The sequence below is a fragment of the Mauremys mutica genome, chromosome 4 (genome assembly GCF_020497125.1).
Source record: "Mauremys mutica isolate MM-2020 ecotype Southern chromosome 4, ASM2049712v1, whole genome shotgun sequence".
NCBI lineage: Eukaryota > Metazoa > Chordata > Testudines > Geoemydidae > Mauremys > Mauremys mutica.
In genome coordinates, this window is record NC_059075.1 from 122,960,271 (window position 1) to 123,032,009 (window position 71,739).

The 71,739-nt window shown below is 47.9% G+C and overlaps 1 protein-coding gene and 1 pseudogene across 2 annotated transcripts; both read left to right on the forward strand.

Moving 5' to 3' along the window:
- Positions 1 to 23,745: 23,745 nt before the first annotated feature.
- On the forward strand, positions 23,746 to 24,660 carry LOC123367938 (annotated as a pseudogene).
- Positions 24,661 to 62,215: 37,555 nt separating this feature from the next.
- Positions 62,216 to 69,142, forward strand: LOC123370439 (bile salt-activated lipase-like). Of its 2 annotated transcripts, XM_045017015.1 has the most exons (3): positions 62,216 to 62,304; positions 66,985 to 67,844; positions 68,523 to 69,142. In XM_045017015.1, the coding sequence occupies exons 2-3, from the start codon at positions 66,986 to 66,988 to the stop codon at positions 68,678 to 68,680; spliced, it is 1,017 nt and encodes a 338-aa protein (XP_044872950.1). In that variant the 5' UTR covers positions 62,216 to 62,304; position 66,985; the 3' UTR covers positions 68,681 to 69,142. The 2 variants fall into 2 exon arrangements, 1 of the variants encoding a protein (XP_044872950.1); XR_006579410.1 differs by lacking the exons at positions 62,216 to 62,304; positions 68,523 to 69,142 and adding an exon at positions 66,612 to 66,742 and having other exon boundaries at positions 66,985 to 67,084.
- The last annotated feature ends 2,597 nt before the right edge of the window (positions 69,143 to 71,739 follow it).

Here is a 71,739-nt window from a genome sequence, read left to right on the forward strand (position 1 = left end):
TTGGACTAGATGACCTCCTGAGATTCTATGATCATTGAAAAAAAATTACTGAAGCTTTAAGTAGTTTTCTTTTCTTTTTGTACAAAGGTTATAAACTGTGAAAACTTAGGTGGTAAGATAGCCACTTACTGACCAAATATAAAAAGAATATTTTTCTATGAGCAGCTTATTTCATAATTCTGGAATTATGAATTAGGAATTTTTGTTCCTTCCACTTTCCTCTAAAGCAGCTGGTAGTGGCCATGGTCAGATACAGGTTACTGGAGTACATGGATTACTGGTCTTATCTGATATAGCAATTCTGGGGAGAGGATGAGAGGCGGAGATAAAAGAACCACATGTGATGGATGTGAGTTATGAAGCTTAATATATTAATGAAGCTGCTCAGATACTACAGGGATTAGGGCCATATAAGAAACTATATAGAACAAAATAGAAGCGATTAGTAGATTATAAAGCCCGAAAAGACCACTGTGATTCATGGAGTCATAGGAAAGGACCATCAGATCATCTAGTATGATCTACTGTAGAACACGGGCATCTAGTTGGACCTGTAAAAAACCAGACATAGGAGTTGCCTGAATAAATTCCTGTTTGAGCTAGAACAGGTGTTTTAGAAAAATTTCCAGGGATGGAGAATTCACAACCATTGACAAGTTGTTCGAATAGTTAATTAGAATAGAAAATAATTCCTATTTTTAAAATTAATACATATTTCTTGAGTACAATTAAGAGCTGCTTTCAGTGAAGTCCTGCAATGATGCAACGTGTAAATAGACGACACCACCATGTTATTATTATTCTCAACAATGTTTTAGGAGGTTCTCCAGAGGTCCTAGAAAGACCCTTGATTCTGGCCCAAGGAGGCTGTGGCTAAGAAATCTGTGGGAGATTCTGGGTTCTCAGCATTTTGATAATCGGGTCAGTTATTTTGGGGCCCTACGTTAGACAGGAATATTTTTAAAAACCATGACCTAGTCTCTAAATGATGTAATTGCATGAAAGCTACAGATGTCACTGAGATTTGAATTCAGATTTCTGTATAGCCCAGAATAATAACCATTGCAGCATCATTAAAAAAGTTCTGCTCTTGACTTACAAAACAATATAGATATTAAGCAAACATTCTAGGAACTCTGCTTCAGATGTGAGAAGAGAGAATATTATTGTTCCTTGACCATTACATCTGTTAGGTCCTTGGACATAACTGCAGGTATTTGTGTCTGAATTTCAGCTTTTGTCACCCCTCCTCGCCTCACCCATCTGTGTGCTTATTCTAAAGTGAAACAACAAACTGCTGGAAGTAGCCATAAGGGCATCAGATGACCGCATTGCAATAGAATACAAGCTAAAAAATGGATGGTTGGTGAATAGGGTTGAAGCCTATATCATCACAAGCATTAGTGCCCATTGCCACATTACACCATATCTCCTCCCTGAAAAAATTGATATCCTTGAGCAATGTATCTAAGTCTTACAGTAGACCTTTTCTTAAGAAGCTGCAATGTATTTAAAAAGAAAATAGAACTAACCAGACATTAAAGACTATTCCCATGGTAGTTATGCTTCAAAATTTACAGCACCATTAGTTTAAAAAACTTACTAAACCATAGGACTATCTAATTCCTGGGCTACTGACCACGACTGTAAGCCATTCATGTTGCTGTGTTTGTACTGATTGTCTTGAAGGCTGAATGGATAACTCACAAAGGAAGGGGGAACCCTGGTAGTCAACCTGAAAGCAGAGATTCCCTAGAGAAAGCTGCTTGACGGGACTCCACAAACCCTTCTCTGACCTTTGGTGCATGGGAGCTGCCATTCTTAGCCTCTTCAGTCCTCCTCCACTATCACTCTTCTTCCATCCATGACTTCCCAGCTCCTTTCTTCAAACTCCTTCTCCCATCTCCCCTTCCAAGACTCCTCACTCTTTGGTTCCCTGCATTCCCAGCTCACATTCCTTTTTCTTTTATTTTTCTGCAACCCAAATTACATCTCTATACTGTCGAAGAAAAACGTAGTTCTCGCTTTTTGTTTGGGTGCAGCAAAATTAAATACTTTATTATTTCTCCAGTAATTACCATGGAGGGAGAGAGTGCCATAGGACACAGGGTCCTGGACAGGTCTCTCAACTGGTAAACAATTACATCAAGCCTTTATACCTTCGTTACAGACAAGCTTAGACAATCATGGAGACAGTAAAAAGCAACAAATACATTTTGTTTATACATAAGCTTTTCTGCTATCTTACTAGAAAAAGCAAGACTGCACATTGCAAGGTCGTAATACTTTCACACAGTTCACTCTGTCTTACATTATCTTGCTTCTACAAATCTCACGTCATAAGGGTCACAGTATGGCCTGACTCTTGCTAACTAACATTCATTAAGATCTCTTCAAAACCTTGTTAATTATTTACTGGCTTCCACACTCCCCCCTTTTGTACTTCCAGTACAACAAACAATTTCAAATCTCAATTCGCATTAAACCATGGAGTTTAGATTCTACAGCAGATATGTCAACCTGAGGGGTTGGCAAGGGATGTAATGACAATGCATGATTAGCATGATCATAAAAGGTATTATTACTATAATTATGTTTTTTTCAAAAACAACAACAATAACATAATCCTAAACTAACTAACAACACGACAAACAATAACATTCCCATAGGAACAATATAATGGGGCTGTTGTACAAATTTGATCACAAAGCATAAAACATCATACCTAGTACATAAAGTAAACACTCTATAAGCTGTATGAAAGGCATTCTTTTCAGCTTAATATATATTCTAAAGCATGTGAATTTGCCCTTGCAATTCAGAGATTCTTTGAACCTTTGGTAACAATGAAAGCAAATTTCTGAAACCGATCAGGCACTACCCTAGTCCAATCAAGATATACCTGAAATCTAAGAGCTACTTACAACATTCTATCTGCATTCTATCTGCAGGCCAGTAAATGATATAATTGCCTGCAGCAGTGGTAAGATCAATATGTATATCCCATCAGGTGTTATTCCAGGGGTACCGTCTATAAATCAGGTAGGTATACCAGGTGGCCTAATTTCCCAGATGTCTCGGCAAATAATTCAGTTCCACATGCATCCTCCCGATGGACCCAGCAGGATTCGGTATTTGGGAGCCCACACCCACCCTAACCGGTCCATATGCTTGGAAGGAGCACTGTGAATGTCCACACTTCCATCCAGAAAGTGTCCAAGTATGTCTGCATGACCACAGATCAGATGGCACTCCTGATGTGACAGTAAGGGCAGTGGGCCAAGTCTGTTCCAGATCCCACTGCAATGCCTTCCCAGCCTCAGTGATATTCAATACCATCTTTGTCAGTAACTTCTGGGTCATAGAACTAAGGGCGGAAATGACATAGTAATCACCAACTCCAGCCCGCACTTAAGATAGCTGAGTTTTAAGAATAAGGCTAGTGGCCTTGAAGAATAGTCCAAATGGCTACGACACTATCAGCCCCAGCCCATAGGGATCTGCCCAATGTCCTCTTATTCCAGGTTCTCCGTTGTGCTAATCTAATGGCAGCCCCTTGTGAGCAATCTGGGTATGTAAAAGTGACGTGAAACTGGATAAGGGCAATATCATTTAAAATCCAATTAGGGAGGGCAATACATACTGAAGGATTTATCCAAAACACAGGGCGCAGCCTGTAGATCAAACCCCAAAATCCAATTAATACCACATCCCCAAGCATGGGTCCCATAACTTCTTCCTGCCAGTGTACAAGTCTTCGTACAATTCTTTGTTTCTTCACCAGGGTCAGTTCTCAATGTCTTGTTCTCAAATTCCTGGACTTTGGCAATGTCAGTGGAGTGAGTGTTTCTTCTTCTTTCCCAAAACAATTGTGGTTTAGCATCCTACAGGGGAGAGGTTGCCAGCACATATCACCCTGTAATGGCTGTGCTTTTTCTAGAAAAGTCTAAAGGCACAGTTGGTCTGTCAGTGGACAAGGGAGAGGTTAACTAGCACGTCACTCTGTCCTTTTTCCCTGCTGTCCAGAAACACAGTAGAGCTAGAAGCAGAAATAGGCTAATCATCAATAGGAAAATTCTTCTGATGTGGAGGGGTCTTTTTGCAGTGAGAATCCTGGGTCCAGGCAGTCAGTCTTTGGCACTTCACAGCGGTGTCGGTAGGCAGCAGGACTTGGAAAGGGCCGTTCCAGCGTGGAGCCAAGGCAGTCGTGCATCGATGGATCTGTATGTAGACCCAGGCTCCTGGTTCTAACGAGTGGCAAGGTTGCACAAGATCCTTCGGTAGTGCTTCCATCACCTGTGTATAAAAAAAGACCTAACACATTTCATTAGTGCCTAACAATACTTAAGCAGTATGTTATCCAGCAAATGAATGTCCATCTGAGCTGGGTTTAGTGGGGATGCAGTTGGTAGTCGCATTGGGTGTCTTGTCAAAATTCCATGAGGGCCGAGTCCAGTCTTTCGATTGGGAATGGCTCTCATACACATCAGTGCCCAAAGGAAGGGCATCTGGCCACTTTAAGTGTGTCTCAGCACAAATCTTGGCCAGTTTATTTTGTTAAGTCCCGTTCTGGCGTTCCACTGTCCCAACTGTGGGTGGTGAGGGCAGTGAGTTGCACATAACCCCTTTACAATCTGTCCAGTAAAATGAGTTCCAGGATCACTGTTGATAGTCACAGGGATGCCAAAACGTGGTACAAAATCTGTAAGCAAAGACATCTACTGTCCTGCAGGGAAAAGCTTCAACCCAAGTGGTAAATACATCAACTAAAACTAATACATATTCATAACCACAACACTTAGACATTTAAATAAAATCAATCTGAATATTTACAAAAGGTCCCCAAGGAGGAGAGGGGCCTGGCCGCTGCACACCAATCTCGTGTAACTGCAGCAACCATTCCCCCCCCCTTCCCTTGGTAGGCAGCCAAGCGGTGTCCTTGACTGGGGCCAGCGCATGTTAGCCATTCTCTGGTTGTTTTTTTTCATTTAACCTACAAAGGAAACTTTTACTCTTCAATTATACACCTTTTTCATACCATGAACACATAAACAGTACTGTTATACAGTACAGAAGTATTATCATTCAATGTATGCCACATATACCCTTTCACTAAAATAACCTTATTACAGAACTTTGGAAGGACAAGCCAGGACAAGCACACCCACTTTGAGAAGTCCACTTAATATAACTTCTAGTCCAATAGCTATCCACCATCCCCAGCCCCCTGGCTAAAAGTCTGAGGTAGCCAGAAGGATCCCTTGTACAATATGGGGAGTGGGTTAACTTTTCATGTCCTTGCTTCCAAAGACTGTCAGTATGATTTTAACAACAATTCTCAATTAAAAGATTTGGCCAATGTAGTTTCTTTCTCTTACTGAAGAAAATGTATTAGACTCTAGTATATCACATTTTTCTGATGTAACCAAACACTTTGTATTCCAAGTTGAACAAAACAAGTATCTGCATTCCAATCCAACACTTCCGCTTGAGTTCAAATCAGACCATCTCATGAAAATATGAAACACAACAATTCTGGCCACTAGACAAACACGACAAGACAGAACATAGAACACACAACATAATTTTTTACTGTGCCAGTAAATCAAGGTACGTTGAATGTTGTGCAGCTGGCATTAGTTTTCTTTGATTATCTGAAAGACAAAAACAGAGGTCCACCCCTTCCGGGCAGTTAAATACTTAAAATATACAAATACTCTTGTTGATTATAGGCAAAACAGAGGAATTACCCCATATTTTCTCGTATGTGTTTCTTAGACAGCCCTGGTTCAGCGGCCTCTACCTTATCAGTTAGTTAATTTGCATTAACACAGATGCTTTCCGGCTTGCTTTTTATTTTCAACTCCTGCTTTTAAACACTGAAAGAAAACATCACCACTTATAGTGCCTGTAGAGCCTAATAAAATTTTCATTACATAGCACTGTATACAGTCTTCAACTGATTTAACAAAATTGGTCACAGCCAAATTATTACAATCTAATAAATTTATTTGCCTGAATTTATTTACAAACATTTCAAAGACACCAAAAAACTGTTCTCTTAAAAATCACTTGCTTTTCCCTTCCAACAGCCACTTTACCAATTCAAATCACCATTCCAAATATACTTCTGAGTATTTGAAATTCTCATGCTTATATTCACTTACTCCTTTTTTCCACTACACCCTCAAAAGTTTCCAACCTGTTTTCCAATCACTCTGTCTGTTGCCTGCTCGCCTGGGCCCGATCCTTTTTTTTTCTCGCTGAGCCGTCCCTTCCATTTTGCACCAATTTGCTCCACTACCAGTTTAGCTAGGATGGTGAGCTTCTCAACTAGCCCCACCCTACTGGTCTTTTCCCCAAAACATTTCTACTCACAAGACTACCTGAGTCCTCCCTAGTAAGGCTTGCCACCTGGGCAAAAATACATGGCCATTCACTTAACACATAATCCAAACCCCTTTGGGGGTCTACCCAGAGACCCACCCATTTGTCTGCTGACACTTAAACAGAAAAGAAAATTACACAGAGAGCAAAGAAAATTACAGTCTAAGCCAGCTTTTTCCTACTTCTATTACATTATCCGTTACAGGGGGGGCGGGACAGTAAAATCTCAGGACAACCTCAGAGCTTCATCGCACACATGGCTTCCACCCTGAGGAATTACGAACGAGAAGTTCAGTTCCGCTCACACACCTAACGCCCAAATGAACAGAGCAGAAAAACAACAGTAACCGGTTAAACAAAACAGAGCCAAAGCTAAATAGTGCACCAAAACCAAATAGTGTTTCCTTATTCTATTAGAGCTCACCTTTAATCATGCAATCCTTATCATATAACACCAACAATACCAAACAAAGCAAACACAAAATAACAAGGGTAAAACAGATAGATGGTGTAAATTCTGCAGGGCCCCCCCATTATTAATTGCACACCAAACTGTGACAAATTCCTGTTACTAATTTATCCCTCATGTCAGGTGATCAGACTGACAGAGCATACAATCAAATTTTAAAGCTTCATTAAAAATAATAAAACAACAATGGAGAGTATTGGGAATGCTCCCACCTCACACAGGAAAAACATGAATGCCCCAAGCCTTAAACCACTTTAATACTCACACATGTCTCACTGGGAAGTTAAGCTTTGCAAATATAATTCCAATTCTGTAACTTGTACTGCGTTTGGTTTGCCTCAGTTTCAATTTTCCACAAGTAGCTGGGGCTGAAAGCAGTTTTCTTTGCACTTAGCATAGTCCGCACTGATACATGACCTTGAACACAAAACAACTTCTCCTATCTCTGGGTGAAGCCGAATTTCAAATTAACCCGTTCCTAGACAAATTGCTCACACCGTGTCAGAGGCTTTTCTTTGGTGATTAAAAGCTCCTCTTAGATATATGATCTCATCTAGATTGAAGGTGCCTTCTAATGGGCATTGTTTAAATGAATTTTCACGCGTGTACAGATTTCAATCATTTAAATACCTGCAGGTTTTAGGACCATAATGTACGTACATGTAATATGCTGGGCTACCCTTAGGGGGTAAGGTGGAATATTTAGACAGTCCCTTACCCATTTTCCACTCACACAGGAGAGACTCACAAGGAAAGGGGAGGGAAGATGGGTTCACACACTCCTAGACCCAGGCAGCTTCCTCGCCGGACAATGCCTGGCCGAGTCAGCCCACCGTGGGTCGGATCTCCTAAAGATCCACTAGTTACCGGGCTAGCCCGGTTACAGCCACTCACACTGGTGTACACACACACACACCAAGGCCTCCTTTTCTTCCTTTTTCTTTTTTTTTTAACCCTTTTTTAACCTTTTTAAATTTTTTTTTGTTTATTTTTTTTTTAACCACGATGCATCTTTACCTGGTCCGGACCATTACCATGAGGCGGTATGACAACCCCTCTTGAGGCGGTAAAAACCCCTCAGCACCGGTGCATTCTAATGCATTACCTTATGCATTACCTTATGCATTTACCTTGGCCAACTCAGCAGTTCCCAGTACTGCTATAAACTAACCTTATTGGGGCCTCTCCCCAATACCACTTTGCATCTGATCCTGCTGCACAGTCAATAAGTTCAGATGGCGTGAGCCCAACAGAGAGACAGACGTCCTCAGGGACAGTCCTCCTCCGATACCCCAATAGAGATTTCAAAAGGTCTCATACCTCTCATGTGGCGCCATGGGGTTCGAAGGGGAATGATCCGTAGTAGCCGTCTGTGGGTCCGTGGGCGTTGCCATCCCGGACGAGCCCCCAAATTGTCGAAGAAAAACTTAGTTCTCGCTTTTTGTTTGGGTGCAGCAAAATTAAATACTTTATTATTTCTCCAGTAATTACCATGGAGGGAGAGAGTGCCATAGGACACAGGGTCCTGGACAGGTCTCTCAACTGGTAAACAATTACATCAAGCCTTTATACCTTCATTACAGACAAGCTTAGACAATCATGGAGACAGTAAAAAGCAACAAATACATTTTGTTTATACATAAGCTTTTCTGCTATCTTACTAGAAAAAGCAAGACTGCACATTGCAAGGTCGTAATACTTTCACACAGTTCACTCTGTCTTACATTATCTTGCTTCTACAAATCTCACGTCATAAGGGTCACAGTATGGCCTGACTCTTGCTAACTAACATTCATTAAGATCTCTTCAAAACCTTGTTAATTATTTACTGGCTTCCACAATACCTACAGTTTCTCACCTCTACAGTCTCCTTCCTTCACCCTCCTCTATATTCTCTTTGCCCTGCTCCCCATGTTCACCTGTTTCCCCTCAGTGTCCTTCCCTGCTTCCCCCATAATCATAGGATCCTTACAATGACCCTCGCTATGTTCTGACAACATAGAGGGCCACTTACTCTCTTAGGCAGCCTGGCTTCAATCACATTAGAAGCAATGGGAGACGATAGCCATCTTTACTAAGGGCAGGCTCATCGGCCTTTGCAAAGGCTGTGTGAGAATGGCAGCTATTTTGGTTTGAGGGAGGGCTGTAGCTTCATTCCCATTGAGAAAAAAAGGGTGCTGGCAGCCATTTTGATCCAGTGGAGTTTGCCCGCATCATTCCTAGATTTTATGAATCTTGAAAAATCAGCCAGTGTGGAGGGACTGAGTTACAATATCTCCATCCCCATTCTCCAATGAGAAGATGATGGGTCAGGGGTGGTGACCTCTCCATATCTCCTGAACAACCAGGACAGCTAAAGCGCACTTCCATCTCATCATACCCAAGGGCCAAAAGTGTTTCCATGGCAAGTGAGACTCATCACTCCCTTCCCACTCATGATGCAAAGTTGTTTCCTTGATAAATGAGATAGGAAAACCAACCAACCAAAAACAGGGGTTTAGGTTGGTTATTAGTTTAGGGATGCCACAAAGGGCCACTCCGGGCCTCATGTCTATTCAATGGGAGGGGCAGCAGATTCCATCACCCTCCCCACCATCTTGGAGGTGTGGATTCTGTGCTCGTCTCTTCCATTTGGTGGGGCAACTCACCTATGGCACAGAGTTAGCACAGACAGACCCCCACCAAGGCTTGGGTCATCAAGCCCAGAAACAGGCTGGTGTATAGTACCACAGGCCCCTTCACCTTTGGACAGATCCCAGCCTTATTCCTCACAGTCCTGGGCAAGTTCTATAGGGATATAGTATGGGAGTTAATGCAGGGCTGCCCAATGGAAGTTTTGAAGCTAGGCAGATTACTGCTCCTGCCATAGTGATGCCTCAGTCCCCACTATTTATTCAGCCTTTGCTGATGCCCTAGGACAAAGTTGTGAGCAGGGAGCACCCCTCAACCCTGGTGGATACAGTGCCAGGAGGTAGGGCTAAATAGATGGCTGGAGCAGGGACAGCAAGGGGGTAGTCTGAGTCAGCAATGGGTCAGTTGGGGAGCGAAACTGATGTGCTACTGCTTTTCAGAGAGGGGAAAACCAACGCATTGCTTCCAAGGATGGTCACTAAGAGAAGTATGGCAGCAGAGCCAGCAGGCAAGGATGATCGCGGGCTCAATGCTGTTCTTTGCTCTCCTGAGGCACATCAATTAGTGGACCCAGGGGCAAAGAATGGAGAGGAGTTGGCAACTCTGTGCTATAGGGCATACACCCGGAAGCCACAAACAGCAGCTCGGCAGGGTAACTCAGGCCCCAGCTGACTTGAGAAAGGACCATAGCTGATGACCAATGTCTCCGAACAAGTACATGGATAATTTCCTGGTTTAGCTCCTCTGTCCTAAAAGGGGCTTCAAGGAGCTTCTGCAGCCTTCCCATTGGTTCCATTCATGACTGGGACATCGGGAGTTTACTGAAGGCAGCTGGGATCCCCACTTAGAGTAGGGAAGGGATTGGCAGGGTGCCAACCTGCCAAATTCTATACAAAGAGAAAAGAGTCCAAGTGATCAGTTTGTGATCAACTCAGAAGTGAAAATTATGCATCTGAACATTGTCACATATGTTACAAATATGGTCAAAGAAAATCAGTATTTTTTTTATAAATGATTCACTTAGCAAAAAAGGAGATAAATTCCCAGTGAATACTATGTCAATGGCATAGTTAGAGTAGCCATTTTAGACAATCAATGTGCTTGATCTGACAGTGTTGTTGTAATTGTGATTTTGTGAAACATCATCTTGTTTCCACAGGGGATAACTAACATCACCCTTCTCTTATGGTGGACCAATTTGTCTATGGTTGCATAAGCAGAAGAGAAGGTACCAAACCTTATTCTCTCCCCTCCCAAGATTAGGGTTGGAAGAGACCTCAGGAGGTCATCTAGTCCAATCCCCAGCTCAAAGCAGGACTAACCCCAACTAAATCATCCCAGCCAGGGCTTTGTCAGGCCTGGCCTTAAAAACCTCTAAGGATAGAGATTCCACCACCTCCCTAGGTAACCCATTCCAGTGCTTCACCATCCTCCTAGTGAAATAGTTTTTCCTAATACCTCCCCCACTGCAACTTGAGACCATAGCTTCTTGTTCTGTCATCTTCCACCACTGACAACAGCCTAGCTCCATTCTCTTTGGAACCCCCCTTCAGGTAGCTGAAGGCTGCTATCAAATCCCACCTCACTCTTCTCTTCTGCAGACTAAATAAGCCCAGTTCCCTCAGTCTCTCCTCGTGAGACATGTGCCCCAGCCCCCTACTCATTTTTGTTGCCCTCTGCTGGACTCTCTATAATTTGTCCACATCCTTTCTGCAGTGGGGGGCCCAAAACTGGATGCAATACTCCAGATGTGGCCTCACCAGTGTTAAATAGAGAGGAATAATCACTTCCCTCAATCTGCTGGTAATGTTTCTACGAATGCAGCCCAATACGCCGTTAGCCTTCCTGTCAACAAGAGCACACTGCTGACTCAAATCCAGCTTCTCATCCACTGTAATCCCCAGGTCCTTTTCTGCAGAACTGCTGCTTAGCCAGTCAGTCCCCAGCCTGTAGCAGTGCATGGGATTCTTCTGTCCTAAGTGCAGAACCTCATCAGATTTCTTTTGGCTCAATCCTCTAATTTGTCTAGGTCCCTCTGTATCCTATCCCTATCCTCCAGCATATCTACCACTCCTCCAAGTTTAGTGTCATCTGCAAACTTGCTGAGAGTGCAGTCCACGCCATCCTCCAGATCATTAATGAAGATATTGAACAAAACCGGCCCCAGGACCGACCCTTGGGGCACTCCACTTGAAACCAGCTGCCAACTAGACATAGAGCCGTTGATCACTACCCATTGGGCCCGACGATCTAGCCAGCTTTCTATCCACCTTATAGTCCAATCATCCAGCTCATACTTCTTTAACTTGCTGGCAAGAATACTGTGGGAGATCGTATCAAAAGCTTCGCTAAAGTCAAGGAATAACACATCCACTGCTTTCCCCTCATCCATAGACCCAGTTATCTCCTCATAGAAGGCAATTAGGTTAGTCAGGCATGACTGGTCCTATATTCATCAGTATCACTGGATTCATCATACTGTGTACATAACCGCTCCCATTTGTTGATTTTTGGGGAAGTGGAGCCAGCTGCTGAAGGGTTTTGTCTCTTCCACTCCATTACAGTCAGTTCATGCTTCTGGGTCTCAATCTGGGCTTGTATTTCTTGGTCTTTTAACTCCAGGGCTTGCTGGTGTGCAGGCCTTTTTTCATCAGCCTCCAGCTGCCTAAGTTCCACGGCTAACCTTTGGGTTTCCTTGGCTTTTTTGTGAGCAGCTTCCACCCTGGGTGCCTCTGTTTATTTTAGCCTCATTTGAAACTCATGGTCCTTTGTCTTCTCTACTGTTTCCAGTCTGGCCAGTTCTAGTTTTGTAGTTTTGTAGCTGCCTCGTTTTCCTGTTTTCTTGTGCTTATTTCCCTCACCCAAAATAAACAAACTGAAAATAACAAACCAGTAACCACTTTGTCTGTTCTCCAGCCACCACACCAAAAACTCACTTAAAATCAGTGCCAATGTCTCAAAGCAATCAGCTGTGCACAGATCCTGCTGACTATGCCACTGTGATGGGTTCGGTCACAGAGATTTTTTTGGGACTGTCACCTGATGTGCTGAGACTACCTCTGAGCATGTTTTCTCTGACAGTTTGGGCCTCCAGAACCCTGCCTTGTTGAGCCAGAAACACCAGTCTGCTCCAACATAGACCAGGGTCTGAACCATGCTCCCCAAAGCTGCAGACTTAACTAAAAACATCTTAAGAAGTGCTCCTGTCTCCAGCACCCAGACACCCAACTCCCAATGGGATCCAAACCCCAGATAAATCCATTTTACTTTTATGAATTTACCCTGTATAAGTTTTATACAATTTCCTGCCCTCTATAACACTGATAGAGAGATACGCACAGCTGTTTGCTCCCCCAGGTATTAATTACTTACTCTGGGTTAATTAATAAGCAAACGTGATTTTATTAAATATAAAAAGTAGGATTTAAGTGATTCCAAGTAATAACAGACAGAACAAAGTAAGTTATCAAGCAAAATAAAACAAAACACATAAGTCTAGGCCTAATACATTAAGAAACCAATTACAGATGAAATCTCACCCCCAGAGATGTTCCAATAAGCTTCTTTCACAGACTGAACTCCTTCCTAGTCTGGGTCCAGCAATCACTCACACCCCCGTAGTTACTGTCCTTTGTTCCAGTTTCTTTCAGGCATCTCTTGGGGGTGAAGAGGCCATCTCTTGAGCCAGCTGAAGACCAAATGGAGAGGCTTCCAGGGCCTTTTATAGCCTCTCTCTTGTGGGTGGAAACCTCTTTGTTCTTCTGTGTAAAGTCACAGTAACAAGATGGAGTTCCTAGCCACTTGGGCAAGTCACACATCCATGAATGATTCAGCTTTTTGCAGGCCGATGCCATTGTTTACACGTTAGTTTGAATGTTCACAGGAGAGCTCAGAGGTGGATTGGTGTCTCCCAAAGTCCATTGTCAGTTAAGTGTTTCTTGACTGGGCACTTACTGAGAATAGTCCCTTCTCAAGAAACTGACCAAATGCTTCACGGAGGCTACTTAAAATCAAACACATTGAGATACAAGTACATAGCTGTAGGGGTGCTGGCCGCAGCTTGACCCTCTCTGGGGTGGAGGGGAGCCACACTGGCTCACTGCACACTGCTGAGGTTTGGGGAATTAGTCCGGCTGTAGGAGTCTTTCCTGGCAGCCCTGGCAGTAACTGCAATAAACATTGTAAGCCCAGGCCCTGGGTCAGGGCAGGCAACAATGAGTCTGGTTCTCAGGCCCTCAGGCAGGGCTGAGCACTGGCAGTATAAACAGTAGTTAACAGCTCAGGCCCTGAGTCAGGGTGGGGCAATACGGAGTCAGGAGCTAAGGCCCTCAGGCAGTGCTGAGCAACAACAGTATAAACAGTAGCAAGCCCGGGCCCTAGGGCAGGGAAGGGCAATACGGAGTCAGGAGCTCAGGCCCTCAGGCAGGACTGAGCAACAACAGTACAAACAGTAGAGAGCCCAGGCCCTGGGTCAGGGCAGGGCAACAATGAATCAGGGGCTCAGGCCCTCAGGCAGGGCTGAGCAGTGACAGTAGGCCCGAGCCTCCTGGGAGAGGGGGAGACTGCCACCCACAAGTTGGGTGGTGGGGGGACGCAGGCCCTCCCACTCCACTGTGTCCCAGCCCAGGGCCCTAGCAGCGGCAGAAGACCCGCTGCTTAGTCAGTGGGGATCCTGGCCACAACACACTGACATGGGCTCTGGCAGTGCTGCAGCCAGACTAGGGTCGGCTACCTCCAGGCTACTTCCAGACTCCCCCTCAGGTAGTACCTGGGGCAGGGTGTTGTCCTCTGGAGGGTCCAGCACCATAGGCTCCTCAGGGTAGTGGGCTAGCGGCAGGCCTGGCAGCTCCTCCGGGTAGCGGGTGCAGGGCAGGTCTGGCCAGTCCTGGCAGCTGCCTTCGGCCGAGGGGTTCTCCCAGTCGTGGGATAGACTGGAGGTCTCTGGCTTCTCCGGTGGCTGGGGCCTTACTGAGCTCTGAGGGTGAGCCTTTATACTTCTGGGTCACCTCCTGACCCTCTGAGGGGTGGGCTCAGAGCTCTCTAGCTCCTCCCACTCCAGCCTCCGGATGGGCTCTCCCCTCTCCGGGGAGGAGGGGAGCCACACTGCCTCACTACAATAGCCAATAGTCATAACTTCAAATACAAAAATGATACGTGCATACAGACAGCATAATCATAACCAGCAAACTACAACCTTTTCATAGACACCCCACTTGACCTCCTCTGTACAAGACCTGGTGTAACCATAGGGCCCTGGTTGCAACGATGATCTATATGGTCATAGTCAGGGCTGGCTCTACAGTTTTCGCTGCCCCAAGCAGCGGCCGAATTGCCGCCGGACAGCGGGGGCAGTCCCTGTGCCCTTAGGGCAGCAGATGCGTTTCCGCGGTGGCGGCAATTCGGCGGCAGCTTCTATGTTTAGCTGAACCCGCTGTGAACAGCTGAACATAGAAACTGCTGCCGAATTGCCGCCACCACGGAAACACGCCTGCCGTCCTAAAGGCTCACAGACTCCCCCCGCTGTCCGCAGTGGCAATTCAGTACGCTGCTTTGGGGCGAAAACACAGGGACTGCCGCCCCTTGCAGAATGCCGCCCCAAGCACCAGCTTGGAATGCTGATGCCTGGAGCCGGCCCTGGTCATAGTTCATGTCAATAACATCACAACATATCTAAAAGTAAAGCTATATGGATGAGTGCTTCTTCAGCAACTATTTCCAGTGGAGAAGCCTTGAAATGCTTCTGGGAGCTCATTAATCAGGTGATGACGCACTACCACTACATATTTATTTTAAAAATGTCTGCTGTAACTTCACAGTCAAGAGAGAGACAATTTCTCCCAAAGATCTTTCTGGGTCTTAGAATTTGATGATCTTAGACCTGTAGCTTTGTGAACTGGGGGAGTGGTTGATGTGAAAAGATTCCTGAATGCTGCCTTGATCCAAACCACTTCTCTAGTTCACTAATTTAGTCCTCGCAGATCTTGAGAGACAGCAAAGGACATCCTAAGACAGGGCTTGTACAGACAAGTGTTAGGATGAAATTTACAAACCAGATCATCTATATAGCTGGGAGTATCTGATGCCTTTGTAAATCACATTCATGAAATGCTTATTATTCAGATCTGAACACCTTTGCCATGGGAGCAGGTTAGAAGCTGGGGAAATAATACTCATCACCATCCAGGTAAGTTTTGAGATCTGCAAATAACAATCCATTTGAGTTTTCCAGTAAGGTTGAGTATTTTATGCTGTTCTTTCCCTGCATAGCTTTATGTAGGTAAAAGAAAAAGGAAACACTTTATTAGGATTCACTCCAATCTAATTCCTCCCTCCATCAATCAGTCTCTAACTAATTCACCTAAAATAAGTTGAATGACGCTAAAATCTTCATTACAAACTTCTCTCTTGAAAAATCTTTATATTATTTTTTTTATTTTAATTTTAGTTTTGAAATGTATAAAATAGGTTTATTAGATGCTAGTCCGTAAGCAATGACCATCCCCATACCATATTTAATCCAATCCTGCTTATGACCACTCATAAATACTTTCTTTTGAAGACAGAAAATTTAATTCAGTCACCTCAAATCAATAACACATATAGGGTCAGATTCACTAGTAGGCTTCAGCTGCTTTCCACTGCTCTTGTGACAGAGTTAATTGGTCAATTGAACAGGATTTATGGCTGCTCTGCATATCTGGAGAAGCACAAACTAAAGTATATCCATGAGTCCTGCTGTTAAATTAGTGTTTCAATTCTTGTTTCAGTTGGGGTTTTGTGTAAAGTTGATCAAAATTCTCTACTGAAACTGTTTTTTTCCCAGTTAAACTGGCTTTTCAACTAAATGTAGATTTTGTGAAATAATTTTGTGATGAAAATAATCATAGATCAGTTTCGAAGCATTGGTTACTTAACGAGAACTTAGTTTCATGTTTGCATGTACAAATAAATACATTTTTGAGCATTTATGTGCCCAAATGCCAAGGTAAGAGATATGGTAGTTCTTGGTTGAAAAATGGGGTTCCTCAAGGTATTTAATAATGCAATACAAATAAAATAGAATGCATATCATGAAAGGGTTGGTTGCAAAGTGTAGATAAGGTTAAGTTTTTCACTTACACTTAAAGTGAAGAATAGAATGAATCATCTTCACATTTTCCACATTGATTATTTGAGAATATACTGTTCATGCCAATATGTAGTTCAAGCTGATTTCCTTGAGTTCCTTATTGCCCTTTTTTATTTTTGGATAAAGTCCATCACTTCATTCTTTGCATCCTGATATTCATCTTGTCACTGGTCAATAACGGTTTATTATTCATATCCTTGTTTTGTGTCATGGCAGGTGGATTAGCTATATTCCATTTGTGATGGGTTGGATCACAGAAAACCCCTTGGGAACTGCCAACTGATATGCTGGGACTACCTCTAAGCCATTTTCCCTGCCAGCTGGGGACTCCAGAACCTTGCCTGCTTGAGCCAGACATGCTACCCTGCTGCAAACCCAGACCCAGAATAATTGGAGATATACCAATCTCCTAGAACTGGAAGGGACCTTGAAAGGTCATTGAGTCCAGCCCCCTGCCTTCACTAGCAGGACCAATTTTTGCCCCAGATCCCTAAGTGGCCTCCTCAAGGATTGAACTCACAACCCTGGGTTTAGCAGGCCAATGCTCAAACCACTGAGCTATCCCTCCCCCAAGGTCTGAACAATGTCCCCCAGAAGCTGCAGGCATAACTGAAAACAGCTTAAGAAGTGTTCCCATCTCTAACACTCAGATGCCCAGCTCCCAATGGGGTCCAAACCCCAAATAAATCTGTTTTACCCTGTATAAAATGTATACAGGGTAAACTCATAAATTGTTCACTCTCTATAACACTGATAGAGAGATATGCACAGCTGTTTGCACCCCCAGGTAGTAATACATACTCTGGGTTAATTAATAAGTAAAAAGTGATTTTATAAAATACAAAAAGTAGGATTTAAGTGGTTCCAAGTAATAACAGACAGAACAAAATAAATTACCAAACAAAATAAAATAAAACACGCAAGTCTATGCCTAATACAGTAAGAAACTGAATACAGATGAAATCTCACCCTCAGAGATGTTCCAGTAAGCTTCTTTTACAGACTAGCCTCCTTCTAGTCTGGGTCCAGCAATAAGAACATAAGAATGGCCTTACTGGATCAGACCAAAGGTCCATCCTGCCCAGTATCCTGTCTACCAACAGTGACCAATGCCAGGTGTCCCAGAGGAACTGAACCTAACAGGTAATGATCAAGTGATCTCTCTTCTGCCATCCATCTCTGTGGCCTGGTCTACACGACGCGTTTATACCAAATTTAGCAGCGTTAAACCGATTTAACCCTGCACCCGTCCACACAACGAAGCCCTTTATATCGATATAAAGGGCTCTTAAAACCGATTTCTGTACTCCTCCCCGACGAGGGGAGTAGTGCTGAAATCGGTATTGCCATGTCGGATTAGGGTTAGTGTGGCCGCAATTCGACGGTATTGGCCTCCGGGCTATATCCCACAGTGCACCATTGTGACCGCTCTGGAAAGCCATCTGAACTCGGACGCACTGGCCAGGGAGACAGGAAAAGCCCCGCGAACTTTTGAATTTCATTTCCTGTTTGGCCAGCGTGGAGAGCTCACCAGCACAGGTAACAATGCAGTCTCCTGAGAACTGAAAAAGAGCTCCGGCATGGACTGCATGGGAGGTACTGGATCTGATCACTGTATGGGGAGAGGATTCCGTGCTAACAGAACTCCGTTCCAAAAGACGAAATGAAAAAACATTTGAAAAAATTTCCAAGGCCATGATGCAGAGAGGCCACATCAGGGACTCAGTACAGTGCCATGTGAAAGTTAAAGAGCTCAGACAAGCCTACCAGAAAACCAAAGCAGCAAACGGAAGGTCCGGGGCAGGGCCGAAAACATGCCGCTTCTACGCTGAGCTGCATGCAATTCTAGGGGGGGGTCCGTCACCACTACCCCACCCCTGTCCGTGGATTCCGAGGTGGGGGTGGTAATCTCAGCCATGCCTGAGGATTCTGTGGACGGGAAAGATGAGGAGGAGGAAAAGGAGGACGAACTTGCAGAGAGCACACAGCACTCCGTTCTCCCCAACAGCCAGGAGCTTTTTCTCACCCTGGCGGAATTACCCTCCCAGCCCTCCCAAGCCACTATCCCAGACAATGAAGCCATGTAGGGGACCTCTGGTGAGTGTACCTTTGTAAATATAAAACATGGTTTAAATGCAAGCGTTTTTTAATGATTAATTTGCCCTGAGGACTTGGGATGCATTCGCGGCCAGTAAAGTTACTGGAAAAGTCTGTTAACATGTCTGGGGATGGAGCGGAAATCCTCCAGGGACATCTTCATGAAGCTCTCCTGGAGGTACTCCAAAAGCCTTTGCAGAAGGTTTCTGGGCAGGGCAGCCTTATTCCGTCCTCCATGGTAGGGCACTTCACCACGCCATGCATGTAGCAAGTAATCTGGTATCATTGCATGACAAAGCCTAGCTGAGTATGGTCCTGGTGTTTGCTGGCATTCAAGCAACATCCGTTCTTTATCTCGCGGTGTTATCCTCAGGAGAGTGATATCGTTCATGGTAACTTGGTTGAAATTCAGGAATTTAATTAAGGGGACAGAGATGGTTGGGCTGTTTGCCTGTGGCTTAAAAGAAATCCTTCCCTGCATTTAGCCAAGCAGGGGGAGGGGGGTGATTGGCGCTGAACTTTTTCGCGTTTGGCTAGCTGGGATCTTCCCTGCTACCAGCTACGTGGTGGGGGGGAGGGTGGCTAGCAGCGATCTTCCATGATACCAGCCACGCGGTGGGGGGAGGGGTAAAGCGATCATCCCAGAGAATTGGATGGGGGCGGTTCTGGTGCTGCATGTTAACAGGAAAGAAGCAGCACTCAATGGGCTTTGCTTGCTATTTGGGAAAGGAGGGCGCTGGATAGATGAAGGCTGCAGAAGCCGAAAGACAATGGCTTACCATGGCCGCATGCAAGCCGAATTCTGATGCCCGGACCTGCGTCTGTGATCTCTAACACCAAAGCCACAGGCACTCAATATTAAGATGCAAAATGTGACCTTGTAGTGAGATCACATGTGCTATGTAAGGTGAATAGTGTTGTTCACCGTGAAAAAGTATAATCATTGTTCTGTAAAATGTCTTTTTAAATACTTCTCTCCCTTTTTCCCCCTCCCTCCTGCAGCTGCAAATTTTTCAAGTCTCCCTCCTCCGTCCCGAAGGCTATCTCAGATAAGGCGGCGGAAAAAAAAGACGCTAGACGAAATGGTCTCAGAAATCATGGAAATGACCTGCAATGAAAGAGCTCATCTGAATGAGTGGAAGGACGTGGTATCAAAGTACAGGAAAGATGCCAGTGACCTTGAGGACAGGAGGGACCAACGTGAGGATAGGAGGGACCAATGTGAGGAGAGGAGAGACGCTCGAGATGAGAGGTGGCGGCAGGAAGATCTGAGGTGTTGGGATGCAACTCTGGGGCTGCTGCGTGATCAAACGGACATGCTCCGGCATCTGGTGGAGCTTCAGGAACGGCAGCAGGATCACAGAGTGCCGCTGCAGCCCCTGTATAACCGCCCTCCCCCATCACCATGTTCCTTAGCCTCCTCACCCACCAGACGACTAAGAATGCGTGGGGGGAGGCTCCGTGCACCCGCCCATTCCACCCCAGTGGACAGCCCAACCAAAAGGCTGTCATTATTTTGAAATTTTTTAGTGGCCTTTTCCTTCCCTCCTATCCTCCTCCCAAACCCCACCCGGACTACCTTGTCAGTTCTTGCCCTCTTTTTATTATAATTAATTAATAAAGAATACATTATTTTTAAATGAGAGTGATTTTATTTCCTTAGGAAGCAAGCGGTAATCGAAGGGGGAGGGTGGGTGGCTTACAGGGAATGAGTCAATCAAGGGCGAGAGGGGTTTCATCAAGGAGAAGCAAACACAACAGTCACACCGTACCCTGGCCAGTGATGAAACTGGTTTTCAAAGCTTCTCTGATGTGCACCGCTTCCTGGTGTGCTCTTCTAATCGCCCTGGTATCTGGCTGTGCATAATCAGCGGCCAGGTGATTTGCCTCAGCCTCCCACCCCGCCATAAAGGTCTCCCCCTTACTCTCACAGAGATTGTGGAGCACACATCAAGCAGCAATAACAATGGGGATATTGGTTTGGCTGAGGTCTGAGTGAAGCAGTAATGTGCGCCAACACACCTTTAAATGGCCAAATGCACATTCTACCACCATTCTGCACTTGCTCAGCCTGTAGTTGAACAACTCCTGACTACTGTCCAGGCTGCCTGTGTATGGCTTCATGAGCCATGGCATTAAGGGGTAGGCTGGGTCCCCCAGGATAACGACAGGCATTTCAACATCCCCAACTGTTAATTCCTTCCTGGGAAGTAATTCCCTTTTTGCAGCCGTTTAAACAGAGTAGTGTTCCTGAAGACGCGAGCATCATGAACCCTTCCCAGCCATCCCATGTGGATGTTGGTGAAACGTCCCTTGTGATCCACCAGTGCTTGCAGCACCATGGAAAAGTACCCCTTTCAGTTTATGTAGTGGGTGCCCTGGTGCTCCAGTGCCAAGATAGGGATATGGGTTCCATCTATCGCCCCACCACAGTTAGGGAATCCCATTGCAGCAAAGCCATCCACTATGACATGGACATTTCTCAGAGTCACTACCTTTCGTAGCAGCAGCTTAATGACTGCTTTGGCTACTTGCATCACAGCAGCCCCCACAGTAGATTTGCCCACTCCAAATTGATTCTCGACTGACCGGTAGCTGTCTGGCGTTGCAAGCTTCCAGAGGGCTATTGCCACTCACTTCTCAACTGTGAGAGCTGCTCTCATCTTGGTATTCTGGCATTACAGGGCAGGGGAAAGCAATACACAAAGTTCCATGAAAGTGCCCTTACGCATGTGAAAGTTTCGCAGCCACTGGGAATCGTCCCACACCTGCAACACTATGTGGTCCCACCAGTCTGTGCTTGTTTCCCGGGCCCAAAATCGGCGTTCAATGGCTAGAACCTGCCCCATTACCAGCATGATCTCCAAAGTGCAGGGGCCCATGGTTTGAGAGAATTCTGTGTTCATGTCCTCATCACTCTCGTTGCCGTGCTGCCGTAGCTGCCTCCTCCTCGACTGGTTTTGCAGGTCCTGGTTCAGCATTGACTGCACGAGAATGCGCGAGGTGTTTACAATGTCCATGATTGCTGTCTTTAGCTGAGCAGGATCCATGCTTGCCATGCTATGGCGTCTGCACAGTTCACCCAGGGAAAAAGGCGCGAAACGGTTGTCTGCTACTTGCACGGAGGGAGAGGTGAGGCTGTACCCAGAACCACCCACGACAATGTTTTTTGCCCCATCAGGCACTGGGATCTCAACCTAGAATTCCAATGGGTGGGGGAGACTGCAGGAACTATGGGATAGCTATGGGATAGCTACCCACAGTGCAACGCTCTGGAAATCGACACTAACCTCGGTACATGGACGCACACCGCCGAATTAATGTGCTTAGTGTGGCCGCGTGCACTCGACTTTATACAATCTGTTTTAAAAATCCGGTTTCTGTAAAATCGGAATAATCCCGTAGTGTAGACATACCCTGACAAACAGAGGCTAGGGACACCATTCCTTACCCATCCTGGCTAATAGCCATTAATGGACTTAACTTCCATGAATTTATCCAGTTCTCTTTTAAACCCTGTTATAGTCCTAGCCTTCACAACCTCCTCAGGCAAGGAGTTCCACAGGTTGACTGTGCACAGTGTGAAGAAGAACTTCCTTTTATTTGTTTTAAACCATCTGCCAATTAATTTCATTTGGTGCCCCCTAGTTCTTATATTATGGGAACAAGTAAATAACTTTTCCTTATTCACTTTTTCCACACCACTCATGATTTTATATACCTCTATCATATCCCCCCTTAGTCCCCTCTTTTCCAAGCTGAGAAGTCCTAGCCTCTTTAATCTCTCCTCATATGGGACCCGTTCCAACCCCCTAATCATTTTAGTTGTCCTTCTCTGAACCTTTTCTAATGCAAGTATGTCTTATTTGAAACGAGAAGACTACATTGGTACGCAATATTCAAGATGTGGGTGTACCATGGATTTATATAAGGGCAATAAAATATTCTCCATCTTATTCTCTATCCCTTTTTTAATGATTCCTAACATCCTGTTTGCTTTTTTGACTGCCCCTGCACACTGCATGGATGTCTTCAGAGAACTATCCACTATGACTCCAAGATCGCTTTCCTGATTAGTTGTAGCTAAATTAGCCCCCGTCATATTGTATATATAGTTGGGGTTATTTTTTTCCAATGTGCGTTACTTTACATTTATCCACATTAAATTTCATTTGCCATTTTGTTGCCCAATCACTTAGTTTTGTGAGATCTTTTTGAAGTTCTTCACAGTCTGCTTTGGTCTTAACTATCTTGAGCAGTTTAGTATCATCATTTAGTATCACCTTACCTTTTGAGTTTTTGACTAGCTGTTCTTCAAACACCATTTTGGCTTTTCTAATTACATTTTTATACTTAATTTGGCAATGTTTATGCTCTTTTCTATTTACCTCACTAGGATTTGACTTCCACTTTTTAAAAGATGCCTTTTTAGCTCTCACTGCTTCTTTTACACTCACACTCCTGTGGTTACTGTCCTTTGTTCCAGTTTCTTTCAGGTATCCTTTGGGGGTGGAGCCAGCTGAAGACAAAATGGAGGGGTCTCCCAGGGGCTTAAATAGACTTTCTCTTGTGGGTGGAGACCCCCTTCTCCCTCCTATGCAAAATCCAGCTCCAAGATGGAGTTTTGGAGTCACTTGGGTAAGTCACATGTACAGGAAGCAGCCATTGCCCACATGCTATCTTGAATGTCTCCAGGAAGACTTCTTATGTGGATTGGAGTCTTCCAAGAGCCATTGTCTGTTAACTGTTTCTTGACTGGGCACTTAACTTGCAAATTCCTTTTTAAAGAAGCTGACCAAATGCTAAGGAAAATTACTAAGGATACTTAAAATCAAACAAGTACACAGCCAATATTCATAACTTCAAATAAAAAAATGATACATGCATACAAATAGGATGAATATATTCAGTAGATCATAACCTCTACAGAGATATGTTACATGGCACATGTAGCATAAAACATGTCATATACATTCATAAAGCATTATGGGATCCAACGTCACACCATTTACCTATCATTTACACTGAGTACATGGAACCTGCAAAGAACATGACTGAATTAATCCTTTTGGGACTTTGCCAGAATGAGAAGTTACAGTCAGTGGGTAGTGTGTTCTTTTTACTTCTCTATATTGCTATGGTGCTGGGAAATCTTCTCATCATTGTCACCATAAAGAGTACCCATCATCTGAAATCTCCCATGTATTTCTTCCTGAACTACCTGTCCTTTTTAGACATGTGCCTTTCCTCTGTCACAGCCTCAAAGCTGATTGCAGTCTTCCTGGTTGAGAGGAAAACCATCTCCTTTGATAGCTGCATAGCACAGCTGTTTGTGGTCCACTTCTTTGGGTGCACTGAAATCTTCCTCCCCACAGTGATGGCCTACAATTGTTACATTGCAATCTGCAAACCCCTCCATTACACGACCATCATGACTCGATGTGTGTGTGGCTCGCTGGTGGGCTTCATGAATGGGCGGCTTTCTGCATTCCATGGTTCAGACTCTCCTGACCATCTATTCTGTGGACCCAATGAGATTGACCACTATTTCTGTGATGTGCATCCTTTGCTGAAACTAGCCTGCACTGACACTTATTTTATTGGCAACATGATCATTGCCAATACCGGGATGATTTCCTTGAGCTGTTTTGTTGTGCTAATTGTGTCCTATCTTAGTCTCCTTGAGAACTTGCTCCTCTGAAGGTCATTGCAAAGCTCTTTCCACCTGTGCCTCCCATATTACTGTAGTGATTATATTTTTTGGGCCATGTATCTTCATGTATTTAAGACCTTCCACCTACTTCTCTGAAGATAAGATGGTGACTGTGTTCTACACCATTATCACCCCTCTGCTGAACCCCTTGATCTCATTTCCCTGAGAAACAAGGAGGTGAAAAATGCCATGAGAAAATTAGGGAGCAGAAAAGTGACATTAGGAGTGAAATGAAAAATGTGACGTGTAGAATGATGGTAGTTCTGTAAAGTAACGATATTCAGCAGGAATTTTAGAGAAAAGAGATTTTAGTATCACAGTCATTCAGTTTTTCTTTGAAAATTCCCAACGATTTTATCTGAATCCTGCTATTGCCATTCTATTTTGATGTGAATGCTTGCAATATTTAAGGCTGAGTGAAGAGTGTAAACATTTCCAGTTCTTTTACACCTAATTTCAATTAGATTATTAATTATTATTGTTGTTGTTATTATTATTATAGTCCAAGTCGCACTGCAGCAGTATGACCCCAGTGGTAGCCCTGGACTGTGGCTCTGAAGTCATGGGTACTAGTCTTGGTTCTGTCACATTATGACTTTGGCTCACTCACTTCCTTTCTCTGAATCTCTGTTTCCTTTCTACTGTTTGCCAATTTAGACCTTAATGTCTTCAGGGCAGGAACTGTCTCTTACGATATATTTGTTCAGCACCAAGCACGTGGAGTCCCAACCGCAGTTCAGGCCACTAGGCAAAGCTGCAATACTACTAGTAGTAATAATTTTGCATTATGTTCTCATGAACATTTAGGCATGTGTACATTGTGAGGATCTGTTAAATGCATCTGAACCATCTAGCTTTACATTTACACCTCTACCTCGATATAATGCGACCCGATACAACACGAATTCAGATATAACGCGGCAAAGCAGTGCTCCGGGTGGGCGAGGCTACGCACTCCAGTGGATCAAAGCAAGTTCGATATAACGTGGTTTCACCTATAACACGGTAAGATTTTTTGGCTCCTGAGGACAGCGTTATATCGAGGTAGAGGTGTATGTACAATGCAATTTATGTCATGTCAATGTAGTACATTTTAGTTAAGCTGCCCACAGAGGGTTGTGCAATATGGGTCTCTCTTGAATTAGAGCTATTTTGGACAGAGTATTGGAAGGGGGTTCTTTCAACCCATTTGAAAGAGAATGTTTGTGAGTGGAGAGGATTAAGGCATTTGAAATCCAGTGCACGACCCGTAATGAACACCACCACCCTGGTTTGACCAGCAAGAATCAACTAAAAGAACAACACCACTGGTCGTGAGATGCTCATTCTGTTCAGGTTTGCCTCTATTCATTACAATGATGCTACTTACCCTCCTAAAGAAGCTACATTCAATTTGCAACATTAACACTCTTCCCCACAATCAATAGATTCCTGCACTCCCTGAATATTTTTTGACCACCAGAACTTCAGAGCACCCAAAGCAGAACATATCTCTTGTGAGAATCCAAGACTCCTCTAGCTTGGTGAGAATCTGAGACACCGTAATAGAGGCTCAACTTAAATGTATACCCCAAATTAAAAAACATAGTAAAAGAACCAAAAAAGTGCCACTGTGGCTAAACAACAAAGTAAAAGAAGCAGTAAGAAGCAAAAAGTCATCCTTTAAAAAGTGGAAGTTAACTCCTAGTGAGGAAAATAGAAAGGAACATAAACTCTGGAAAATGAAGTGTAAAAATATAATTAGGAAGGCAAAAAAGAATATGAAGAACAGCTAACCAAAGACTCAAAAAGTAATAGCATTTTTTTTAAGTACATCAGAAGCAGGAAGCCTGCTAAACAACCAGTGGGGCCATTGGACAATCGAGATGCTAAAGGAGCACTCAAGGATAATAAGGCCATTGCGGAGAAACTAAATGAATTCTTTGCATCGGTCTTTGTGGCTGAGGTTGTGAGGGAGATTCCCAAACCTGAGCCACTCTTTTTAAGCCTGGTCTACACTAGGCGTTTAAATCGGTTTTAGGAGCGTAAAACCGATTTAACGCCACAACCGTCCACACTAGGAGGCACCTTATATCGATTTTAATGGCTCTTTAAACCGGTTTCTGTACTCCTCCCTAACGAGAGGAGTAACGCTAGTATCGGTATTACCATATCGGATTAGGGTTAGTGTGGCCGCTGATCGATGGTATTGGCCTCCGGGCGGTATCCCACAGTGCACCAGTGACCGCTCTGGACAGCATTCTGAACTCGGATGCACTGGCCAGGTAGACAGGAAAAGCCCCGCGAAGTTTTGAAATTCATTTCCTGCTTCCCCAGCATGGAGATCTCATCAGCACAGGTGACCACGCACAGCTCATCAGCACAGTTAACAATGCAGTCTCCTGAGAATCGTAAAAGAGCCCCAGCATGGACTGCATGGGAGTGCGCGAGGTGTTTAAAACATTCACGATTGCGGTATTGAGCTGAGCAGGGTCCATGCTTGCTGTGCTATGGCGTCTGCACAGTTCACCAAGCAAAAAAGGCGCGAAACGGTTGTCTGCTGCTCAGGGAGGGAGAGGTGAGGCTGTACCCAGAACCACCCGTGACAATGATTTTTGCCCCATCAGGCACTGGGATCTCAACCCGGAAATGCCAAGGGGCGGGGGAGGCTGCGGGAACTATGGGATAGCTACAGGATAGCTACCCACAGTGCAACGCTCCAGAAATCGACGCTAGCCTCGGACCATGGAAGCACACCACCGATTTAATGTGTTTAGTGTGGCCGCGCGCACTCGATTTTATAAAATCTGTTTTACAAAACCGGTTTATGCAAATTCGGAATAGTCCCGTAGTGTAGACGTACCCTCAGATGGCAAATCTGAAGCACTGTCCCAGATTGGGGTGTCATTAAAGGAGGTTTTGGAACAAACTGATAAACTAAACAGTAATAAGTCACAGGACCAGATGGTATTTACCCAAGAGTTCTGAAGGAATTCAAATGTGAAATTGCAGAACTAACTGTAGTCTGTAACCTATCATTTAAATCAGCTTCTGTACCAAATGACTGGAGGATAGCTAATGTGACACCAATTTTTAAAAAGGGCTCCAGAGGTGATCCTGGCAATTACAGGCCGGTAAGCCTGACTTCAGTACTAGGCAAACTGGTTGAAATGATAATATAGGCCAAAATTATCAGACACATAATGAATATAATTTTTTGAGGAAGAGTCACCATGCTTTTTGTAAAGGGAAATCATGCCTCACCAATCTAATAGAATTCTTTGAGTGGGTCAACAAGCATGTGGACAAGGGGGATCCAGTGGATATAGTGTACTTAGACTTTCAGAAAGCCTTTGACAAGGTCTCTCACCAAAGGCTCTTAAGCAAAGTAAGCTGTCATGAGATAAGAGGGAAGGTCCTCTCATGGATTGGTAACTGGTTAAAAGATAGGAAACAAAGGGTAGGAATAAATAGTTGGTTTTCAGAATGGAGAGAGGTAAATAGTGGTGTCCCCCAGGGGTCTGTACAGGGCCCAGTCCTATTCTTAAATGATCTGGAAAAAGGAGTAAACAGTGAGATGTCAAAATTTGCAGATGATACAAAATTGCTCAAGATAGTTAAGTCCCAGGCAGACTGTGAAGAGCTACAAAAGGATCTTTCAAAACTGGGTGACTGGGCAACAAAATGGCAGATGAAATTCAGTGTTGATAAATGCAAAGTAATGCACATTGGACAACATAATCCCAGCTATATATATAAAATGAGGGGGTCTAAATTGGCTGTTGCTACTCAAGAAAGAGATCTTGGAGTCATTGTGGATAGTTCTCTGAAAACATCCACTCAATGTGCAGTGGCAGTCAAAAAAGCGAACAGAATGTTGGGAATCATTAAGAAAGGGATAGATAGTAAGACAGAAAATATTATATTGCCTGTATATAAATCCATGGTACACCCACATCTTGAATACTGAGTGCAGATGTGGTCGCCCCATCTCAAAAAAGATATATTGGAATTGGAAAAGATTCAGAAAAGGGCAACCAAAATGATTGGGGTATGGAACGGCTACCATATGAAGAGAGATTAATAACACTGGGACTTTTCAGCTTGGAAAAGGGATGTCTAAGGGGAGATATGATAGAGGTCTATAAAAACATGACTGGTGTGGAGAAAGTAAATAAGGAAGTGTTATTTACTCCTTCTCATAACACAGGAACTAGGGGTCACCAAATGAAATTAATAGGCCGCATGTTTAAAACAAACAAAAGGAAGTATTTTTTCACACAATGCACAGTCAACCTGTGGAACTCTTTGCCAGAAGATATTGTGAAGGCCAAGACTATAACATGGTTCAAAAAAGAACTAGATAGGTTCATGATAGCTAGGTCCATCAATTAGCCAGGATGGACAGGGATGGTGTCCCTAGTCTCTGTTTGCCAGAAGCTGGGACTGGGCGACAGGGGATGGATCGTTTGATGATTACCTGTTCTGTTCATTTCCTCTGGGCAGGAGTGGCGCCAGAGTTTCTGGCGCTATAGGCAGAATTCGGGGGGCGGCATTTTGTGCGCTCCCCACGGGGCGTGCGGGAGCTTCCGGTTCCACTCCCATCGTGCCGCCGAAGAAGGACCCTCCGCCGAAATGCCGCAGGTGACAGCGGCAGTCATTGAGCTGCTCAATTGCCTGCTGCTGTTTTCCGCGGCACATTGGCAGAAGGTCCTTCTTCGGTGGCGCGACGGGAGCGGAACCGGAAGCTCCCGTGTGCCCTGTGGGGAGCGCACAAAATGCCGCCCCCCGAATCCTGGCACCCTAGGCGACCGCCTAGGGTTGCCTAATGGAAGCGCCGGCCCTGCCTCTGCGGCACCTGGCATTGGCCCGTTGGAAGACAGAATACTGGGCTAAATGGACATTTGGTCTGACCCAGTATGGGCGTTCTTATGTTCTTATGTTCTCTAATACAAATCTATATGTTCCAGTAAGAGTCAACCATCTCTCTAAAAACTGTTCCCTCCCAATGCACCCACCTCATACACATGCAGAAAGATCAGCTCTCTAGAATATGAAACATCCAGGCCACCCAAGAGCAGCAGCCCCACCTGCACACCATGCTTAGCAATCTCAGGAGAAGGAGCAAGACCAAACTTCTTTTTCATTCTTGTGCTTGTCTCTCATGATCCCCAATAGATCAGCAAGGGATATGTTTTTCTATGGTAATGTGGACATAAGACTAGCTTATTTCACTCACCCAATCAAACAGTCGGCAAAAGGTAATGAAGTTTGGTTGATGTTGACTTGGGATGGTTTGGAATGGGTGGGAAAAGAACTGCTAGCTTATCACCTCTTCCAGCCATGGTTCCTGTCTCTTGGAATTTCCCCTGCAGTAGAAAATGATCATGTCCCAGAAGTCCTAATACTGCATTATGAGATCACATCAGCATGTGATGGCACTGTGTCCTCAGAACAGCTTGGTGAAACACCATCACTTGTTGATTTAACATGAAGACAAAATGTCATCACATCATGATGCTGGTTTACAATACCCAAAACAACTTAAGGCTATTTGACTGGACCTTACTCTCACCACCCTGGGCAAGAGAAAACCAGCAACATGAGGAATTTTAATGGGATATATGGACAGGTCACCATCAGCTATTTAATTAAGTCCCCTTTGGAGATTAATTTTAACATAACTCTTGAGGAAATTGAGATAAAGTACAATCTTCAGGGGAACTATTAGGGAGCGCACCACGCCTAATCTGTAACTTGGGAGAAACTATACACAGAATTTTGAGGGAGGGCATGATTGCTGTGGAAGTAGCAGAGAGGTTACAGCTACTGTCCCTCCTTTTTCTTCATCATTCCTCACAATCCTCTTTCCCTAACTACCTCTTGGAAGTCATGGCTGAATTCTCCCCACATCTCGGGGTGGTTGGTAAATGGAAGTAGGAGGGGTGGGTGAAATGGGGTCTTCCTCGCTCCCTATCATGCGGCTGGGCATGAGAGTCTGTTCTCTCTCTCTTCTCTTGGCACGCTCTGCTCACCAGTTCCTGGAAAATATTCCTAGGAATTTCTGTGTTGAGTATCAGTCAGAGCCTGTAAAATGCTTAAAGCCTTGAGTGTTGGCTGCAAATTTTGGTCCAAAATACTAATAAAACAGTGACATAAAATGTTTGTGTATTTTGAACTCGTAGTTATTGTGACTATACTGCCTATTGATCCATTACCTAGGTGAACACCTATACCGTTGCACAAAGGAATCAAGCATTGGGCAAATCTCCATCTGGTGTAAATCAGCATATCTCCATTGAAGTCAATGAACCAGATCCTCAGCTGGTGTAAATTGACATAGTTGTTTGAAGTCTAGACAGCCATGCCAATTTATACCAGCTCTGGATTTGGCCCAATTAACTTTTAAAGTGAGAGGACATTAGATCCAAAACTAAGTTCTTTTGCTTCCTGTTCTCACTGCTTGTAACTATAATCACAGACTCTCCATGAAATCTAACAATTCTTACAGTGTGTTCCCCTGTTTATCCAAGAGTTCAGAGTATGGGCTGTACGGCTTGTGCTGAAGCCCACGGTCTTTATTAAGTTCAAAACTAAAAATCAGTGCCCCTCTGTCCGTTTCACCGCAGGCAGGCAGGTGGGGGTGGAGGGGTTCAAACACCGCTTGGATCAATGCTCTCCATCCTAGCTCAGGCTTTGGTTGGTTTCCTTCATTTCTCCCCCAGTCCTGGTAGTTTATTCTGGGAAGTTTCTCAGGCAGCAGGAATTCTCCATGGTCTTTCAGGAGAACTTGGAGTGCAAACCTGCTCGAGCCGCCATAACAGCCAGGTCCCTACCAAATTCAGGGCTCACTTTGACTAATTTACAAACCCTCTGGCCTTGAAATTGACCAGCGTCACCATTTCAGATGTTTCCACCTGATATTTCCTGGTATTGTAACCATGGGGGTCCCGACCAAACTGGGAGAATGGGGGAGTTCAGAGGTTGTTGTGTGTGGGGGGTCACAGCATTGTCACACTCACTTGTGTGCTGCCTTCAGACCTGGGCTCCAAGGGCAGCAGCCAGCAACCTTTCTGAAGCTAGAGGAGGTTCCCAGATGTGCAGGTGGGTCCCTGATGTTGGGAGCACCTCAGCTCCTACCTATTACTTGGGAACACCTCGGCTCCTATCATTTTCAGGGCATCCAGAGAAATGGACCCCTGAGCCCCAGAAGGAACTGCAAGGGAAGCCCAGAGCTCTCACTTCAGATGCCAGGCAGAAGCCCCGAGCCCAGGCCCCCAGAGTGCCGGCAGGAGTTGGGAGGGGCATGAAAGTCCTGAGCCCAGTGCCCCAGCACTGGCTGCAGCCACAGGGGGCCAGAAGCTCTGAGTCCGGGCACCCAGAGACATGACTGGAGCAGAAGCTGCCAAGGCCAAAGCCCTGAGCCCAACGCCGGGCTGATGCAGCACACTCACTTCTGCATTGCCTCTGCAGGTGCATCTGATATCCCCACAGAGAGGAAGTCCTGTCACCAGCCGGGCAGAGAAACAGCTAGTAGGCCCCTACTGGGTTCTCCTGGCTGGGGGGTCCAGCAGGACGGGGAGATCGGATTTCATGGGGCAGGGCTAATTCGATCTAGCCAAAAAAGGCACAACAAGAACCAACAGCTGCCAGCTGAAGCCAGAGAAATTCAAATGAGACATAGGCACACATTTTTGACAGTGAGGTAAACTAGCCACTGGAACAAATTACCCAGGGCAGAGGTGGAGTCTCTGTTTCCTGGTGTCCTCATGTCACAACTGCCTGTCATTCTGGAAGGTGCCTTTTAGTGACTTACAAGCAATTGGGCTTCATATGGTGCAAAGTGTGTGACATTTCATAGCGCGGGGGGAGGGGAGGTGCGGCTCCCTCCAGCCCAGCTCCTGGTCCCGGCCGAGTGCCCCTAGCCCCGTCCTGTCCCCGACACCGGCGCCGCAGGGCCGGAGCTGCAACCGTGGGGCCGGTCCTCGACTGGCACTGGTGCCGCAGCACCGGAGCCGCAACCGTGGGACCGGCGCCGGAGCCGCAACCGCGGGACAGTCACCGTCGCCACAACCACGGGCCTGGCACCGGCGTCGCAACTGCGGGACTGGGCCGGCACCGGCGCTAGAGCCGCAGCCGCAACCGCGGGCCCGGGCCGGGAATGGCTCCGGCACCGGTGCCGTGGAGCCACAACTGTGGCCCCAGGCCGGCACAGGCGCGGTGGAGCCAGAGCCATGGGGCCAGGCCGGGACCAGCACCAGCGCCGCGGGGGCCGGGCCAGAGGTGCGGGGGCCAGGACCAGCACTAGCGTTGCGGTGGCCAGGCTGGAGCCGCGGGGCCAAAGCTGGGGACCCTCAGCTGGGGCCGGGACAGGACGGGGCTAGGGGCACTCGGCCGGGACCAGGAGCTGGGCTGGAGGGAGCCGCACCTCCCCTCCCCCCGTGCCCCAGCTTAACTTCCTGCCTGCTGCTTGTTTCAGGCTTCCCGCCAACTTCTGATTCGCGGGAAGCAGGGGAGGGGGAGAAGAAGGCAGGCGGAGCATTCAGGAAAGGAGGGGGAAGTGAGCTGGGGCCGGGGCGGAGTGCGGGAGCTTTTGTTAAATAAAGCCCTTATAGAACTGAATGTCCCAGAACAACCGGTTCTAAAAGGCCTTCTAAATTTAACAACCGGTTCCTGTGAACCGGTGCGAACCGGCTCCAGCTCACCACTGGCTCTGTGTATGAGATAGGGGACTCTGTCCTAGCAAATTCTCAGGGAGAGGTAGAGAGGTTCGATATCTCTGTACTGGGCACTGGGGAAACCACGCCGGGAATATTGTGTCCATTTCTGTTGTCCATAATTTGAGACAGATGCCGATAAATCAGAGAGGGTTCACAGAAGAGCCACAAGACTGAGGAAATAAGGCCCAACAAATTACTGATAGGATGAATTTTGCTGCCTCCTCTCCTTGACTAGAATACAAGCAGTTTCTGATTCTCTCAGATGAAGTAGTTCTTCTAAAACCAAGGGCAAGACCAATCAATGGCTTTTTCACAACCCAAACCCCCCCAAAGAGATTTTTGTTTATTTAAACTGAGTTTCAAACCACTGACCTGCTGGAAATCATTGCCTAAGCACCTGGGGGTCCAGAAGTTTTTGAAACACTCAGCCAGATTTTGGCAGCACTAGCCTCTTCTGCAGGTGCAGAAAGAATATTTTCTTCATTTCAGTTGATGCAGCTACTTCATTCAAATGTAAGAAACTGATTGGGAGTTGAAAAAGGATGAAGGCTTCTTTTCCCCTTGTAATATATGAATAAATGCTAGAGAGGAGGAGATGTGAGCTACTACTTCTAAAATCTGGAAGGACATTATGAGTAGGAACAATCAGTTCAGTGCACGAACTAGAGATACTTCTTTACCTCAGTTTGTTTGAAATGAAAACAAATGGTTCAGTCAACCTTTTTGTTTGTATGTATCCTGCAAACCCAGCAAGTCAACATGTTTGAATGGATCCCTATTCCTAGAATCATAGAAGACTAGGGCTGGAACAGACCTCAGGAGGTATCTAGTCCAACCCCCTGCACAAAGCAGGACCAACCCCAACTTTATCATCCCAGCCAGGGCTTTGTCAAGCTGACCTTTAAAAACTTGTAAGGATGGAGATTCCACCACCTCCCTAGGTAACCCATTCCAGGGCTTCACCACCCTCCTAGTGAACTAGTGTTTCCTAATATCCAACGTAAGCCTTCCACAGTGCAACTTGAGACCATTGCTCTGTGTTCTGTCATTGGCCACCACTAAGAATTTCATGAGAATCAATCTCTCATTAGGAAAATAACTCAAAAATACAACTACAAAACATTTGGAATGAAATCAATCCACCCTGACCTGTAGTGTCTGGGGGTGTGGGCCTCTGAGGCTAGACTGAGACCCTCATTGGCTAGAACCACCCAGTAAGCCAGTAACAAATTCCAGTCCTGTTACCATCCAAGCCACCGTAACGCAAGGAACAGTGGAGGGCTGCAGGAGACAGAGGGGTGCTGAGAAGGTCTAACTCATGCTTGCCAACCCAGAGATGTGTTATTGGCTTTGGATGGGGGACAAGGAGCAAATCTGTCAGTCACTACAACAGGTCACACTCGGAGCCAAGGACACTGGGAATCGAGTCCTTCTGGCACTTCCCAGCTCTGGAAGGGAGTGTTCCACTAGTGGCATTGTATTGTTTTCACAGCCACTTTTGATCTCCTGGTTTCTACCCCTTGCCCTGCTGACAGGGCATTGTGCGGCATCCTTTGCAGGCTACCTGGGTGCAGGAGATGGAGGAGGAGGGTGAAGGAAGCCAGGAATATCCCACCAGTAGGGCTCCCAGCCCGTCCCTTGTCAGGGTTTGTTCCCCAGGTTGAGGGTTCCTGTGCCCTGGGGTGGGATGTGTTGGGAGGAGAAATTGCCTCAGCAGAGGGGAGGTGGGCAGGGGAGCAGGCAGGCTCGTTAATGAGGGCTGCTTTGAAACCAGACTCATGGCTGCTCCCCACACAGTTCCAGGATGGAGCGAGTAAAACGGATGCTCAGGAGGAAGGCCGGGCAGGTGGCTCCAGAGCCAGCAGGAAACATCAGCCAGCCTTCCCAGGAGGAGAGCGGCCCCCCTGTCCCCGCGGGCGGGGAAGAGGCTTGTGACCAGGGGAAAGAGAGGAGCTGCATCGCGTGTTGGAGGAGGAGGAAGACAGCAGCTCCCCTAGCTGACCCTGAGGCACCTTCTGGGCCGAAATGGAGGTGGCTCTGGGTACAGCTGTGGAGGAAGGAGCCAGGAGAGGGCAGGAGCCGGGGAAGGCAGCTCTGGGGCTTCCTTTGCAGGAAGCCAAGGAGCCAGGAGTTGCACCCCAGGGCCCAGCAGGAGCTGTCCATCACCATGGCAGCTGAGGAGCCCTGTGCCAGCCTGACCCTGGCCCCTGAGGAGCCTCCCGCCAGTACCACTCTGGCCACAGAGGAGCCTCCCGCCATTACCACTCTGGCCACGGGGAGAACCTCCCGCCATTACCACCCTGGCCAGGGAGGAGCCTCCTGCCAGCCCCACCCTGGCACCTGTGGAGCCTGCTGCCAGCCCAGAACAGGAGTTGAGCGACTGTGCGACAAACACCAGCAGCTCCGCATACTCCTGCAGGGCCAGCAGCTCCTCCGTGTGGTCTTGCAGCCCTGTGTTTGAAGGCTCCCTCTTTGGAGGTGAGGGGAGACCCAGGGGAAAGGGAGGAGGACTGGGGCGGTGGGGGACTAGTAACACCCTGTGCCCATCAGCTCGCCAAGGCGCCGGGACTGACCCATGTGAGCCCCACTAACACCAGTGGGGGTGGCACAGCCACGCCCCATGGCAGGGGATGCTGGGTGGAGTCGGGGAGCTCCAGCCTCCTCTGACCATGTTGGGGGCGGGGGCGCTAACTGCCACTGGGCCCTGAGGCTGATGGGGCTGAGGGCGTCTCTGGGAGGGGCAGGGTGGGGCCTTTGTCTAGCCTTGCTCCAGGCCCTCCACCCACATGCTCCAGCCCTGCCTCCTCCTCCTTCTGATCTTCCCCAAGCCTTCCGATTTCGACTACATGGCTTCGACCTCTGCGTGGATATGGACTTTGCCTCATACTTCTGACCACCTGGCTTCGACCTCCAGCCTGGACATGGACACTGGCCCCGGTTCTGCCTGCACCTACTCAACACCTGGCAGCAGTAGACAGGCCCCACCGTTAATCAAACCCTAACCCCGCCCCATGACCCCTTAGTCCCTCCCACCTGTCACCGGAAGTCCTGCCCCATGGACACAAAGCTCCGGGCCCTTCAAATCCCGGCCCCAGCCCGGCAATCCTCTGGCTCCCTGCAGCCGTGAGAGCTCCGGGCCCTTTAAATCCACACCCGAACCCGGCTGCCAGAGCTGTGGGGGAATTTAAAGGGTTCTGGGCTCCCTGTAGCCACGGGAGCTCTGAGCCATTTAATTCGCAGCCCCAGCCTGGCTTCCGGAGCTGCGGGGGGTATTTAAAGGTCTCTGGGATTCCCACAGGCGCGGGATCTCCGAGCCCTTTAAATCCTGGCCCCAGCCCAGCTGCCAGATCTGCAGGGGGAAAATTAAAGGGCTCTGGGCTCCCCGCAGCCGTGGGATCTCTGAAGCAGAGATAAAAATAAGCCATTATGGTCCAGTAAGAGCCAATATGCCGCGCCGGACCGCACCGGCTTCCTGAGCAGGATTTGAACGGCTCAGAGCTTTGGTGGCTGCAGGGAGCCCCGAGCCCTTTAATTTCCCCCCGCAGCTCTGGCAGCCGGGCTGGGACCAGATTTAAAGGGCTCGGTGCTCCCCGCAGCCGTGGGAGCTCTGGGCCCTTTAAATCCACACCTGAATCCGGCTGCCGGAGCTGCGGGGGGGAATTTAAAGGGCTCGGGGCTCCGCGGCAGCCTGAGCCCTGGGCCCTTTAATTTGCCCCTGAGCCCAGGGTTGATTTAAAGACCGTGGGGCTCCCAGCCACAGCAGATGCCCCAGGACCTTTAAATATTGAGAGACCCCGCCTCTTCTGGTTGAGGCCACGCCCCCTCAGGATTCCAGCAGTACCGGTAAATCCTGGAAGTTACTTTCCCCCCTGCTGTGAGCCCTTTAAATCCCAGCCCCAAGCCAGCTGCTGGAACCGCGAGTGGAATTTAAAGGGCTCTGGGCTCCCTACAGCTGCCGGAGCTCTGAGCCCTTTAAATCCCCGCCGAGGAAGCCGGTGCGGTCCGGCACAGCGTACTGGCTCTGGCTGGTACTCCGTACTGGCCCGTACCGGGTTACTTTCACCTCTGGATTAAGTGACGGTCGAGGTCGTGAGACGTTCCATAGAGCTCTCTTGGCCGCAGTGCCCATGACGGAAGTTGGTACGTTCCGTTCCGCCGTGACATTCCTAAACACATCCCATCTTTAAGGTCCATGTCTGCTAGGAACAGAGCGCGTCTGGGTCACGGCCCTGACTAAGTCGAGCATGTTAGAACCATTAACCACAGAGCCTTTGTACACAAAGCCCCTTTATCCTTCCATGAAGAGAGATTTGTAGCCTGGCCCAGCTTCTTTAGCAATACGAATGCATTTTTCTTAGAACGCTTCTTCGCGTTATCCAGCACCTGCTGAGCAACAGACTTTGAGCTCTTTGGTGTTTCTGGGGGGTTGCAGTTACATTCTGTCCCTGTTCTGGTAGAAACAGACTGATTTTCACTTTCTCCGCATCGCTCGGCTTCACGTACATTAGGCACCTTTGAAGCTCAGCGCTGTAAGGTTTAGCCTTTTAGTATTCGGCTCAGTCGGTTCTTTGAAGAACAGACTCGTTTCAGCATCCAGTAAGCGAGTTGCGGTCGGTCATTAGGCCCCCTGAGGATACAGAAGTCGCCAGTGTTCTGAGCGAAGCGTCAGATTGTTCCCAACTCTCTTTAGAATGCCGTGCTTTTGCCCCCCCCCCCGAGGACACAGCGTCCATCAGTTTTCTGAATGAACCATCAAACTGTTCCCAAATACTAGAATATAGGGGAGCAGTGATGAGCTTATGGTTTTGGGAGAATGGTTTGTCAGTCCTTGGTATTTTATGCACAACCCCTAGAGCACATGCTCTGGGGTTGTGAATGTGTGTGGTTCTGCGCACGTTCAGAGCCCCTCGAGCGCATGCTCCGGGTTTGTGAATGTTGGTGTTTACTCAAGGTTTGCTGTGGCAGTGGCCGCTGAGGAACTGGAGTTGTGGTTGTTGTTTACCAGAGTCTTGTTTTGCCCTTGGGTTTGACGGATATGAGGTTTGCCCGGATGCTTCATCTGCACTCTTGTGCTGTTTTGCATTGTTAAAGGTCTCCAAGCAGATTCCTAGTTCTTTGGTGGTTCTGGAGGAGGTGTCCTTGTAGCGCTGACTAAGCATTGTCAGAAAAGTTGCCCATGCCTATGGGGGGTGGGGGGAACCATTTTACAAAACTGAACTTTACCAACTTTCTCACCCACACCTATGTATTCACTTCAAATACAAAACCTCATAGAACAACCCAACCAATAAGCAAAATATATTTACTGGGCTTCATCCATCCATCAGTCACTGATGCTGGTGAATTTTCCCTTTCAGCTGTCTCGTTCCCTTTTCTTCTGAGCTTGTTTTCCCTCTGCTCTAGGGATCTCTTATGTTTCCACCGTACTGTGGAGCAAACAGCATTATTATAAAACACGGGAAACACTCTTGTAAACTTCAAAACTAAATATTCATGAGGGGTTTTTTTCTGTTTAACAATCACAGCTCTAAACCAAATCATCCAGTTCAGGCTGTACGACAAACAGGTTTTATTTCTACCACTTAAAACATAAAACAAAAAACAACAAACAAACAAACAAACAACAACAAAAACCACAAAAACATTTTTTAAAATGCATCTCATTTTGCAGAATAAAAACCAAACTGCTTTTAAAATCCATTTTAAACCACATTTTGCAGAGGAAAAAAACCCTGTTGGTTTGAAACAAACCAAGTACTTTTACACCCTACACCTATGCCTTGCCCAGACCCCTCGCACACACAAATCAGCAGCTTTAGAAACACACCAAACCAAGTTTGCCTCCATATACTTTTCAATAACACCCCTCCCCGCCATGCTTTTAAAAGCCAGTTGCAAAATAGTTCCCTTTCACTAAGGGATTGAGTGTTGCAGGCACATGCTTGTCCCATTCCCCCCATGTGTGTTTGGGCCTTCAGGTTAAAGAACAAGCAAAAATGTTAGTTACTATTACCACCAAATCCCTATACAAACTGTGCAATACTTAAAGTTTTTTAAAACAGTATTAAGCACAACTATAGTTAAAATGGTTTTTACCTTGGCCTGGTGGTGAACTGCAGCTTAAAGTTATTGGGTCCATGCTAAGCAAATCACGCTGCAATGAAGATAGGCACCATGATTTTCCTAAGACAGCCTGAGCAAAGAGTGGCATTATACAATATATAGGTTCAGAGTTGAAGCCAGCCAGCCGTACCTCTGTCTGCCGTCCAGCAGCCTTTCAGGAAAGTTTCTGTTGAAAAGGACAGTCTCCAACAGACCTGAGGTTTTTATACCATCTTAGCTCATTGTTTCAGACAGACTTCAGCATAGTAGCTAGCAGCTTAATTTAATCCCCACAGCTCTGAACTAATAGCTCATTAAGGACTTTAGGCACCCGTCCCATAGCACCTCCTGTGGTGATCTGGGGTGGGGGGACCAAGCTGTCTGCACAACAGGGCTTTTTTTTTTCTTCTTTTCTTTTTTTCTGTAAGTTAAAATAAATGTTTCTGCGGGGCCTTCTTAGAGTATTGAACAGTCCCCATTTCCAAGCGGGGGGCCCTTTGCAGAGATCAATGAATGTCTTGGGGCTTGGGATTTTTTTAAAAAACACGTTTCTTTCATGCTTAAAGTTTGGGGTGGGGGTGTTTTCTAGAAAGAATGACCCAGAGCATTCGACCAACTCCAGGGCCATATTTAATCTGTCCAATAGTGTTCCACCAACTCCAGCGGTTATATTGAAACTGTCCAATTGAGTTCTGCCAACTCCAGCAGTTATATTGAAACTGTCCAATAGCATCTGCGAATTCCTGAGGTTTTATTTCATTTCATATTAATCAGAACTCACCATCCACCCCCATCAAATTTAACCCTATGGCACCAAGGGTAAGTAATCGCAATCACCCTGGCTATTCAGTGAGGGGGGAGTGTGGTTAAACCCACTCAGTTCAACAGGATAAGTCAGCTCTGTTGTACTCAAACAACCTGTTTGTTTTACTGTAAGCACATTTCATAGGATTTGCCCCTCCCCCCCAACATACATTTCAGCTTTTTGCTGTAAATGCGTCACTTTTACACACAAAACCCACAAGCGATAGGTTCTCACACACAATTGATTTTTTATTTAAAAGACATACAGCTCCTTGAAACCAAACCAGGATGCTTCATTAAAACTTTTAGCTCACTTAAGGGCCAAAGGCCTTCGAACAGAAACACAGATAGTCACAAAGCCCTTTTCAATAGGGTGTGGTTTTTTTAAATTTACAGCTAGCAAGTTTTCTATCATGTGTTTGTCCCCTCACCATTCTCTAGCTGAATCCTTTTAGATTCCTTACAAAGAGTCTTTTCCTTAAGCAGGGATCTGTAACTTTTTGTGCAGACTAGATGGCCAATATCACACCGTTTTGTGGAAAAACAACCACGCGTTGTGTTTGGATCAGAATTGCCCGAGGCCCCTTTATTACGAGCACGCGGGGGCGGGTGGGGGGAAAACCAGCGAACTGGCGTCCCCCTGAATAGAGATTTTTCAACAGGTTTTATAGCAAAAAAACCAATTCATGATACACACGTCCTTGTTCACATGATTGCCATAACTGGAGAAATGCTGTGCAAGTGAGTGGAGACCCTGACTGTGTTTTAAAGAAAATGAACCAGAAGGTGCCTGCAATTTTTCCAGTCCAGCTGTAAGCAGGTTATTTTCTTTAAAACACAGTCAGGGCTGCACTCAATTGCACAGCACTGATCAAGGTCCCCCCTTGCGCTAAATGTTCTTGGGTTAGGCACAGACATTGCACAGCAGAACCTCTGGCAATCACGGTGTTTAATCAGCTTTCCAAACCCAGCTCAGCACATAGGCCCCAGAGTTTGGGGTTTATATCCACTGAAGTCCAAGTCACCCAGTCATGGGCCGTTGGCCTGGCAAATCTATGACACGGCCCTCGCATTCTTTACAAAGCTTTTCCCTCAGGCAGTGCTTAAGGGCAGCATAAACAGCAACGTGTACAATAGTCCGCGTGACTTTTTTACGCTCACGATGTGACACTGGCCCAGTTAGTCCTATGCCAAGCCTCCTCCGAAACACCTCATGGCCATCATCCGCAGAGTCCTCTTCAACAATTTGTATCGGCATTGAGCAAAACCAAGGTGGGCCCAGTTATCTTCCCTGCTTCATGCAACGATGTCCAGGGCTTCCAGGCCATCTAGGAAGGCATCGTTGAGTTATTGAGAGATTTTCATAACAGAAACAGTGTAAGCGCCCCACTGCTTGTTTTTAGATTTACACAACCCCCAGTTCCTTACCCATTAAAAAGCGATTGCTTCTTAATCATTCATTTACCTGCGTGATGTCTTTTCTGTTCACCTTCTCCACCGGTGACACCCCTGAGCCTCAATCGCATTCCACCTCTAAGGGGGTGGACAAAGAGAGGCCACCATGCTCATTGGGGTGTCTCACAAGCAGTTGGGTTTGGGATTCTGGTTCCGGTTTATCCATCAATGGCTGGGCCGAAGGGCTCCCCTCAGTCGCTCCCTCCTCCTCCTCGGCACTGTCGCTGATGTAGCGCTTTCTCCGCGGATAGTCAAAGACCCTCGGGATGAAGACAGTCTGAAGTTCTCACGGGGATGGTGAAGGAGTCCAGGTTTCCTCTCAGCAGCCTTCCCACGATTTCTAAACCATGTGTCCTTGGTAAGAGATGGCCTCATCTGTCCGGTGCTGGGACTTAAGGGGTAATGGTGCTGCACTCTGATTGGCAGAGGGCCTTGGGAGGAGTTCTTAGTGGGGTCATACGGCCCACTTCCAGATGGGTCACCCTGCCCCGGAATTCTCCCTGATTGGTCAAAATCTCCTCTTAGGGCAGTCCTATCGGGTCAAACCCATCCTAATTGGTAGATGGCGGTCGGAGGAGTTCTTAGAGGGGTCACACGACCCACTTCTGGATGGGACACCCCACCTCGGAACTCACCCTGACTGGTCAAATCTCCTCTCAGGGTGGTCCTTCTGGGATGAAACCCATCCTGATTGGTAGAGAGTGGTGGGAGGAGTTCTTAGAGGGGTCACATGACACACCTTGCTTCCAGTCATGTGGCCACCTTGACCCTGGAGTTAAACCCCCCCATGGGGCGGGACTTCTGGTGACAGGTGGGAGGGACTAAGGGGTAATAAAGGTAATCAACGGGTAGGGCTTGGGAGGGTCAAGGGGAGGGGTTAGGGTTTGATTGATGGTGACGTTCCTAATAAATACCAAGATTACATGGATACCTTAGAAAGAAATGTGGACTCGTTACCTCTGCACCGGGACTATGACTGCCCTATTGACCTACCACCTTGGTTGAAAGCTGCTTTTCCCTGTATTTAAGCATTGTTGGGACCAGAATTAGTGGATCTCCCTGCGTACAGTCATGAAAACCGGTCCTAAGAGCAGGCCCTTTTGGGGAAGAAGAAATGTGGGACTCTGCTATGCCTCTCTTTAGACAATCAGCTCCTGAACAAAGTGATCATTTGAAACCATTACCCTCTGCTGTGAATCCCACAATTGTTGGCTCACAGGAAATCTGCAAAGGGTTTCATCAAACTTCATCTGCAAGGATTTCCAATCTAACCCTCGTTTGGGCAAGAGACAAATTGAAGACAGATTTCAAAACAGACGATGGACATTTTAACGGTCTGATATGCTAGTTGAGCTAACTAAGGGTCCCCTGACCTTGAAACACTTCATCAGTGATGTATTTGGGGACAGTGTCATCTATTCGGGTGAAATACGTCTCTTTTTGGAGAACCCAGAGCAGCACGCCCAGCACATCTGAACCTGGAGAGGTTTCGGCAGCATGGTCTCAACAGAGAATTGGAACCTCCAGCCAACTCTCCACAGAGTTTTGGGGGTACATCCTCTCCCCAGAAGATGTTACGATTGATCCAAATAAGGTGGAAGCCATTGATAAATGGGGCGAAGTTGGAAGTCCTCAAGAAGTGCCGCGCTTCCTAGACTTCACTCATCCTGTGAAATCGAGAGGTGCTGGCTCTCAGTGATGCTTAGACAGAAAACCACACACTCCACACAGAGGTTGGAACCACCCACTCCCAGGTTGTCCTGAGGAGCCATGATTTCTCCAGGAGCTGGGTAAAGGGCACAGGGATCAGCCTCTCAAAGGTAGGGGAGGGTCGTGTGAGGAGAGGGTCTAAGAGAGGAGGAGCGTGGGCTAGGCTCTGTATTTGGGCTTGGCAGTGATCGAGAGAAGGGAGAGGGCTGTTAGAGGGCAATGCGAGGTGCGAGGAGGGTCAGAGATGGGGGCAAGGCCTGAAAAGTTCATCTGCTTTAGATCAACTGTGCCAGAGAATCACTGGTTGAAGTGACTGAAAGCTCTGAGCTGGGGCTGGCCAATTTCCTCCTCTTTAGATGGGAACATCCCAAAAGTCTGCAGAACCTCAGGCTCTGAGGTGAACGTTGTGGCCCTAACCTCTCTCTGCTCTGTACCTCACAGGATTCCAAATGGCTGTTCCAATCCAGGAGGAAAACTGTGCCACCGAAATCTCCCAGCACCTGTGCAGTGAAGTGCCACTTAACCCCGCTGTGATGCACAGACCTTGCCCTGGCTGGCTGCACAGGGCGGAATTTCACCCCTGCAGAGTGTAAGGAAATAATTGGCTGAAGGCCTTTTTCTTTTTGGATGTCTGTCTAGTGGGAAAGAACCATGGGGATCTGTAACCTGTTTCGCTCCGATGCCTGGTGCTTCAATGATGCAGAGAAGTGCTGATGCATTGGTTGATTTCCCCATCTTTTAATCTACTCTCTTCTTCTCTTTCAACAGGTATTCTAAGGGCCACCGTGCATCATATGGCCATTCTTGGGGGTGCAGATTGCATCAGACCTGCACCTGAATAAATAATAGGGAATGAAGTTTGCAGACACTAAAGTTCTGCAGCCAAATTCTCAGGAACCTTCCTCTTCAATATAGGATCAGGTTTTTGTTTTGAATTGTTTTACTTTTTAAAAAGTGCTAAGCAGATGCTACACTGTAAGAAGAGGAAGCAGAAGCAAAAACTGAAAGACTGTTACTAAAACCAATGAACAGCTGCAGAGAGTGGAGACCCGGCAAAGCAGACAAATGAATACTGTGAGTAAATAACCTGAAAGCAAATGGGGAAGAAAACCTCATCTGGGTAATTGTGGCTCTTGGGACCAAAATCAGGTTCCTGGTACGTAACCTGGCTGAGATCATCCCTTTTCCCTGGATCCCAGACCTGGAATTCCAATGTCATTCTCTGTGTGGTGTCCTTATTTTATTCCTAGGAAAGGGATCCCCAAAGGAGGTGCAAGGATCTGGGACTCTAGTGTCTGCCAGAAGCTTCAGCCACCTTCACAGGTAGAAGTCACTGGCTTTCCTACAATGCCCCTAGTGCTCTTCCTGGTCTCCAGATCTGCTCCCTCCAACAGGACAGAGACACCCCTTAACTCCCCGAGTCCTGATTTCCTGCCATTCAAGGGGCTGAGGGTTTGCATTGCCCCCACCCCCACCATCAGAGACTTTTCCTGTGGGAATCTCCCCAGAGCAGGGGAGAAATCTGTTCTTCCATTAGAACCAGTCTGCTCAGTAAATCCACCCACACTGACCTCATCTCAGCTGCTTTATTTATCCGAGATTAGTGGTATCTTTGGAAAACCCTTAGCGTGTTGGGGTGTGAGGTGGAGCAGGGGATGCAGGAGCACCAGCAGATTCCCCTAAGAACACCACCCTGTCTTTCTCTGGTCAGGTTAGAGCTCACCGTCCATTGCGGAGGTGAAGACCGGATGGGGGCTGCTGGATTGACCTTGATGTGCCATGTCCTTGTGTGGATGAAGGACCTACATCTCAGGGGTGGCCAGCAGCAGATGTAACACGTGTGTCCAGGAATGGGCTAAATAACCTACATTGAGAGGTAAGTAAAATCGTGGCCACATGTAGACATCACAGGAATTGGTGGGGATTGACCCAGGGTCCTTCAGCACAAGCCCCTCTCACTCACTTTCAACAAATCCAGCTCCACCCACTAGACCATACCCCATTCCAGAGCCCCAGATCCCAGGAGCCCTGATTCTCAGACCCGGGCCTCACAACACAAGGCCAAACCTCCTCCCATTCTGTGCCCTGTAGAAGGGACCATTGGCAAAACCCCCTCTACATTCCCCCTGTCAGAGACTGCGGCCACGGGTGACAAGTGAATGAGCTGTGATCTCCCCTGTGGGAATCCGAGGGGCTGCACATTTGGGGTTTCACAGGGACGGCCTCTGGCAGCCATTGACAGAGTGTTCCTGGGAGGAGATTTTCTGTCTCTCACAAAGGGTTTCTGTTCCCCCAGATCTCAGCCGCTCAGCAGAATGCGGGAGAGCCGAGTGCTGATGGGCTAGAGGGTGCCAGGAGTTGCTGTGCAGCAGGGGCAGGGTCTGCAGTCACCATGGGCCACACCCTGTGCTCCGGACAACCCAGGCTGGTTCCCTGGATTGCAAAGGGGACTTTGGGTTGGGGAATCGGTGATGGTGCCTGTGTCCACAACTGGGATGTTTTCCTGAGGCTACTCCATGGTCCAAAAAGCGCCATGAAAGCAAGAGGAGAATGGACGTTAGAGAGCGAGGCCGGGACATCTGCGGGGCTGCTGCAGTCGAACATCCACAGCCAGAAGAGAGACGATGGGAAACGCACTTCTCTGGCTGGCCACAGCCGCAGCAGCTGTCTCAGAAAGCTCTGCTCATGCTCCAGCCAACAGAGGCAGGACGAAGAGCCACACAGGGAGAGCCTCGGTTGCAATTAGCAAGTCGCGTTTTTTTCAGTGGATTATGCTGCCCTGACCGTCTATTTCCTGCAATGTGCACATCCAGCCTCCCTGGCTGACCTCAATGGGAGTTAGGTTCTCCGTGCCCACAGGACAGGGCTGGCCTTACCATGAGGCGAACTGAGGCGGCTGCCGCAGGTGCCAAACTGTGGCAGGGCACCACTAGGACCCAGAGCGTAGAAAATTGTGTCTGGTGCTGGTGCATATGTTTTCTCTCTGCTGTAGATGCACAGAGATGGTGGAGTGCTGTGCTGGAGGAAGGGGGCCCAAAAGACATAACAGGCAGGCAGGAGAAAAGGGGAGAGGGAATAACAGAAAGCAGCAGGAGCTGCAGGGAGAGAGAGGAGGAGGAGCCTCTAATGTTCCTCTCGAGCACCCCCAGGAGTCTGGACTAACACCAGCTTGTCAGGGAGCTTCCTATTTCCTGCTGCTTCCCTGAACCCGCTTGAGGAGAACAGGCAGTCAACTGAAGTAGTAGGAGCCGAGTAGGCCCTTAAGACGCTGATATCTTCCCTCGCTCAGACCCTGCTACCAGCCTGCTTATTTGTCCCCTGCCACTCTAGCTGGCACAGAACAGCAGTCATGAGTGAAAGAAGAAAACCCGCCTCTGGGGCAGCATTCAGAAAAAGAAAGCAAGCAAAGGAAGTTTTTCTGTCTAAGCAGGAAGACGCTCTCCTGAGATACATAGACACAAATGTTCACAGTGAGCCTTCCGGCCCAATGAGGATGTGAGTGGTGAGGAGATGCCTGATCTTCCAGGTAGTCAGAGTGCAGGAGACCTGGCAGCTACTGCAGCATCCATATCTCCATCTCAAATGGATGTAAACCATGCACATTCCTGGAGAAAAGTGTAGATCAGAGAAGAGTGTGGTGGAGGCACAAGAAACAGCTGCTGCTGAGTTCAGTTCCTTAAATCTAGATGATCCAGGACTGTGGACCCACTTAAGCAGTAGCCTGAGGGACTTCCTTGTACTGCCTGGGCCACAGCAAGTGAAAAACTTCACATTCCCCAAAGACAATGAAAATAGAAGTTTCCATCCAACAAATTCCTGGTGTGAAATCCCCAATGGTGACAAAGTGGAGAGGTCATGGCTTATGCACTGTGATAGACCCAGGGCAGTTGGGTACAGCAGAATAGCAGAAGGCAGATATACTGGCCACTGGATTAACAATTTTCTGTTCCCTGACTGACCAGAGCAGGGGCTGCTCCAGTCTAATGAGAACACCTGTCTCTAATTAACCTGTAACGAGTCAGGTGAGGCCATTCAGCTAATGTGACCACCTGACTCTAATTAAGGCCCTGCTGATACTATAAAAAGGGCTCACTCCAGTCAGGCAGAGGAGAGCCAGGGAGCCAGAGGAGAGGAAGTGTGGCTGAAGGGCTGGTTAATGAAGACACTCCCAAACCATCGTTAAAGGAGCCCTAAGGTATGGGTGAAGAAGGGAGAAGCAGGAGAGCTGTGGGGAAGTGGCCCAGGGAAATGTAGCAACTCTGGCAGTGAAAGGCTGGCTGCCAACAACTGCTACCATTAGGGTCCCTGGGCTGGAACCCGGAGTAGAGGGCGGGCCCGGGTTCCCCCCAACCCACCACTACAGGAACAGCTCCTGGAAGGGGAAGTCAGGTCCCTGTCAGGACAGGAGGCTGAACAGAGACTGTGGGAGTTCTCTCACCAGCCTTCTTGCAGCCTATGATGAAAAGGGCTCAGTAGACTGTAACCCTGGCCCTAGAGAGAGAAGGGCTACGTGAAGGGTCACAGTGAGCCACTGAGGCTAGCATAAACCGCCTAGAAGCGCAGGACCCATGGGAGCAAGGTCAGAGCTCTGCCACAGTACTCAAAACCCCAGAATGCTGCATACTGTTTTTGTTGCAAACTCTTCCAGTCTAATGTTCCAGCCACATTGAGTTCTACAGGAACAAAGGACTGGACAAATCTGGCTAGAAATGTGGCATGCCACGAGAAGGCAGCAAATCAGCAGAGAGCATTCCATAGGTGGAAAGAGCTTTAGATGAGCCTAAGGTTAAAGGCCACCATAGATGATGAGCATCAGGGGCAGATTGCATCAGAGTTCTGAAAAGGCTCGTTGCCATTGTGAGGGGGCTTGCTACCCAAAACCTAGCACTGTGCGGCACTTCAGATCAGCGGCATGTGCCAAACAATGGAAACTTCTGCATAGAACCTCCTCACCACACAAGTTCCCCAACCCACCACCCTTTCTTTAATCATAATAATAATTCATAATAAATAAATGACTATTCATCAGAAGAAAGAAAGAACGTCCTAGTTCTTACATCTCCTGCTTTCTTTGTATGTGTCAGTCTTCCTTAGATCATAGGGGCTTTGTATCAGGGTGTGTCCTTACTTTCTCTGTCTTGTAAAGCACACACTAGTGACACTGACAAAATAAATAATGGAGACATCGCACACACAAAAAAATAACCAAGCCCTTTGTTATGGAGACTGTTCTCCTCAGTAAAGCACGTTATAAACATTAGGAAATGCTCAGAGGACTAAAAGGCTGCAAAGTGAAGCACTCTCAAGTTAGGAAATACCAGAATGAGCATTGTCAGTGCAATGTTAACTCTGCAAGAAATGAGGCAGGGATCCTACAGGCAAAAGACTCCTTCAATACACAGCCCCAGAGCATAAACCCCTGTGCACTGAATAAGGAAGTGGTCCTGTGGGAAAAAAATACTATGGGATCATGTCATTAAAGCCTGCATCATCCTGCAAATGCACAAGAGGACGGAATTGAGGGTGCCAGGGCAACACTTCTTTGGACATTTGCTAACCTGAGAATGCTTCACTTTGTAACCTTTCCATCCTGTTTAAAAGCCTTGACTTTGTATTTCCTAATGATTTTATTGATGAAAGCAAACGTGAGTAACATTAAATGAAGGGTTTTTGTTTGTTAATTTCCTTTGTTTTTTTTTTAATAGAAAGAAAATCTTTTATCTCTGTGCTGTGTAAGGGGGTGACCCCCGCTCCAGCCTGGAAGGGGTTGGAAAAGCCCTGCAGAAGGCTGGGGTGGGCAAGGTAAAATCCTGGCTGACTGGGGGAAGTGGCTGCAGCTGGGGCCATGCCCCAAACTGAGCGACAGGGCCTTATAAGAAGGCCAGGGAAGCTGGAAGGATCAGTCTCTCTCTGTCTGTAGAGGGAGAAGGGCCTGGCTGCAGGGAGCTAGAGACAGGGTACCTGAATGGAGCAGGGCTGGGGAAAGGCTGAGGAGCTGGGGAGCTCTAGCCTGGAAAGCCCCAGGCTGTGGCCTAGCATAAGGCCAACAGGTCCTGGGGGTTGCAGAGGGCAGCCCATGGGTAGGCCAAGGCAGCAGGTCCAGACTCTCCTTGCCAGTGCTGAGTGACTGATCCTGCAGCCTGCCCCAGGGCGCAGGGCTAGATGATGACTGGCAGTAGCCATATACTGAGGCATGGTGGGAATAGTGGGTCGGAGGTTCCCCAAGAAGGGGAGACCCTGAGACTGAGGGGTTACTGCCAGGGGGCAGCACCCCTGCTAAAGGGGCACCGGGTCCAGGGAGGGGCACGGGGGTCAGAGGACAAGCGCATCACCGACTTGCAGAGGGCGCTCCGGAGCTGGAAGGAGCTGATTCCCAGAAGTCACCAGCAGGAGGTGCCGTGGAGGTGAGTCCACACTTCTGCAAGCTGTTTAAACAACGAAGCTCTTACTCATGCGTTGGTTCAGTCTATATTTTATTGCCAATGTTAGCTTGGTGAAAATTCCCGTTTCACCACTCAGTGCTGTGCTGATCAGAGTATTGAAAGTCATTAAATTAAACTGTATTAAAACAAAACTCATTTTATGCAACTTCAGGGTCAGTGAAAGTTCTCAGCTGTAACCCTGAATGTGCAAGAAGCAGAGAAACAATATCCAAGAAAAAGAGCTGGAATTTTGCATCTTGTTTTCACCTAGGCCTTACTGAGGACAGTAGCAAACACCTGCCCTTTGCGAAGAAACACAGCACCGTACAGCAGCACAAACCCCACTGAGCACAGCAGGGGCTGTCCTGGTCATCCAGCTCTGGCCCTGTTTCATTACAAACTTCCTGTCTGTGATGATGTTCTGGTAACAAGGGGGCAACCAGCTGTCAAAGGGAGCTGTTGCCATGGCAGCCAGGGTGCTAGTCATTCTCCCCAAGTATGAAAATGGACCGGAGGGAGGGAGAGCTGAGTGGTGGGTTATCTCTGATGTCACAAGGCTACTGTTCAGGCAGCACCAGTGGGCAGCAAATGTGTGGTGTGTATGTGTGTTTGGGGAGTGGGGAGGGAGGCTTTTCCAGTGCTCCTGTTTCCCCAAATTTCCTAAAGAAGCCAACAACATAACTACCCAGAATACACAGTAATGATGATTCCACCCACATGATAATTAGTTGCTGAAATTTGATTCAAATCCCGCATGGCATGTTTAGAAACAAGGGTTCCAAAAAAGGAGAGACCTCGTTAAACAGAAAATGTTGATTCTCGTGTGCATTTGTGGTTGTGTTAAAATTGAATACTGTGACTTTAAATGTTGGGCAGGGTTCCTGGGCGTGCTTGCATGCTGGGGAGCTCGGTAGGGCAGCACACAATCAGGGCGTAGCAGCAGCCAGTCAGCAGGTCCCCAGTGAGTTGTGCCTCTCTGTTATAGGCAGTAGCCTGCGTTCTCTCCCTCTGAGTTTTGGGTTCTTACATGTTGTTGTTCTGGCTCCTAAGAAACAAATTAGCGAGACATTGGGAACGTCCAGCAAGAGTATTTTATATTTTCTCTAACTTGTCTGCTTGTGTGGCACAAACCATGAAAGGCACAATCTCATCCAAAATAAAATAAACTTCTCAAGCCAAATGTCCTTTTGAAACAAAAAATGGAACCATTTCATTCTGGTGACGTTGATCTTACTGAAGCACTTCACTTTTCCTTTCCCCTTCACGGGGAGGAGCCTAAATTAGGTTTCCCTAAATCCATGATTGGAATAGTGACGCAAAGCCTCACTAGAAGCCAAGCAGCTCGGAAAGAATGGGATGATCACAATACAGTAGAACCCTGTTTATCCAACCCTCTATTATCCGGTTCTCCGTATTAACCCAACAACCAGTGCACACAGGTCCAGAAGTGGGCAATCTTTCCTATGGTCCCTAGATGGTGCTGCAGCCTGGCACGTTCCCATTCATCCGATTATCCGATGTTTTAGTTAACCAATCTGGCCTTGGTCCCAATTCGATGGGATAAAGGGGGTTCTGCTCTCCTTGTGAGCGATTGTACCTGCAATGTACACAGGCCCCGCAGCAGGGACGCACCTCAGACTGTGCATATAAACAGCTTAAAAGTGCATCACAACAGTGAAGCCTTTGTCAAGATGCTATTCTGTGCAGAGGATTGTAAGACAGCCCCTGTACTTGATCTGAGGCCTGAATGCCATAGGGATATCCCACTCGAGAGCTTTGAGGTGTGTGAAGGGATCACCCTAAGAGAAAAGACAGAGGTCATGGCTGTGGTGCAGCTTCACTGGCAGGTATTATCAATTAGGCCAGGCCTGACTCACAAAAGTTGCCGAAGATGATGTCAAGGTTAGACTCAAGACTCTCAGTTTGTTAGAGCACTCTGTTTTATTAGCACAGCTCTCTGTTAATAACACCCAGATAATGTGAGCCCCCGTACAAGACCCAAACAGTCTTATTTATACAGATAAAAAGGTGCAAACTAAACAAAGGGACAAAGAGAGCAAAATGCATATCCTACTGCCTTACTAACTCTTATTGATCTAAGGCTAATATGTCACCAATATCCCTTAAGTGGAGCAATTGTTCTACCTTAATGTCTGCTTTCCTGACACCTGGATCACAGCATTCTTTTCATTTCTACTTAAAGGCACATACAGCATTCTTCAGTTCATTCTATTTCTTTAATATAATTCATTTCACTTGCACAATGAACACTGTGGGATCACAACTTGCACCCAGCAAAGCATCCCATAGAGCAGGTACATTGCGGCAGAAAGTTCATAAGGAGATGACAAGCCTGCTGGACAGGGAATAATTAAAGAGTCAAACAGTCCCTGGGATGAGGAGGTCGTTTTGCTGATGTTTACAGGGAGCTCCTCCCGAGTGTGGGGGCAGAATGGGAGGAAGCACGAAGGGGCTTGTTTAAAGATTTAACAAGGGCGTGATGGTGGTTAGCATCATGGGCCATGCAATTGCGAACACTGTGTGCCCTTAGCCCAGGGGTGGGCAAACTGCCCTGTCTGCAGGCACCGCCCCTGAAGCTCCCATTGGCCATGGTTCCCAGCCAATGGGAGTTGCAGGGGTGGTGCTTGGGGCATGGGCAGCGTGTGGAGCCTCCTGGCTTTCCCTATGCATAGAAGCCAGATTGGGGATGTGTTGCTGCTTCTGCGAGCCACATGGAGACATGTCACTCGCGTTTTTGTCGCTCTTATCTGGACTCTCTGCAATTGGGGCACATCTTTCCTGAAAAGTGGTGCTCAGAACTGGACACAAGACTCCAGTTGAGGCCTAATCAGCGTGGAGTAGGGCAGAAGAATCACTTTTTGTGTCTTGCTTACAACACTCCTTCTCTAACCTCCATATTACAAGTGATGAACAGAGGCAAAGGGACAGTAAACCCAGGTTTTTAAAAGGTATTTAGGCCACATAAATCCCATTGGTTTCAATGGGAATTAGGAACTGAAATCCCCTTAAAAAATCTGGCCCTAAGTGGTTTGCTCAAGATCACAAAGGAAGTCTGCAGTGGAGGCGGAATTTAAACTCAGGCCCTCAAGTCTTAGGCGAGTGTGATAACCTCAATCATCCTTCCTTTCTCCTGTGTGTGTCTAATGACGTGTTTCTGTCTGTCTAACCCCAGACATAACCAGGTCTCTGTCTATCTAGCTCCCTAGAAAAACATCCGTCGGTCTAGTGTCTACCTGTCTGTCCCTGAACAGAACCACCTGTCTGACTATCTATCTATAAAAACACCTCTCTGTGTGCACCTCCCTTTATTTAATTGTACAGGGTTTTCAGGTGGGGGCTGTGGGAACTGAGATAATAGTGGTGGCAAACGGAAATAATTACAGTCTGAGCAGCTCCTCTTTATATCAGTTGCTAAGTTAACCATCATAGTTCAGAAGGTAGTGGAACAAGCAGGAGGAGGTGTCTATATTGCAGCAATCACATATCGGTGCATAAAGGAGAAGCTGTAACAGTTACTGGACACTGTTTTTCAACGGACATGGCGCCTTCCTTCATTATGAGGCTTAAGTTCCATTTCCATATTGTTTTCTCCTGTAAATCATATGATGATATGCAGAAATTTCTGCACAATGACTTAATGAGTGAGAACTAGCTCATATCTGCACTCCAGTACTGATCAGAAAAACCAGTCCCCATATTTACATACAGTGAGGAATAATTTTCTGGTGTATTGTCCTTCTCAGGGCGTCCTTCACCTCTTTGTTCCTCAGGCTGTAGATCAGGGGGTTCAGCAGGGGGATCACAAGGGTATCGGATTCGGCCACCATTTTCTCCCAGTCCACTGAGCTGCCAGATGAGGGTTGTAAATATGTAAAGATCAGGGTCCCATATAAGAAGGAAACGACAGTCAGGTGGGAGGTGCAGGTGGAGAAGGCTTTGTGCCTTCCGGCCGTTGAGCGGATCCTCAGGATGACAAAGATGATGTAAGTGTAGGAGATGAGGATGGTGAAAATGGTGCCTATTGTTTCAATGGCTGAAAACATGAAATGCACTCGCTTATTGATACAAAAGTCAGAGCAGGAGATTTCTTGGAGTGGGTGAATATCGCAGAAGAAATGATCGAGGACATTGGAGTGGCCGAAGGACAGACTGAATTCAGTTCACGTATGCACAGTGGCATTGACACAGGTGCATAGGGAAGATCCAGCCACCAGCTGGAAGCAGACTCTCTTGGACAGGATGACATAATAAAGCAATGGGTGGCAGACGGCCACAAAGCGAATGTAGGCCGTCACAGCCAGCAGGCAAAGCTCATTGTTGGCACAGAAGGAGAAGAGGAAAACTGAACCACACACCCAGGGAAAGAAATGTCTTTACTCGACACTAGGGAACTGAGCATCGCCTTGGGGGCAATCACAGAGGAGGAGTCAACATCTAAGAGTGACAAGTTGCAGAGGAAAAAGTACATGGAGCTGTGGAGTTGGGAGTCAACGCTAATCAGCACAATCATCCCGACATTCCCCACCAGCGTGCAGAAATAAATGGCAAAGAAGAACACAAAGAGGATGTTTTGCAGCTTTAGACTGTCAGTTATTCCCTGGAAAATGAAGCCAGTCACTCTGGTGCAGTTTCCGGGAGCCATTTCTCCTGTCACTGTGCTCTGTGCCAAAGAAGAGGCAGAGGAGGGGATAGAAGCAATGGGTACCACAACAATAAATCTGATGTACAGTGGAGACTCGTGTTCTCTCTTAAGAGATGCCGAAACAAGGGAAATTCAATTTAGTCAGAGTTTCCAAAGCCCATTTTGATTATCTAGACCAGTGGATTTTTTTCTCATTTGTGGATGAATCCAAAATTTTGAATGGAGGTGGAAATTGTAGACACAATCTGTGGACCCCTAGGAATCCATGGCCCACAGGTTGCAAAGCAGTGTTCTATGGTAACAACCACCTTTGGAGGACCCCTTAGATACAGTCTGTGGATCCCACGGTGTTCGCAGACGATAAATTCAACCCCCCCCCCAGTCTAGTCTAATTGCTGGTATAACACAGGTCATAATTTTTTTCCAATAGTTTTCATTGTAAATTAGAGCATATCTTTTAAAAAATCATCCAATCTTGAATTAAAAATCGTCCGTAAACTGAGTATCCACCACAACCCTTGGTAAACCGTCCCAAGAGTTAATTACCCTCCCTGTTAAGAGAGGCTTTTTATGTCGAGCTGGTCAAAATTCCCACCTGTCCCCTTGGAAAGTGTTGAGCTTTTATGAATAAAACCCGAAATCCAAACGATTTTGGCGCTGGTCTATTTTGGCTGAAATCTGAAGTATTTTGGTTTTGAAATGGAGCAACTGGGAGATGTAGTCGAACCAACAAGACTGGCCTTTAAAGGAGAATGGAAGCCTGAGGAACTTCAGCTGGACAGATCAGTGCTGAAGGTGTTTGAGAACAGGTCAGAGAAACACCCATCGGCATATTTACTTGGTGTTACTTGGTCTTGCCCCAGCATGGGGACCCTGACTTGACTCCATGAGGTCCCTTCCACCCTACATTGCTAGGACTCCCGAATAACAATATTTGTATTGATCATTGTTATTTTATTTTATTTGTTGTAAAAACGCTGACATTTCCATGGAAAAGTTCAATGCAAAAGAGATTTGTTTGTTTTTGTGGGAGGAGGGGAATTTTCATCTATCTCCTAGGAATGTAGTGTTCCCACTCATCGTAGGGGGTCTGATCCAAAACAGATTGACGCCAAGGGGAGTTTTTCCATTTCTTTCAGTGCGCTCTGGGTTAGGCTGTTTGTTAATATCAGATTTAATCATCTTTCCAGCTAGCAGAGTGAGTAGCAAGGCAAGGTAACACTCAGTGTATTTGAACCTTCTGCACTCCCTAATGCAGGAGATCTACAAGGCAAAGGGATCAGTAAAGTTCACACCGAATTATAAATGTACATGAACTCAGAGAGGAAAAAACACGTCCTCTTTTACTGAACTATTCAGTATGAGATTTTGAATGCTCTGAAATCAGGAAATTGAAAGCAGGTCTAAAATCCCAAGATGTTTGTGACAGATTTACCTGCCTTTAATTGATTAGTAGAATCCTAGAATATCAGGGTTGGAAGGGACCTCAGGAGGTATCTAGTCCAACCCCCTGATCAAAGCAGGACCAATTCCCAACTAAATTATCCCAGCCAGGGCTTTGTCAAGCCTGACCTTAAAAACCTCTAAGGATGGAGATTCCACCACCTCCCTAGGTAACCCATTCCAGTGCTTCACCATCCTCCTAGTGAAATAGTGTTTCCTAATATCCAACCTAAACCTCCCCCACTGCAACTTGCGACCATTACTCCTTGTTCTGTCATCTGCTACCACTGAGAACGGCCTAGCTCCATGGGCTTTGGAACCTCCCTTCAGGTAGTTGAAAGCAGCTATCAAATCCCCCCCATATTCTTCTCTTCTGCAGACTAAACAAGCCCAGTTCCCTCAGCCTCTCCTCATAAGTCATGTGCTCCAGCCCCCTAATCATTTTTGTTGCCCTCCGCTGGACTCTTTCCAATTTTTCCACATCCTTCTTGTAGTGTGGGGCCCCAAACTGGACACAGTACTCCAGATGAGGCCTCACCAATGTTGAATAGAGGGGAATGATCATATCCCTCCATCTGCTGGCAATGCCCCTACTTATACAGCCCAAAATGCCATTAGGCTTCTTGGCAACAAGGGCACACTGCTGACTCATATCCAGCTTCTCGTCCACTGTAACCCGTAGGTCCTTTTCTGCAGAACTGCTTCCTAGCCATTCGGTCCCTAGTCTGTAACAGTGAATGGGATTCTTCCATCCTAAGTGCAGGACTCTGCACTTGTCCTTGTTGAACCTCATCAGGTTTCTTTTGGCCCAATCCTCTAATTTCTCTAGGTCCCTCTGTATCCTATCCCTCCCCTTCAGCATATCTACCACTCCTCCCAGTTTAGTGTCATCTGGAAACTTGCTGAGGGTGCAGTCCACGGCATCCTCCAGATCATTAATGAAACAACATCCATAACAAAATGGCATGACCAGTCCACTGGGCAACTCAGCCAATGCAAAATACAGCCAGGCCCACTCCACGTGGGCGCCTACCTGAAATCTTTTTAAAGGTAAAGTTATGGAGCCCGATCCTGAGTTGCTATAAACTGGAATAGCTGGTGGACTTTTCATTCAAGCACTTTAATACTTTGAGATCATTTTGGGTTAAAGTCTTGCAAATAAAAACATGGTGAACAATATATTTGCATGAATATTCAGTCATTTCCCTGAGATATGCATCTTCTGCACAAACTGGTCTTCTCTGGCTGCTTTTTATTACAGCTCCTAGTTTTTTTTCAGATTTGCCCATCTATGGTTATGAACAAGGTCTCCAGTAACAAAGTTCTTGCATTTCTCCATGAGACAAAGAAACACCAAAGATAGGAATCAAAATTTCCATATGGAAATGGAAGCATAAAGTCACACTCATCTGGAAGCCCCATTTCCTAGTAAGGTGGCTATTTTGGTACTAGATTTCTACAATTCTTTACCTTATCAATGTGAAAAATTAAAATGCATGCGCGCGCATGCACATACACATGCAACATGTTTCAATTGTCCTGTTGGGACTAATCACGTTTCACCATAATAGGAACCCATCAGAAAACATCAAGAGAAAAAAACATTATATTAAACAGACAATTGAAAAATAAAGGATTTTTTCCACCAAATGGAATATTAATATATTATTATATCCGTTATCATTTCCAGGTTTCAGAACTGCTCCTAAAACATCATCAACTCTTACCTTGTTGTAACAAAGCAATATCCAGAACACTTTCAAATGTCATGTTCCCTCCTAACTGTGATGTAATGTGGGATAGAAAAGAAATTAATTCACGAATCATTTTCAGGTAGAAAGAGCCAAAGTTGCTATTAAAGTTAAAATATTTAATCTCTAAGTGAATCCCACTAATACTGTAGCTATTTCGAGAAAGTGAACTGAATGACAATGGCAGAGAAAAAGAATTACTTTAAAAAGAAGGAGATGAGCATTTTGGAATTTCCAAAGGCTGCTTGCTTCGAAGCAATTGACAATTTTCAAATGTTCCCCCCCGCCCCAAGTCAGCATTTTAGAAATGCCAACCACAAACAATGCAAAGTCAGCAATTGCAAATATAATTTTCTTCTTATGAAACTAAAAGGCCAAGTGTCACCACAGCTACCTGATCTATGGCGGGGGGTGCTTGGAGTGGTAGATTTAAGCCTCATATTAGCACTCTAGCACCTTTCCATAACTAAACCTGGAGCTATGCAATTTATAAGAAGTCAATTAAAACCACAAACTAGGAATAAAATCTGATAAGTTCAATAACCAGCATTCTTGTTGAAATCAATAAGATTACGTTCACACTGGTTCACTGTATATTAACTGAGGAGATATGAATGAAGAGCAAAGTTAAGCAGCGAGAGCTGAATTAAAACTATGGGTGAAACCCTCATGCCTGCTCTGGCTTCTTGCACAGCCTACAACTGGAGTTCTGCAGTGGGGAAGCAGAGGCAGCAAGTGAGTTTGGAAAAGCTTCCACCTCCAAAGGAAAGGACCCTAATGAATACTAAGGAAAACATCTCCCTCTCTCCCGTGCTCACATGCAGTATCTTATCATCCTGTACAACCTACGGCTACAAATCTCTATAATTTACCGTGAGTGAGTGGAGGCAGTGGGAGGACCAGCCTGTCCTTAGAAGATATTACTTTAGCAGAGTCATAAAGCAGCTTCCTAGAGAATACCCACTGATCTCCACCTAATGGGCCACAATGAATTGCAGGTCAAACAGCATCAAGAAAAAGGTTTCCCTTGGAAGCTAGGTGGGTCCAGAAGTTCCTGTTCCTTCTCCCGCTTCAAACTAAGAAGAAAACTCAACTATGCAAGAGAGATTTCATTCCATTGTTGGTGTGTATCCACCCCGAACCCATGAGAGCTTCCATGGGGGCCGAGAATGGTGCACTGGGGAAGCCCATTCCATACTGTACTGTCTTTTTTCACAATCTTCTCTCTCCAGGGCTGTCAACTGGGAATATTTCACCAGCACAAAACCCACTCTGGGAAATTTTAAATGAAAATGTTTGATATGCAAATAAATGAAGCACATTTTTAGGGAAAAAAAAGAAAAAAACATCCATTAAACAAGATTCTTTGAAACCAAGGGGTAATTTTAAACGGACTATTTTCATCTCCATACGCACAGCGTATAAAATCTTTTAACTCAGTACAGCACAATGGACCAGACACTCAGTTGGTATAAATCACCGTAGCTCTGCTGATGCTGATGGATCCGTGACAACTGACACCAGGTGATGATATGTCCTGATATTCCCAAACTCTGACATGCAGCGTTCAGGATAGTTTAGGCAGTTGGTCCCATTTCACTGCAAGTTATTTTGTGAGAGAAAATGAAGACAACATTTTGGGGTCAAAAGCATCAGCACTTTGAGAGCAGAAAAACAATCTTTTCTCTTGGTCGACGGAATGGATTTTGAAGCTTTCATCAGGTATTAGAACTGAAAGGAAAAGAGACCACTCACCTTAGTCTTTGCCTCGTAATGTTAATACTTGTTGCAAGACAGATCTCTCTTTCTTGAACTCAAATGGATTGTATAAGGGGTAATTGGAGGTGGGGTTTATTTGTTCTGCCAACACAAGAGGACAGAATAGCAGGGTTGGAAGGGACCCCAGGAGGTATCTAGTCTAACTCCTTGCTCAAGGCAGGACCCATCCCCAAACAGAATTTTACCCCAGTTCCCTTGATGACCTCCTCAAGGATTGAACTCAGAAGCCTGGATTTAACAAGCCAATTCTTAAACCACTGAGCTATTCCTCCTCAGGGTACTGAATCTCAGGTCAGGCACAGGTGGGGTATGTGTCTCATTAAAATACCAGTTGCGTCGTTATACACCAATATATGGTCTTCAAATATTGTTCAAGTTCTTAGACGTGTTGATGCTTCTCTTTGCCTTTCCCGCTGTTTCATGCAGTTCATGTATCTGAAAATCCCCCCTAGCAAGAAGCACATCCAATCACAAATACACTTAGAGGAGCACGGCAAGATTTTAATCAATATCTGCCAGGATTAAAGCTGTGAAGACGGTGTCTTTCAGAGCAGCAGGACTAGACGTCTGTGTGTCGCTCAGCCAAAGGGCAATGAGCATTCTGCTGCTCAGCGCTGAGCGAGAAGGAACATTTGCAGCAGCAGCATGAGAGGGTCCAGGAGTCCAGTAAAAAGTCAGGAAATGCACCTGCACGTGCCCGTCCGATTCAGATCTCGATTGAGCGCTGCCAAGGGCCTCCAGCAAAGAACCTGTCCTGTCACGTGCCATTTAGCTGAGCCCTGGCGGGATCCTTATCAGGCAGGATAACGAGGGTGATGCTGCAGCTGAGAACAGGGAAGATCCTGCCAATGTCCCTAAAGGCCAGGATGTGACCTCACATTAGATCAGGAGGACCAGTTTGGAGACGGATAGCAGTGAAAACTCTGCAGAGAGGGATGTGCCTGGCCAGAGACTGGAAGTCCAGGTGGTTACTGCAGCTCTCTAACCCCTCCCTCCCATTGTTTTCTAGAGAAATTGGACTTTCAACACTGAGGATTTGGTAGGTTATGGCCAAATAATTTACTGTCCTGGATATTACGCCCTGCATTGCTGTGTGTGTCTGTGGGGTAGTGCAGATGCCACAACATTAGCATGGCCTCCTCTCCCTTCCCCTCCCCTCCACCAGCCTCTGCTGGGCACAATCCCAAGTGGATGCAGGGCACTGGGGGGAAAGGTTTGGGAAAAGCAGCTTTGCTGTTTATCCAAGAGTTCAGAGTATGGGCTGTACGGCTTGTGCTGAAGCCCACGGTCTGTAGCAAGTTCACGACTAGAAATCAGTGCCCCCCTGTCTGTTTCACCACGGGCAGGCAGGTTGGGGGTGGAGGGGTTCAAACACGGCTTGGATCAATGCTCTCCATCCTAGCTCTGGCTTTGGTTGGTTTCCTTCGTTTCCCCCCAGTCCTGGTAGCTTATTCTGGGAAGTTTCTCAGGCAGCAGTAATTCTCCATGGCCTTTCAAGAGAACTGGGAGTGCAAACCTGCTCGGACCTCCATAATAGCCAGGTCCCTACCAAATTCAGGGCTCACTTTGACTAATTTACAAACCCTCTGGCCTTGAAATTGACCAACGTCATCATTTCGATGTTTCCACCTGACATTTCCTGGTATTGTAACCATGGGGGTCCCCACCAACCTGGGAGAACGGGGGAGTTCAGAGGTTGTTGTGGGGGGGTCACAGCATTGTCACCCTCACTTCTGTACTGCCTTCAGACCTGGCTCCAAGGGCAGCAGCCAGCAACCTTTCTGAAGCTAGAGGAGGTTCCCAGATGTGCAGGTGGGTCCCTGCTGTTGGGAGCACCTCAGCTCCTATCGACTACTTGGGAGCACCTCGGCTCCTACCATTTTCGGGGCATCCAGAGAAATGGATCCCTGAGCCCCAGAAGGACCTGCAAGGGAAGCCCTGAGCCGCCGCTGCAGATGCTGGGCAGAAGCTCCGAGCCCAGGCACCCAGAGCGCTGGCAGGAGTGGGGAGGGGCATGGAAGTCCTGAGCCCGGTGCCCCAGCACTGGCTGCAGCCACAGGGGGCCAGAAGCTCTGAGTCCGGGCACCCAGAGACGTGAGTGGAGCAGAAGCTGCCAAGGCCAAAGCCCTGAGCCCAACGCCAGGCTGATGCAGCGCGCTCACTTCTGCATTTCCTCTGCAGGTGTGTCTGATATCCCCACGGAGAGGAAGTCCTGTCCCCAGCCGGGCAGAGAAACAGCTAGGAGGCCCCTACTGGGTTCTCCTGGCTGGGGGGGTCCAGCAGGATGGGGAGATCGGATTTTACGGGGCAGGGCTAATTTGATCTAGCCAAAAAAGGCACAACAAGAACCAACAGCTGCCAGCTGAAGCCCGAGAAATTCAAATGAGACGTAGGCACACATTTCTGACAGTGAGGGAGACTAGCCACTGGAAGAAATTACCCAGGGGAGAGGTGGAGTCTCTGTTTCCTGGTGTCCTACCATCATAACTGGTTGGGAAGGTGCCTTTTAGTGACTTACAAGCAATTGGGCTTCATATGGTGCAAAGTGTGTGAAATTTCATAGCCTGTGAAATAGAGGCCAGATTAGGAGATCAAATTGTTTCATAACCTCTATGAAAAGCTCAGTGAGGAACAGACTCTGCTGTTTTACTGGGTGGCCTGCTTGCTCCCCAGAATCAATAATGAGCAAGTGGGGTGATCTGGGGTGCAGCTCAAACATCCAGCTGGGCTGGCCAGGGGCAGAGGTCAGGCCTGCCAGGGAAAGGTGGGTGTGGCAGTGACTTCACAAAGGCCTTTGGCAGGAACTCAGCCTATTGGGCAAAGATGATGAGGCGTCTGTGACCTCACAGAGCTCCCTTGCCAACAGCCAGGCAGGACAGGGATGCGGGGCAGGGGGAACCTCGGAGAGCCCTGTAGCCTTGCTGCAGCAAGCCTCCAGCTCGCGGTCTCTCAGTCAGGACCAAGAGACGTTGGTGTGCAGGAGATTCAGTGCATGTGTTTTTCATTCCAAACATTCATTTGTTTCAAAGACGTTGTCATCTGTGTAGAAGGTAAGAAAAAATATAGGTTCTAGATATAGATACAAGATAGGGGACTCTATCCTAGCAGATTCAAAGGCATCACCACCCTCCTAGGGAAAAAGTTTTTCCTGATATCCGAGCCTTCCACACTGCAACTTGAGAGCATTGCTCCTTGTTCTGTCATCTGCCAGCTCTAAGATTTCATGACAATCAATCTTTCATTAGGAAAATAATTCAAAAATGCAAATACAAAACACTTTGAGTGAAATCAACCCCTCCTGATCTTTAGTGTCTGCGGTGCAGGCCTTGGGGGCCAGACTGAGACCCTCATGGGCTAGTAACACCCAAGAAGCCAGTAAAATAATTCCAGTTCTCTTAGCATCCAAGCCTCCCTAATCCAAGGAACAGCTGAGGGCTGCGGGAGACAGAGGGGTGCTGAGAAGGTCTAACTCATGACTGAAAATACAGAGATGTGTTATTGGCTTTGGTTGGGGGACAAGTAACAAATCTGTCGGGATTCTTACCCCAAACAATAATCGCCCATTGTCCTTTAGAGCACGAGGGCCCTAATGCGCTTGACTTGCTCAAATCTCTCTCCTGCTAGGACTGAGAGAATTTTCTCCATCCCCCATGATACCAAGGGAAAGAGAAAAGAAGTGACCTCTCTTTGGTCACACAGCAAGGCCATGCCAGAGCTAGAAAGAGAAGCATAAGAAAGAAGTTGCATCAAAATGTTTTGCATTTCAAACTAACCGATTTCTTAAACAAAGGCAATTTGATGTGTGGTTCGTGAACTGAAATGATACATTCTAGTCTCCACATGTTTCTAGACTGATGAACCAGTAGATCTACCCCTTAGTTTTTATCCATAGATTGAGGGAGGAAAAGAAGTTTGCCTGTTTCGTGAATTCCCAATGGCTTTCTTGAATTTCAGCAAACTAGTCGATTGAACTGAACGATTTGAATAAACTGAAAGGAAGACAATATTTTCTGCACCTTTCAAGGAAGCTACTGCTGCCCGAAGCTGGGTTAGCATTTCAGCTAGCTTTGCTTGCAGGGCCTTAGCTATCACCTCAGTGGTGCGACTGTCTGAAAAGCTTGGCAGTGAACATGTTCTACTGAATGTTATTTTTTCTCTTCTATTTAAATTATTTAAAAGATTGTCATAAACTGGGCCCTTATCAGAGGTTGTCAATTTCCAATATAATTATGACAGTGAGGGAGACTAGCCACTGGAAGAAATTACCCAGGGGAGAGGTGGAGTCTCTGTTTCCTGGTGTCCTACCATCATAACTGGTTGGGAAGGTGCCTTTTAGTGAATTACAAGCAATTGGGCTCAATAGGGCGCTAAGAGTGTGAAATTTCATAGCCCGTGAAATAGAGGCCACATTAGGAGACTGAATTGTTTCACAACAATTGTTTCACAGCCTCTATGAAAAACTCAGTGTGGGGTGCGGAACAGACTCTGCTGTTTTACTGGGTAGCCTGCTTGCTCCCCAGAATCAATAATGAGCAAGTGGGGTGATCCGGGGTGCAGCTCAAACATCCAGCGGGGCTGGCCAGGGGCAGAGGTCAGGCCTGCCAGGGAAAGGTGGGTGTGGCAGTGACTTCACAAAAGCTTTTGGCAGGAACTCAGCCCATTGAGCAAAGACAATTAGTTGGGAATTGGTCCTGCTTTGAGCAGGGGGTTGGACTAGACACCTCCTGAGGTCCCTTCCAAACCTGATAGTCTATGATTCTATGAGTGAGACGTCTGTGACCTCACAGAGCTCCCTTGCCAACAGCCAGGCAGGACAGGGATGTGGGGCAGGGGGAACCTCGCAGAGCCCTGGAGCCTTGCTGCAGCAAGCCTCCATCTTCCCTTTACCAGAGAAAGGTTATGAGCAGACAATGGCTGGAAGCTGAAGCTAGACCAATACACACTGGAAAGAAGGCGAGGAGCATTTTTAACATTAGAGTTTGGAGCAATTCACTGAGGGTTGTGCTGGATTTTCCACAACTGGCCTCTTTTAAAATCAAGCTTGGGTGTTTTACTAAAAACCTGCTCTAATTCCTATGGGAATTATTTTGAGGCACATTCTATGGCCGAAGTGAAAGAGAAAGTCAGACGACAGTGGTTTCCTCTGGGCTTGGAATTAACCTGTGACTCGCTGGGAGCGTTTGGAATGTGGCCATTTTGCTTCCCTCTTGTCCCTTCTTCTCAATTGGAAAACGGGCCACCAGAAAAGCCTGATTTCCACCCTGTGCCCCTTCCATTCGTGCTGTAAGCTGAAGGGCATTGTGACTTGAGAATGAATTCAGCCAGTCAGTGCTAACTCTCCACAGGTGACTTGCATAAGTCAGTAAATGAGCCTGCAGGTTTCTGTGGGAGCGATGCCCAAGGCAGGGCTCAGGCTTCGGGTTTACGCTCCGGGTTAGTGGAGTCAGGGAGCGACAGGTGGCTGAGTTACCTCTGGTGTCACAATGTTACTGCTCAGGTTCCTCTGCCTGCTGCACCAACTGGGCAGTGACTGTCAAGGGGAAGGTTTTGTGGATTTGAAACTTAGAAACCAGGAAGCGCAGGAGAGGACTGGCTTAGAGAGTTTGGCAGTAAAATGTAGGTTTTGTGGCAATATCCTGTGCAATTGCTACTGGATCTGGGACGGAGACAGCATTCCTGCCCCTCCCACCACCTCTTAGCTGGGCCTACATAAAAGAGACTAGCTAGAGTTTTGCACACTTGTTTGTTTGAGACTGAGCAAATAAGGCCCAACAAATTACTGCTAGGATGAATTTTGCTGCCTCCTCTCCTTGACTAGAATACAAGCAGTTTCTGATTCTCTCAGATGAAGTAGTTCTTCTAAAATCAAGGGCAAGACCAGTCAGTGGCTTTTTCACAACCTAACCCCCCCCCCACAAAGGAGATTTTATTTTTATTTAAACTGGGTTTTTTAAATTTATATTGAAAAAGCTTTTTTTAAAACTTATCCAGTATAAAATTTGAAATGATGACAAGTGATGTTAAGGACTCTAGTTGCTCCAGCCTATTAAAGTAATTTAAATAACTACATATATGAAGAAGTCCATGTTTGCTGCCAAGTGTCAGGGGAAGTCAAAGCACTGAACTGTTGGAAGTCATTGCCTAAGCACCTGGGGGTCCAGAAGTTATTGAAACACTCAGCCAGATTTTGGCAGCACTAGCCTCTTCTGCGGGTGCAGAAAGAATATTTTCTTCATTCCAGTTGATGCAGCTACTTCATTCAAATGTAAGAAACTGATTGGGAGTTGAAAAAGGATGAAAGCTTCTTTTCCCCTTGTAAAATATGAATAAAGGCTAGAGAGGAGGAGGTGTGAGCTACTACTTCTAAAATCTGGAAGGACGTTATGAGCAGGAACAATCAGTTCAGTGCACGAACTAGAGATACTTCTTTACCTCAGTTTGTTTGAAATGAAAACAAATGGTTCAGTCAACCTTTTTGTTTTTCTGTATCCTGCAAAACCAGCAAGTCAGCATGTTTCAATGAATCCCTATTCCTAGCATCATAGAAGACTAGGGCTGGAACAGACCTCAGGAGGTATCTAGTCCAACACACCTGCTGCAGGCAGGACCAACCCCAACTTCATCATCCCAGCCAGGGCTTTGTCAAGCTGACCTTTAAAAACTTGTAAGGATGGAGATTCCACCACCTCCCTAGGGAACCCATTCCAGGGCTTCACCACCCTCCTAGTGAACTAGTGTTTCCTAATAGCCAAGCTAAGCCTTCCACAGTGCAACTTGAGACCGTTGCTCCGTGTTCTGTCATCGGCCACCACTAAGAATTTCATGAGAATCAATCTCTCATTAGGAAAATAACTCAAAAATACAACTACAAAACATTTGGAATGAAATCAATCCACCCTGACCTGTAGTGTCTGGGGGTGTGGGCCTCTGAGGCTAGACTGAGACCCTCATTGGCTAGAACCACCCAGTGAGCCAGTAACAATATCCACTCCTGTTACCGTCCAAGCCACCCCAGTCCAAGGAACAGCTGAGGGCTGCAGGAGACAGAGGGGTGCTGAGAAGGTCTAACTCATGTCTGCCAACCCAGAGATGTGTTATTGGCTTTGGATGGGGGACAAGGAGCAAATCCGTCAGTCACTACAACAGGTCCCACTCGGAGCCAGGGAGACTGGGAATCGAGTCCTGCTGGCACTGCCAGCTCTGGCTTTCTGGAGGAGGAGGAAGCCCCCAGCTCCCCTAGCTGACCCTGAGGCACCTTCTGGTCCCAAATGGAGGTGGCCCCGGGTACAGCTATGGAGTGTCCCAGGAGTGTTCCGCTAGTGGCATTGTATTGTTTTCACAGCCAGTTTAGAGCTCTGGTTTCTACCCTTTGCCCTGCTGGCAGGGCATTGAGCGGCACCCGTTGCCGGCCACCTGGGTGCGGAGAGCGAGGAGGGTGAAGGGAGGAGCAACCCCGAGCATCTGCCATTCAGCTCCATCTGATCTAGAGTAAGTAAATGGAGTTCTCCAGAGCCATCCCCAGTGTGGTGGGAATATCCCACCACTAGGGCTCCCAGCCCGTCCCTTGTCAGGGTTTGTTCCCCAGGTTAAGGGTTCCTGTGCCCTGCGGTGGGATGTGTCGGGAGGAGAAATTGCCTCAGCAGAGGGGAGGTGGGCAGAGGAGCAGGCAGGCTCGTTAATGAGAGGCTGCTTTGAAGCCAGACTCATGGCTGCTCCCCACTCACTTCCAGGATGAGGCGAATCAGGCAGATGCTCAGGAGGAAGGCCGGGCAGGTGGCTCCACAGCCAGAAGAAGACATCAGCCCACCTGCCCAGGTGGAGAGCGGCCCCTCTGTCCCCGCAGGCGGGGAAGAGGCTCATGGTCAGGGGAAAGGGAGGAGCTGCTTCGCTTGCTGGAGGAGGCGGAAGACAGCAGCTCCTCTAGCTGACCTGGAGGCACCTTCTGGGCCGAAACGGAGGTGTCCCCGGGTTCAGCCGTGGAGCAGAGAGCCAGGGGAGGGCAGGAGCCGGGGACGGCAGCTCTGGGGCTTCCTTTTCAGGAAGCCAAGGATCCAGGAGCTGCGCCCCAGGGCCCAGCAGGAGCCGCCAACCATCGTGGCAGCTGAGGGGCCCTGCGCCAGCCTGACCCTGGCCCCAGAGGAGCCTCCCGCCGGCACCACTCTGGCCCCGGAAAAGCCTCCCGCCGGCACCACCCTGGCCACGGAAGAGCCTCCCGCCGGCACCACCCTGGCCACGGAAGAGCCTCCCGCCGGCACCACCCTGGCCCCGGAGAAGCCTCCTGCCGGCACCATTCTGGTGACTGAGAAGCCTCCTGCCAGCACTACCCTGGCCACGGAGGAGCCTCCTGCCAGCACCACCCTGGCCAAGGAGGAGCCTCCCGCCAGCCCCACCCTGGCCACGGAGGAACCTCCTGCCAGCCCCAGCCTGGCAACTCAGAAGCCTCCCGCCAGCCCCAGCCTGGCACTTGTGGCGCCTCCTCCCAGCCCAGAGCAGGAGTTCAGTGACAGCACCAGCTCTGTATTCTCCTGCGGGTCCAGCAGCTCCTCCGTGGGGTCTGGGAGCCCTGTGTTTCAAGGCTCCCTCTTTGGAGGTGAGGGGAGACCCAGGGGAAAGGGAGGAGGACTGGGGCGGTGGGGACTAGTAACACCCTGTGCCCATCTGACCATCCCCGAGCCGGGGCCCAATCCACCCACCCGGTATATGAGCCCTTCCCAGCCAGGAAGGAAACTCCCCCCGAACACCCTGGGGCAGGGGAGCAGCCTCCCCGTCTGGCAGGTGGGAACTGAGACGCAGAGGAAGGGCTGTGGGCCTGGTCACACAATCCTGGGTGTAGATCTGGGAAGTGGACTGGGTCCCGGCCTAGAGCCTTTCCCCCAGGGGCACCTTCGCTTCTGCCCCTTTATTCTCCCCTCCGGCTAGGGGGTCTGAGAGTGTGAAATGAACAGGGAGGGTGTCGGGGTCCTGGCACACAGCCTGGATGGGAGCTCCCCTTGGCTTGGACCCCAGGCTCAGAGACATCTTTGTCATCCCGCTGTCCTTCTGTTATTGCTAGGAAGGGAGTCCCCCGATGAGGGGTCTCCAGGCTCCAGTAAGTCATCCACATTCCCGCCCGCATGTACCCCCTGCCCTGCCCTGCCCTCCGGTTTCTCGCTGTTGACTCTGGCTGGACTCTTGACTCCGGTCTCTGGCTATGACTTTGGTGTGACCCTTCTTGGCTCCAGATTTGGGTTCTGAACCCCGGCTCAGTATTCTCCTTGCCTTTCTCTAGCCTCGCTCCAGGCCTTCCAGCCACCCGCTCCAGCCCTGCCTCCTCCTCCTCCTGATCTTCCCCAACACCGGCAATTTCGACCACCCAGCTTTGACCTCCGGCGCAGATATGGACTCTGGCTCCGGATGTGCCTGCACATAGTCAACACCTGGCTGTAGTAGACAGGCCTGTAGTGAGGCAGTCTGGCTCCCGGCCACACCTGAGAGGGAGGAGCCAGAACAGCAGCCACAGTGGGCGGAGCCATTGCCGCCTGTCCCCGCCCCCCGGAAGTCAAGGGGTGGGACAGGAAGTATAAAAGCCCCGGCCCAGCGCTCAATTGCAGCCCGGCGGCCAGAGAGGACAGACGCTCCTGACCGAGCTCCTGCTGGACCGAGCCTGCCCCGAGCCCGGTATCCTGAAGTGGACTGGCCGAGCCTTCCCCGAGCATGGTACACCGAGGAGCTACCTGAGCGTAACTCAGACCCACGTCCTGAGGAGCAGCCCGGGCTAGCCGACACTCAGCACGACGAGGAGCCCATGGTGTGGGACCCAGCGCCGGACACCGGTACTGAGCAGGTACCCATGGAGGGGGAAATGGAAAGTAGCCCGGGGGTAGCTGACCCCAGTCTGGCTACAGCAGACGTTGAGCCGATGTCGGTGTGTTGCGGTCAGGACCCCACCGACCCAGCAGCAGACTAACTGCTGCTGTTAGGGCCCCGGGCTGGGACACAGTGGAGTGGGTGGGCCTGTGTCCCCGCTGCAACCCCACTCAAGGGTGGCAGTCTCCCCCTCACCCAGCGCTCAGACACAGAAGTCTGGACCTACCAGCTGGTTGCTCAGCTCCCGCCAAGGACCTGAGACCGGAACTATTGCTCTGTGCTCAGCTCCCGCCAAGGACCTGAGCCCTGAACTATTGCTGTGTGCTCAGCTCCCGCCAAGGACCTGAGCCCTGAACTATTGCTGTGTGCTCAGCTCCCGCCAAGGACCTGAGCCCTGAACTATTGCTGTGTGCTCAGCTCCCACCAAGGACCTGAGCCCTGAAATATTGCTGTCGCTCAGCTCCCGCCAAGGACCTGAGCCCTGAACTATTGCTGTGTGCTCACCTCCCGCCAAGGACATGAGCCCTGAACTATTGCTGTGTGCTCAGCTCCCGCCAAGGACCTGAGCCCTGAACTATTGCTGTGTGCTCAGCTCCCGCCAAGGACATGAGCCCTGAACTATTGCTGTGTGCTCAGCTCCCGCCAAGGACCTGAGCCCTGAACTATTGCTGTGTGCTCAGCTCCCGCCAAGGACATGAGCCCTGAACTATTGCTGTGTGCTGAGCTCCCGCCAAGGACATGAGCCCTGAACTATTGCTGTCGCTCAGCTCCCGCCAAGGACCTGAGCACTGAACTATTGCTGTGTGCTCAGCTCCCGCCAAGGACCTGAGCCCTGAACTATTGCTGTGTGCTCAGCTCCCGCCAAGGACCTGAGCCCTGAACTATTGCTGTGTGCTCAGCTCCCGCCAAGGACCTGACCCCTGAACTATTGCTGTCGCTCAGCTCCGGCCAAGGACCTGAGCCCTGAACTATTGCTGTCGCTCAGTTCCCGCCAAGGACCTGAGCCCTGAACTATTGCTGTGTGCTCAGCTCCCGCCAAGGACCTGAGCCCTGAACTATTGCTGTGTGCTCAGCTCCTGCCAAGGACCTGAGCCCTGAACTATTGCTGTGTGCTCAGCTCCCGCCAACGACCTGAGCCCTGAACTATTGCTGTGTGCTCAGCTCCCGCCAAGGACCTGAGCCCTGAACTATTGCTGTCGCTCAGCTCCCGCCAAGGACCTGAGCCCTGAACTATTGCTGTCGCTCAGCTCCCGCCAAGGACCTGAGCCCTGAACTATTGCTGTCGCTCCGCTCCCACCAAGGACCTGAGCCCTGAACTATTGCTGTGTGCTCACCTCCCGCCAAGGACCTGAGCCCTGAACTATTGCTGTGTGCTCAGCTCCCGCCAAGGACCTGAGCCCTGAACTATTGCTGTCGCTCAGCTCCCGCCAAGGACGTGAGCCCTGAACTATTGCTTTGTGCTCAGCTCCCGCCAAGGACCTGAGCCCTGAACTATTGCTGTCGCTCAGCTCCCGCCAAGGACCTGAGCCCTGAACTATTGCTGTCGCTCAGCTCCCGCCAAGGACCTGGGCCCTGAAATATTGCTCTGTGCTCAGCTCCCGCCAAGGACCTGAGCCCTGAACTATTGCTGTCGCACAGCTCCCGCCAAGGACCTGAGCCCTGAACTATTGCTGTCGCTCAGCTCCCGCCAAGGACCTGAGCCCTGAACTATTGCTGTCGCTCAGCTCCTGCCAAGGACCTGAGCCCTGAACTATTGCTGTGTGCTCAGCTCCCGCCAAGGACCTGAGCCCAGAACAATTGCTGTCGCTCAGCTCCCGCCAAGGACCTGAGCCCTGAACTATTGCTGTCGCGCAGCTCCCGCCAAGGACCTGAGCCCTGAACTATTGCTGTCGCTCAGCTCCCGCCAAGGACCTGAGCCCTGAACTATTGCTGTCGCTCAGCTCCCGCCAAGGACCTGAGCCCAGAACTATTGCTGTGTGCTCAGCTCCCGCCAAGGACCTGAGCCCTGAACTATTGCTGTCGCTCAGCTCCCGCCAAGGACCTGAGCCCTGAACTATTGCTGTCGCTCAGCTCCCACCAAGGACCTGAGCCCTGAACTATTGCTGTGTGCTCACCTCCCGCCAAGGACCTGAGCCCTGAACTATTGCTGTCGCTCAGCTCCCGCCAAGGACCTGACCCCTGAACTATTGCTGTGTGCTCAGCTCCCGCCAAGGACCTGAGCCCTGAACTATTGCTGTGTGCTCAGCTCCCGCCAAGGACCTGAGCCCTGAACTATTGCTGTCGCTCAGCTCCCGCCAAGGACCTGAGCCCTGAACTATTGCTGTGTGCTCAGCTCCCGCCAAGGACCTGAGCCCTGAACTATTGCTGTCGCTCAGCTCCCGCCAAGGACCTGGGCCCTGAAATATTGCTGTCGCTCAGCTCCCGCCAAGGACCTGAGCCCTGAACTATTGCTCTGTGCTCAGCTCCCGCCAAGGACCTGAGCCCTGAACTATTGCTGTCGCACAGCTCCCGCCAAGGACCTGAGCCCTGAACTATTGCTGTCGCTCAACTCCCGCCAAGGACCTGAGCCCTGAACTATTGCTGTGTGCTCAGCTCCCGCCAGGACCTGAGCCCTGAACTATTGCTGTGTGCTCAGCTCC

Coding starts and splice junctions, on each gene's coding strand:
- LOC123370439 (XM_045017015.1), top strand. CDS start 66,986: ATGAGGCGAATCAGGCAGATGCTCAGGAGGAAGGCCGGGCAGGTGGCT. Junction 67,845..68,522: donor TCAAGGCTCCCTCTTTGGAG/GTGAGGGGAGAC, acceptor GCCTTTCTCTAG/CCTCGCTCCAGGCCTTCCAG.